The 71,213-nt window shown below is 46.4% G+C and overlaps 3 protein-coding genes across 14 annotated transcripts; 2 read left to right on the forward strand and 1 right to left on the reverse strand.

Annotated features, from left to right (window-relative positions):
• The first annotated feature begins 20,413 nt into the window (after positions 1-20,413).
• Positions 20,414-29,898, forward strand: LOC123164249 (serine/threonine-protein kinase BLUS1). 2 transcript variants are annotated; one of them, XM_044581661.1, is made up of 21 exons: positions 20,415-20,735; positions 21,386-21,818; positions 22,712-22,966; positions 24,092-24,216; positions 24,324-24,368; positions 24,464-24,545; positions 24,640-24,708; positions 24,788-24,958; positions 25,031-25,096; positions 25,599-25,667; positions 25,807-25,944; positions 26,027-26,103; positions 26,586-26,855; positions 27,572-27,663; positions 27,899-27,981; positions 28,740-28,865; positions 28,939-28,981; positions 29,082-29,116; positions 29,245-29,306; positions 29,374-29,425; positions 29,573-29,898. In XM_044581661.1, exons 2-21 carry the CDS (start codon positions 21,648-21,650, stop codon positions 29,642-29,644), a joined length of 2,103 nt encoding a protein of 700 aa, XP_044437596.1. In that variant the 5' UTR covers positions 20,415-20,735; positions 21,386-21,647; the 3' UTR covers positions 29,645-29,898. The 2 variants fall into 2 exon arrangements, with proteins under 2 accessions (XP_044437595.1, XP_044437596.1); XM_044581660.1 differs by having other exon boundaries at positions 20,414-20,735; positions 29,082-29,306.
• A 4,271-nt stretch (positions 29,899-34,169) lies between these two features.
• LOC123164389 (L-gulonolactone oxidase 2) lies at positions 34,170-36,181 on the forward strand. Its single transcript, XM_044581832.1, has one exon. It carries the CDS (start codon positions 34,236-34,238, stop codon positions 35,997-35,999), a length of 1,764 nt encoding a protein of 587 aa, XP_044437767.1. The 5' UTR covers positions 34,170-34,235; the 3' UTR covers positions 36,000-36,181.
• Positions 36,182-36,269: 88 nt separating this feature from the next.
• On the reverse strand, positions 36,270-42,032 carry LOC123164390 (protein enabled). Of its 11 annotated transcripts, none has more exons than XR_006482381.1 (6): positions 40,811-42,032; positions 38,336-40,517; positions 38,132-38,246; positions 37,445-37,532; positions 37,298-37,343; positions 36,270-36,775 (listed from the first exon to the last, which is right to left on the reverse strand). XR_006482381.1 is itself a non-coding variant. In XM_044581834.1 (3 exons), the coding sequence occupies exons 1-3, from the start codon at positions 38,638-38,640 to the stop codon at positions 36,760-36,762; spliced, it is 462 nt and encodes a 153-aa protein (XP_044437769.1). In that variant the 5' UTR covers positions 38,641-38,961; the 3' UTR covers positions 36,270-36,759. The 11 variants fall into 11 exon arrangements, 4 of the variants coding, with proteins under 4 accessions (XP_044437769.1, XP_044437771.1, XP_044437768.1 ...); XR_006482380.1 differs by lacking the exon at positions 37,298-37,343 and having other exon boundaries at positions 40,811-40,902; positions 41,208-42,031; XR_006482379.1 differs by lacking the exon at positions 37,298-37,343 and having other exon boundaries at positions 38,336-40,150; positions 40,296-40,517; positions 40,811-42,028.
• Positions 42,033-71,213: the final 29,181 nt, after the last annotated feature.

The raw sequence follows: 71,213 nt of genomic DNA on the forward strand, positions 1-71,213 counted from the left end.
CTGCAGTTATCTTATTTAGATGGCCTTCAGCCATATTATTGTAATAGTTCTCTTTTGAGACTTTCGATGTAATAAGTGTGTGATTGAAACTCTGTTATAAATCCTTCAAGTACTGTGTGTGTCAGCATTACCGATCCAGGGATGACACTTATGCACAGAGATTTGACCGTCTGAGGTCGGATCGCTACAAGATGGTATCAGAGCACACGCTAACTGTAGGATGCAACCACTAAGATAAGCCATAGGTCACTCTTCTCTACTCATTTCTGACCCCTCTCCATTTTCTAGTCTATAGATGGCGGACCCAAGGAACAAGTTTGCTCAACCGGATGAAGACACACCTTTTGGACGACACTTGAAGGAGCCACTAGGTACCTGAACATCGGAATACCAAGCTTCACCAGGACCTACACTGCCACTTTACCAGAAGAGGAGCGTTGGACGATTCGAGTTCATGTTCCGGGAAGGACATTCGAGCCAGTTACTGAGCACATAGAGTTTTCCTTTGATGCACCAACCTGGAGTCTTGGAAAGAGCATGGCCGCTCACATCGCCATGGGACGCATTGGCCAAGTTTACAACAAGGATCTTAAGGACACCATCTACCAGATATGTGGGCGCCGAGATGAGCAATGGGAGATGATCAGCACCAGGAGGGACAAGTCCATTGCAGCCTACATCCAGGAGTTAAACCAGCACATTCGCCATCAGGAGAACCAAATGTGTGCCAGCATGCTAGATCTGAAGAAGGTGATGACCAGGAACATGGAGCTTGAAGAGGAACTCAAGTCTACACGCAACGGATATGAAGAGGAAATTGTCGTACTACTAGAGAAGAATGAAGACCTAAAGAAGAAGCTAGGAATATTCATGGGAGATCCCGCACCTGAGGAGGACATCCGTTCTGAAGATTACATCATCATCGACGACACCGACTCCGACAGTAGTGATGATGATTACGAAGACGAAGCTGGAGCAGATATCATGGAGTCTTCCACCGATCAAAATTTCTAGTCGACCACCATATTATCAGTAGTATTCCCCCATGTATATAGTAATAGTCCGAGTATTTTTGTAACGGTAGATTAGATCAATTGTATGCCCTTGTTTGAATTGAGTGGTGTGAAATGAATGTGTTTGTCTCATGTGCATATGGGTAGTGATTTCTCTCTAGACCTCACTCTATTCTAATCTCTTCCCTCTAAACCCATCAGATGCCTCCGAGACGTGACCCAGGATTTGTCTTCCCACCGGAGCTCACTCATTTGATCCAACAGCAGAATACCTTGATGCAGTTGCTAGTCCAGAACCAAGGCAACAACAACAACAACAACAACAACAACAACAACAACAACAACAACCCACCACCACCACCTCCAGTTGACAACTTAGCCCGTTTCCTGAGGTTGAATCTGCCGGTGTCTTCCAATAGCACCGAGCCGATTGTTGCTGATGACTGGCTCCGCAGGATTGGAAGGGAGCTGACCACCGCAGGTTGCACAAATGCTGAGAAGGTGCGCTTTGCCACATACCAACTGAATGGACCTGCAGCCTCATGGTGGGAGAATTACACAGCCACTTTCCCTATAGCCAATGTCACTTGGGATCAGTTTCAACAAGCTTTCCGTACTGCACATGTCTCAACTGGAGCTATGAGAATGAAGAAGCGTGACTTTCGCAACTTACGCCAGGGAAATCGTACTGTGGGGCAGTACGTGGATGAGTTCAGTAAGTTAGCTCGCTATGCCCCGGATGACGTGGCCACAGATGCCGCGAAGCAGGAGAAGTTTATGGAAGGGCTGAATGATGAGTTGAGTATGCAGTTGATGGTGGCAACATTTGCTAACTACCAGGAGTTGGTAGATAGGGCTCTTATGATTGAAGGCAAGCAGCAGCAGATAGAGAGCCGCAAAAGGAAGTATGGACAGGGGAAGTATAATTCTGGAGCTCAGCAGAAGCCTCGTTTTACCCCGAACTCGGGAGGATATACCCATAACCATGGAGGACATACTCATAATGGAGGAAGTTCCCATAACCACAGTGGCCCTAAGAATGGGAATGGGAATGGAGGAAGCAGCAGCCAGAACCGTTTCAATCCCGCAACACCCGCCAAGAAGGATCTAAGTCACATTACTTGTTTCAAGTGCAGGAAGACTGGACACTACGCCGCCGAGTGTCCCGAAGCAAAGAATGGAAACGGCAATGGAAGTTCTGGGAAGAAGCCCAACCCTTTCAACAGGGGATAGGTGAACCACGTTAACGTGGAGGAGGTTGAAGAGCAGCCAGATGCAGTTATCGGTAAGTTTTTTATTAAGTCATTTACCGCAATCGTTCTTTTTGATACTGGTGCATCGCATTCATACATTTTGAGGGGGTTTGTGGATAAGTATAAGCTGCCCACCAAAGTTCTTAAGACACCTATGTTAGTAAGCTCGCCAGGAGCGGAGTATATGGCAAGCAGAGGATGTTTTCAGATGCCATTGACCATAGGTAGGCATGTTTTCCCCTCAGACCTAATAATTTTGGAGTCACAAGGATTGGATGTGATCCTAGGCATGGATTGGCTATCGATGTATGGAGGAAACATCGACTCCGCCAGTAAGTCAATTCTACTCACCACTCCGGAGGGAAAAAGGATCAAGTATGTGTCTCAACATGCGCCGAAGAGGACTCAAGTAACTCGCTCTCAGGAGTTGTTCAGGAGGAAGTGCCTGTTGTGAAGGATTACCGGGATGTATTTCCAGAGGAATTACCAGGCATGTCGCCGGATCGAGACATAGAGTTTTTGATAGAGTTGTTGCCAGGCACCGGACCAATATCAAAGAGACCATACCGGATCCTCGCAAATGATCTAGAGGAAATTAAGAAGCAGATTAAGGAGTTATTGGAGAAAGGTTACATTCGACCAAGTTCGTCACCTTGGGGAGCCCCAATGCTCTTGGTTGAGAAGAAGGATGGATCTTTGAGAATGGTTGTTGATTATCATGCATTGAATGAAGTGACGATTAAGAACAAGTACCCATTACCGATGATCAACGATTTGTTTGACCGGCTGCAAGGAGCTAAAGTATTTTCCAAGATCAATCTGCGATCAAGATACCACCAGCTGAAGATCAGAGAACAGGATATACCTAAGACAACTTTTACCACAAGGTACAGGCTATATGAGTACACAGTTATGTCATTTGGATTGGCAAATGCCCCTGCCTATTTCATGAGTATGATGAATAAGGTGTTCATGGAGTTCTTGGATAAGTTTTTTGTGGTGTTCATTGACGACATATTTGTATACTCGAAGAATGAAGAGGAACACAAGGAGCATTTGTGTTTAGTTCTCGAGAAGCTCAGGGAACATCAGATATATGCCAAGTTCAGCAAATGTGAGTTTTGGTTGAAAGAAGTTGGATTTCTTGGACATGTTATATCAGGAGAAGGTATAGCAGTAGACCCTACCAAGATTCAGTCTGTCACAGAGTGGTTGGCACCCACCTCAGTAGGAGAGATCCGCAGTTTGCTTGGACTCGCGGGATATTACCGGAGATTCATTGAGAACCTTTCCAAAATTGTGAAGCCCATGACGGAATTATTGAAGAAGTACACCAAGTTTAAGTGGACTGAAGAATGTGAGGCCAGTTTTCAGGAGTTGAAGAAGCGGTTAGTTACAGCCCCAGTGCTAATTTTTCCGGACATACGCAAGGATTTCCAAGTGTATTGCGATGCTTCTCGCCAAGGACTTGGAGGTGTACTTATGCAAGACGGAAGAGTGGTTTCATATGCCTCACGACAGCTTCGACCTCATGAGTTTAATTATGCCACGCATGATTTGGAGTTAGCAGCCATAGTGCATGCGCTCAAGACCTGGAGACATTTTCTTATTGGAAACCATTGTGATGTGTACACGGACCATAAGAGTTTGAAGTACATTTTCACTCAGAAGGAGCTGAATCTCAGGCAAAGGAGATGGTTGGAGCTTATAAAGGATTATGATATGAAGTTGCATTATCATCCAGGAAAGGCCAATGTCGTAGCAGACGATTTGAGCCGGAAGAGTTATGTCAATACCCTCGTAAGCGGAGGATTACCATAGGAGTTAGTCGACGATCTCAATGAACTTCGTTTGGAGATAGTTCCAAGATGATTTGTGGCAGCAATGGAGGTTCAGTCAACATTACTGGGAAGGATCCGAGAAGCTCAAAAGGATGACAAGGAAATTGCTGAGATAAAGGAGAAGATGAGCAAAGGAAAAGCCAAGGGATTTCGTGAGGATGAGCACGAAACTTTATGGTTTGAGGATCGTGTATATGTACCCAATAACACAGAGATCAAGAAGTTAATACTTCAGGAGGCCCATGACTCGCCATACTCAATACACCCCGGAAACACCAAGATTGTAACGCCCGGATAATCATGCTACAGTAATCTCACGTTAATGGTGGCACGTCACCTCTGTCACTGTAATTAGTCTCGGGTTAAATCAAAACCGTTTCAAATTTAAACCCTAGATAAGTCAAACGACAAAAGTTTTCAAATATTAAAATAAAAGTGTTCGGGCTATGTCAATTATTGCATCGGTAATTATGGTGAAGTAAACACATTTTTATAAAATGCCTAAATACGTTTAAATGAATTAAAACAGAAAAGAAAATAAATAAAAGAAAGAAAAAAACAAAAACAAAAGGAGGAGAAGCCCCCCCTGCTGGACCGCGGCCCAGCTGGCCATTGGGCCAACCAGGCCGGCCCAGGTCGGCCCCACTCCTCTCCCTTATCCACTCCTCCCCCCACTCCCCACCGACAGCCCCCCACTCCCCCCGAAATATCCCCCCTCTCCCCCGATCTGGATCGGGAGGAGGCCCTCGCCGTTCCGCTCGCCCCGCCGCCCCTGGACCTCTCCGCCGCCGCCCGGATCGTCGTCGCCCGGAGTCGCCTCGCCTCCTCCCCTGCGTCGCGTCGTCCCCGACCCCCTCCACGAGCCCCGCTGCCCCGTCCCTACACCCCCGGTGAGGCCACGGCCTCCACGCCCCTCCTCTCCTTCCCTCGCCCCGCCGCGCGGCCCGCGCCGTTGCCTCGCGCCCGTGGCTGCGCGCGAGCTCGCGCTCCCGCAGCCCCACCCCCCCAGTCGTGCACCGCCCGCGCCCGCCCTGTGCTCGCATCGTCCGTGCGCCGACCCCGTCGTCGGGCCCCTGCCCGTCACCGCCTCCCATCGCCACTGCCCCACCGCGGCTCTGCTTCGCCCGCGCCACCACCGCTCGTGCAGACGGGCGGCTACCGCCGGCGCCCTCCCACTCGCCGACCGCGCCAGCGTCCGCCTCTGCCTGCCGCACTCGGCCGCCGTCGCCCAGCCGCCTCGTTGGTCACGCCCACGACCGCGCTCACCGCGCCGTGCCTCCGCCCGCACACTGCACCGTCGCGCCACGGCCGTGCTCATCGCCGTCGTTTGCCTCACCTCCGCAGATCTCCGCCCCGTCGCCACGGTGGCCTCGCCCCTCTGCGCCACATCCGGCGGCTGGCCCCGCACCATCGCGGCCTCGCCCCGCTCCGGCCATGGCCACGCCGTGCCGCCCCGCGTGCGGGTCGCCGCTCGGCCGCTCCGCCCGTAACCTACGCCCGCGCCCGGCTGTGCCCCCTGGGCCACTGCCAGGTGGGCCTCGCCCCCCCTGAGCCACTGCCCCCTGGGCCCGAACCCCCTAGCCTATGACAAACGGGGCCCAGTCCACAGAACAAAAAAAATAAAAATAAAAATAATAATAAAACGAATAATAAAAATAAATTTAATTAATTAATTAACTAAATTAATTAAGTTAATTAATCCTGTTTAAATTAATCTAATTAGATAATTAATTTAACTAAACAATAGTTAATTAGGTAACAGCCCCTGACAGGTGGGACCCACCTGTCAGGTTGACCAGGTCAACGGTCAACGTTGACTGCTGACGTCAGCATGACATCATGCTGACGTCATAAATCCATTTTCGAATTAAATTAAATAATTAATTAAATTTCAGAAGTTAATAAAATCTTTAGAAAATCATATCTTTTAATCCGTAACACGGATTAAAATATTTTCAACATGAAAGTTGCTCAGAACGACGAGACGAATCCGGATACGCAGTCCGTTCGTCCACCACACCTCCCTAACCTATCAAACTCGCAACTTTCCCCCTCCGGTCCATTTGTCCGAAAACTCAAAACATCGGGAATACTTTCCCGGATGTTCCCCCCCTTCGCCGGTACCACCTACTATCGCGTTAGGACACACCTCGCACTGCTCATTGTCATGTCACGCATCGTCATGTTTATGTTTGCATTGTATTTACTGTTTCTTCCCCCGCTTCTCTCCGGTAGACTACGAGACCGACACTGCTGCTGCCCAGTTCGACTACGGAGTTGACGACCCCTCCTACTTGCCAGAGCAACCAGGCAAGCCCCCCCCTTGATCACCAGATATCGCCTATTCTTCTCTATACTGCTTGCATTAGAGTAGTGTAGCATGTTACTGCTTTCCGATATCCTATCCTGATGCATAGCCTATCCTTACTACTACTGTTGTTACCTTTACCTGCAATCCTACATGCTTAGTATAGGATGCTAGTTTTCCATCAGTGGCCCTACATTCTTGTCCGTCTGCTGTGCTATACTATCGGGCCGTGATCACCTGGGCGGTGATCACGGGTATATACTTATATACTATATACATGACACATGTGGTGACTAAAGTCGGGTCGGCTCGTAGGAGTACCCGCAAGTGGATCTTTGTGGCGGAGCGACAGGGCAGGTTGAGACCGCCTAGGTGAGAGGTGGGCCTGGCCCTGGTCGGCGTCCGCGGTTACTTCGACATAACACGCTTAAGGAGATCTTGGTATTTGATCTGAGTCTGGCCATTTGGTCTATACGCACTAACCATCTACGCGGGAGTAGTTATGGGTATCCCGGCGTCGTGGTATCAGCCGAAGCCTTCGTGACGTCAGCGACTGAGTGGCGCGCGCCGGATTGGACTGGAACGCCACTAGGCTAGGTCTGCTTCCGGCCGCGTACGCAACGTGCAGGTGTGCATAGGGCGATGGGCCCAGACCCCTGCGCGCATAGGGTTAGACCGGCGTGCTGACCTCTCGGTTGAGCCTAGGTGGGGCTGCGACGTGTTGATCTTCCGAGGCCGGGCATGACCCAGAAAAGTGTGTCCGGCCAAATGAGATCGAGCGTGTTGGGTTATGTGGTGCACCCCTGCAGGGAAGTTAATCTATTCGAATAGCCGTGTCCCTCGGTAACAGGACGACCCGGAGTTGTACCTTGACCTTATGACAACTAGAACCGGATACTGAATAAAATACACCCTTCCAAGTGCCAGATACAACCCGGTGATCGCTCTCTAACAGGGCGACGAGGAGGGGATCGCCGGGTAGGATTTATGCTATGCGATGCTACTTGGAGGACTTCAATCTACTCTCTTCTACATGCTGCAAGATGGAGATGACCAGAAGCGTAGTCTTCGACAGGACTAGCTATCCCCCTTTTATTCTGGCATTCTGCAGTTCAGTCCACTGATATGCCCCTTTACACCTATACCCATGCATATGTAGTGTAGCTCCTTGCTTGCGAGTACTTTGGATGAGTACTCACGGTTGCTTCTCTCCCTCTTTTCCCCTTTCCTTTCTATCTGGTTGTCGCAACCAGATGTTGGAGTCCAGGAGCCAGACGCCACCGTCGACGACGACACCTACGACACTGGAGGTGCCTACTACTACGTGCAGCCCGCTGATGACGATCAGGAGTAGTTAGGAGGATCCCAGGCAGGAGGCCTGCGCCTCGTTCGATCTGTATCCCAGTTTGTGCTAGCCTTCTTAAGGCAAACTTGTTTAACTTATGTCTGTACTCAGATATTGTTGCTTCCGCTGACTCGTCTGTGATCGAGCACTTGTATTCGAGCCCTCGAGGCCCCTGGCTTGTATTATGATGCTTGTATGACTTATTTATGTTTTAGGGTTGTGTTGTGATATCTTCCCGTGAGTCCTTGATCTTGATCGTACACATTTGCGTGCATGATTAGTGTACGGTCAAATCGGGGGCGTCACAAAGATGTATTTGGATTTGAAGGAGCGTTTCTGGTGGACAGGTATGAAGAAGGATATTGCCGAGTATGTAGCCATATGTGATGTATGTCAGAGAGTGAAGGCAGAACATCAGAAGCCTGCAGGATTATTACAGCCTATGCCCATACCCGAATGGAAGTGGGATAAACTTGGCATGGATTTCATTACCGGATTACCCAGGACCTGATTGGGATATGATTCTATCTGGGTAGTAGTTGATCCCTTGACCAAGGTGGCTCACTTTATCCCCGTGAAAACCACTTATACGAGTGCGAAGTTGGCCAAGATATATATGACCAGGATCGTATGTCTGCACGGAGTTCCGAGGACCATCGTATCAGATAGAGGAACATGGTTTACTTCGAAGTTTTGGAATCAGTTGCACCAGACTTTGGGTACCAGGCTAGAGTTTAGTACAGCCTTTCATCCACAGACAGATGGACAGACCGAGAGAGTCAATTAGATTCTGGAGGACATGTTGAGAGCTTGTGCACTAGATTATGGATCCAGTTGGGATGATAATTTGCCTTACGTAGAGTTCTCATACAACAACAGTTACCAGACTAGTTTGAAGATGGCACCTTTCGAAGCTTTGTATGGAAGAAGGTGCAGGACACCGTTAATGTGGGATGAAGTTGGAGACCGCCAGTTTTTTGGACCGGCTTTAATCAAGGAATCTAAAGAGAAGGTTAAGTTGATTCGAGATAGACTTAAGGTAGCTCAGTCCAGGTAGAAGAGTTATGCGGATACTAAACGCAAGGAGGTAGTCTACGAAATCAGAGACAGAGCATATCTTCGTGTGTCACCACTCCGAGGAGTTAAACGATTTGGAGTTAAGGGAAAGTTAGCCCCGAGATTTGTAGGACCATACCGAGTTTTGGAGCGTATGGGAGAAGTGGCCTACAAGTTGGAGTTACCAGAAGGATTGTCAGGAGTTCATGATGTGTTTCATGTTTCAGTTGAAGAAGTGCCATGCTGAGATGGCCGATATTCCTCTAAGAGATACAGTGCCCCTGGAAGCAATTCAGTTGGATAGTGACCTAACCTACGAGGAGAAACCCGTTAAGATTCTTGAGTTTGCCAGTCGAGTTACACGCAGCAAAGTTATCAAGTTTTGCAAAGTTCAGTGGAGCAACCATACCGAGGATGAAGCCACCTGGGAACGAGAAGAAGACCTACGGAAAGACCACCCACACCTATTTTCTAGCCAACCCGAATCTCGAGGGTGAGATTCATCTTAAGGGGGGTAGGTTTGTAACATCCCAATTTTCAATTTGGATGTTATACATAGGTCATCATATGCATATCATATTTTACTTGCATTTTGGTTGTGATCCTAGAAATCTTAAGCAACTCAAGGACCCAAAGAGAGAGTTGGGGATTTCATTTATTTTCGTATTTGATTTTTTCTCAAATTGAAAAAGAGGATCAATTTGGTTTTAATATTTTTCTCTCCAATTAGTACCAATATTAAAAATAAAAGAGAGAAGATAATATGACTTCTTCAAAAGAGAGGAATATTGGAGGAGAATTTTTAAATCAAATTTAAATTTTATTTGAATTAGAAAAATATGCATTTTCAAAAATTGCATTTTTAGGCCAAAAAATGTTCACTTTGTTCTAAATATTAGGTTTAGACGGTGAAAATTGTTTTCGGCATTTTTAGAATTTTATTTTAGATTTTAATAGGATTTTTCTTCGGGCAGAATTTTATTAATAAAAAACTTTTTCCCGCCCGACTGGGCCGAAGCCCAGTCGAATAGGCCGGCCCACCAGCCACCGCCGCCTCCTCCTCCGACTCGGGACAGAGTCCCGAGCCTCGCCGCCGCCGCCATGTCCCGGTCGGACACGCGCCGCTGTGCCCCCTCCCGCAAGCCTCGCCCCCTGGCCCCTTTAAAAGTCACCCACCCCGACGCCACCTCGCCCCACCGCAGCCTCGCCCCACCGCAGCCCCGCTGCCCGCGTGCGCCGCCATCGCCGCACGCCGCCTCGCCGGACTTGCCGGATCCCGCCGCCGCCGACCTGCCGGTTTTTTAAGAACCGGTAAAAAAACTGCCAAACCGTAGCCTGATTTTTTTTGGTTTTTTGGTTAGATTGGTTTTTTTTCGAGTTCGCTAATTAGCGAGCGTTCGTTCGAACGTCTCTGTTAGCGAACATGTTCATTCGTTTGTCCGTGATAGCGAACGTTCGTTCGTTAGGGTTTTTCTTTTATTTTATTTTCGGCCAGGGACCTATCCACGATTATTTTTATCGCAGATTAGCCCCTGATTTTCAAACCCTCGCAACTTTTTGCTCGTTTATCCAAATCCAGTGAAACCAACGCCAAAATCTTCGTCTCGGACCCCTATTTTCAGATAATCAACTTGAACATGATTTTGACAATTTAAAATTTTGGTTGCAAGCATATTTGAATTTGAACTTCTTTTGACTGCAGTTTGAGTTTCGTCGCTCCGATTCGATTGATTCTTTTTGCATATCGAAGCTCTTCTGTTGAATTCTCAATTTAGATCTTTTCTCTTGAGTTTTACCATTGCATATTATGCTTGAGTGCTTATGTATGCTATTGTTTGTTTGCGATAGAGTTTCCGGAGTGCGAAGCGTGCTACTACGAGTCACTAGGGTTTTCAGATCGTCAGCAAGGCAAGTAACACTTTGATCATACCCCTTTATTACCCAGTTTTTATGCATTAGTTTCAATCCTCAAACATTGCATGGTTAGGTTTTGTTAACATGTGGGTATTGGGAAGTAGATGATGAGGTAGAACCTATCGTCCTTTATTTCAAACCTTGGGAGTTACTTCTACATTATGCTTATACTGCTATGCTATGCTCGTAGACGTGGTTTGGTTTGTGTGATCCATGACAGATGTGAGAGTTATCATTAATGGTTAACTTAAGGTGGCTACTTTAATACACATCTGGGTGGATTGGTTGAGGCACCCTGGAGCACCCAGTGGCTGTCTGGGCACCTGGAGCAATCCAGCGATGTCCTAGGATATACCGGAGTACCCGAGTAATCATCCTATGGTTCGCCACCCAGGCTCAAAGGGATCATAAGACTGTTCAAGCTAGAAACTTCCGTGTGCAACCATAGGCCATTATGGGCTCTGGCACAGTTGGGTAAGTTGTGGGAATCCTTTCCATGATGGGCTAGCAGATGTAGGGGATTGTAGGTGTACCGGCCTATCTATTGGTTAAGGGGACCTCTTCGGAAAGACTGTGTCTTGGTCAGCCGTTTCTCAAACATCATGCAGTGCGAGAAATACAACGGAGGAGATCGAGTCTTGTGGGGAAAAGTGCGCAAACCTCTGCAGAGTGTACAAACTAATCATGGTTAGCCGTGTCCCCGGTTATGGACATTTTGAGTATCTAGTACTTGAATTATTGATTTGATCTCATCACTCTTTAATTAAATTTGTTGGGTTGTTAATATTATTAATTGGGATTGAGTTGGAGGAACCTTCTCAATGTTTATCAACCAACTTGGTAGTTAAATAAAATATATTCCTTTGTTGTAGGGAAAAATCAGCTTTAGGCAAATGATAACCATAGAGCCTCCACCGGCCATATATGCATGTAGTGATAGCTGTTATCTTGTTCATTGCTCTATAGTATTATTTTGCTAGCATATTCCATGTGCTGACCCGTTTCGGGCTGCAACGTATTATGTTGCAGACTTTTCAGACAAAGAGTAAGGTGCGCTAGGTCGTTGCCGTGCAATCAGCTATGCCGTTGGAGTTGATGGACTTATTTACCTTCGATGCTTCCGCAGTTATCTTATTTAGATGGCCTTCAGCCATATTATTGTAGTAGTTCTCTTTTGAGACTTTCAATGTAATAAGTGTGTGATTGAAACTCTGTTATAAATCCTTCAAGTACTGTGTGTGTGTCAGCATTACCGATCCAGGGATGACACTTATGCACAGAGATTTGACCGTCTGAGGTCGGATTGCTACAACACATTTACTGGACGATGACTGGGAACGCCTTGTTCTTTACTGGTCCCGAACAAGAATGTGGTAAGGTCTATGAGCTCATTTTATTTTAAGTACTATATGCTTGCGTCTTACTATACTCCGTTCATGTAGAACAAGTGCTTAAAACTAAAGAACAACTATTCTCATTTAAGATTCCATTGCTATCGTGCATACTGCTTTGCTCTTGTATCAATGTATTTACTCATACAAACTTATTTTTAAATTGAACGATCCAATGGCACAACAGAAATGTTTACGCATGTTTCTTTAACAGGTTTGCTCTTATAAATAGCTCTATTGATTTCAATTTCAATTGTGTATATAGTTGACTTCTCATATCATGCACATTACTAGCATCATAACAGGGCCAATAGTGTTGTTGTACATGTAGACCTGCGGTACCCATCTGAAATCTTGTTGTGCCATTTAGTTTTCCACGCTTTGTATTCTTTCAGTGCTGCTTTCTCTTGAACTGATATGATTTGAACCGTGTCTCTATTTTGATTTGGCAAGACAATGCAGTGACCATAGGACATGGATATATGTTTGTTTGATGCTTTTATAATGTACTACTTGGCAATAGAAGACTTGGTAGTTTAATCTTGTCCACCTTACTCATGAACTGGTTCACCGAAATGAGTTTCATATACTAGTACATGCTAAACCTGTTATGTGTCTGCTTGTTTCTTATTTTAGAATGCTGACAGAATATTGGGGAAGAGTGCCTTATTAAGCAATGGTAAAGGAAGTAATGCTGATAAGGTTCAGGATCGTGAGACATCCTTGTTGGTCTCCAACAAAGCTGATAAAACAGCTAAGGACAACTATGTTGAAGACAGTGAGGCAACCCCAAAGTCCTGTCTTGGTTTACTGTTCGAGTTACTGGCCACTACCGCTTGCACAAGCTATTCAAACTCACTGTCTGAATCAGTTTGGTTTCTTGAGTCTCAACTACAAGCTGAAAGACATCGATCAGCTGTGGTGCGAGCGAAAGGACTGCGGAAGTCCCTGGAGCATTCAGATGCATACTTTCTGGTGCAACAGGAAGCGTTGGAGGATTTTAGCGCCAAACAGGACAAAGCTAATAAGCTTGCTAAGCTTATTGCCAACATGGTGGATACCCGGGATAATGTTTCTTGAGCTCTTCTGAAGTTGTTTCAGTTATGGACTTGTTTTGCTGCCGCGTTTATTTGCACTGATGGTCAATTTTGACAGCCAGTGTATGTAATATGCTGCTTTGTTCCCTATATTTGCATTGGTGGCGAACTTTGATGCCCAGTGGATGTAATATGTGTAATAGGCTAGCGTTAGTTGCTTGCTTATTTATTTCCTTATTGTCTTGTTTAGTTGTTTTCTTGTAGTCACTGCAGTTCTTTTTCCGCGTTTTTCTAGTGGCCACAATAACCTATTTTTGGTAACTAGGCCACAATAATCAGGGCAACACACGGACTGTTGTAACCATGGGCCTCCTGCGGGCCGTAGGATCCGTGGGCCTTCTACGGGCCGTAGGATCCATGGGCCTTCTACGGGCCATAGGATCCATGGACTTTTCTACGGGCCGTATGATCCATGGCCTTCTACGGGCCGTATGATCCATTGGTCTTCTACGGGCCGTAGGATCCATGGGCCTTCTACGGGGCGTATAATCATTTCGCCAAACATGGGTCGTACTATTTGTGGACCATAACGAGTCGTTAATAAGCCATATTTGATAACGCTATGAAAACAGCCCAACGGGTTAACGGGCCAAAACGGGTCGAATGTAACCACGGGGTGTATTTGGCCCACAAACGGAACAGGCCAGTAACGGACCGTATCTAACCGAATTCTAGAAATGAGCCCTAGAATAAATGGGCCCTTAGAAGGCCGAAAGTTAACACGGCCTGGAAACGGCCAACGAAATAATGGGCCGTTAATGGGTATAAAGCGATACACTGTTCATTATGGGCCAGTTTCATCTTGGGCCTTTAATGGGCCGAGAGTTACAAAGGGCCTCATATGGGCCGAAAGACATCATGGGCCATACATGGGCCGGAAGTTACAACGGGCTGGAATCATATTGGACGGCCCAGATGAAGCTACTGGGCTTAATTCCGATAGGCCGTAACAGGCCGGTAGTTAGTGGGCCGTAAATAGGCTATATATGAACAGGCCGTTAACAGGCTTTCCGTGGGCCGGCCTGTTACCTTCTGACCAAGTCAAACGGGCCGGCCTTTTCACCGGAATGGGCCTCTGTTGGGCCATGCCACGTGTCGACGTATCATAGGCGCCTCCTGTCCAATGAGTGGATGACATCTGTCCCATCGGTGAGCCAACACGTGTTTCCTCTAGCCAATGAGAATTTTACACGTGGAAAATACCCATTGGTCCGGGCTGTTAACGGGTTATCGGATCCAAAACCGGACCCGATAGCTTAACGGCGACCTGTTACGGTGGATGCCACGTGTCGGTCACCCTTGATGAAAGCACTTCTATGATGCGCGATTTATCGTCATGGAATGGGACACTTCCGTGATGATAATTCTGGTAATGTCATGGAACACTTCTATGACAGCACATGTATGACTATCTTGATTCTGTCATAAAATCGTCATGGATGTACATGCATGACAGAAAACGTGACCTACTGTGACAAACACGTATCATCACGGAAGTGTATTTTTTTGTAGTGATATGCCAACTCAACAAACACCTTCGGAGCTACCTATATAGCATCTTTATGATCACCCAGTTACGTTGTGACGTTTGATAGCACACAAGGTATTCCTCCGGTATCCGGGAGTTGCATAATCTCATAGTCAAAGGAATATGTATTTGACATTAAGAAAGCAATAGCAATAAACTGAACGATCAATATGCTAAGCTAACGGATGGGTCTTGTCCATCACATTATTCTCCTAATGATGTGATCCCGTTATAAAATGACAACTCATGTCCATGGTTAGGAAACCTTAACCATCTTTGATCAACGAGCTAGTCTAGTAGAGGCTTACTAGGGACACGATATTTGTTTATGTATTCACACATGTATTTAAGTTTCCGATCAATACAATTCCAACATGAATAATAAACCTTTATCATGATTAAGGAAATATAAAATAACAACTTTATTATTGCCTCTAGGGTATATTTCCTTCAAGGATTTGTCTTGAGTGCGGGGTCTTATATCCTTGCATCTTGATGCACTCATTTCTGGTGAAGATTGTTGTCCTCATGCTTGTCTTTACAAGCCTACTATTTCCTATCTTCACCATGGGTTGTCACAAGCTTTGTTTTTAAATTTGCATATTAGTGAGCTTGTGAACCCATTTGCTTGGTGTGTGTGTGACCTTCTCAACTTTGTGTGTGTGGGAAGGGCATCCTTGCACCTTGTATCTCATCTATTCAAGACTATGTTGATGCTTAATGCTCATCCTTATACTAGTCTTCTCAAGTGCTTTGCCATGACTCACACACATCATTTTGGTTGAGCCTTTTCTTAAGTTATGTCTTTTACATGTTTCTCAACCATATGTTTTTTGCAAGTGCTAGGCTTATTTTCGTATCTATGGTTGCTTTCAATTGTTTTGTGTTTCTATTGATTTTGGGTTAGTGATGATCCTATTTTGTGCACTTTGTATCCATATACAGAAATTCTAAATAGTGCACATATCATGGGGAGCTTCTGTAGTTTCCTTATAACACTCCTTTGCCCAAATCATAATTTCTTTTATCCATTTGGCTCGTCGGATCTTTTGATTGCCTGCTTCACTTTTTTATATGCCTTGCCATATCATTCTTTTGCAATCTTTGGATCCTTCTAAGTTTTTCGCCCATTTTGACAATCGATGCTAATGGGGGAGAAGTTTAGAGAGTTTAGAGTTTTGGTTTCATGCTTTGGTTTCGTTCTTAAGCATTTGGATCTCATGTGCATGCTTTATTGGTTGTTGTTATGCATGGTTGTGCTTGTTCCTTATATAAGCTCTCTTGAAAGTGATTGTCATCAATTACCAAAATGGGGGAGATTGAAAGAGCATGGTGCCCCCATGTTTGGTTTTGGTAATTGATGAAAATCCCTATATGGACTAATGGTTGCCTTGAGTTACATTTGAAGGGTTTGTCCACATGCTTTGCTTGAAGATCATTTGTTGGTTTCAAGGCTATAACTAGAAGACTATGTGTTGACCAAGTTGGTATTCAAGGATTTATCCAAAGATTGATCATGTGAGTGTTGAGCTTATTGCAAGCATGTCTTGAAGAAGAAGACTGTGTGAACATCATGTTTACCTTCAAGACATCATCTTTATGAAGAGAGAAGATAACACACAAAGCGTTGAAGATGTACCGAGTGGGATCAAGTGATCCCAAGGTATGATAAACATTGTCTATTACGCTTTGTTTACTAACCAATGATCCATGTGAGTTTTCCTTATGGGGTTAGGTACGTTTCCATGGGTGCGCATCAAAAGGAAGATATCATTAACCCATGGAGGATGGCAGCAAGTGGTGATCGTCATCAAGGTCGTGGTGTGCCAAGTTCAAGTGGAGCATCACAAAGAGATCATGCTTGAAGCTTGTCGTCCATTGTGGTGACAATGGACTTAAGATGTGCTGAGGATTGGCTCACCCATAGTGGAGTATAGGGAGCAATCTACTAGTCTTCATCGAGCTAGCGCAATTAAGAAAGGTGGTCCAACTTGATGAGGTCAAGATCGTCATCATATAGCTCAAGTGAATTATGTGCAAGGCAAAGGTTTGTCCTTGACAGATTTTCTATTTTACCGGTCTCATCGTGTTAGTTGGGAGGCTAGGTTATAGGATCGATAGCCGTGCTATCAAGGGGGGCTCTCGAGTGAGTAGCTTGATTGTATCATTCATAGAGAGATCAAACCATTGCATCCTTGGCATTATCTTTCTTGGTTCTTGTTTGGATTTTCTCTTTGTGAGTTTTTGAGCTTGTGGTCATCTTCATGACAAACTCAAGTTCATCGAAAATGGAGTTCGTATGCATCATCTTTGCGTTTTGGTGTTGGAGATTTTGTCGGTTCATATTTAGGGAAGGTACTCTTCCTCATCCTATTAAAATTTATTCTCCATTGCTATATATTGCCGTCTTCTATCCAACAAGCCTGAGTTTGCTAATTTTGGAGCCCGTTTGCAAAAGTTATGACAGTTTCAACCTTACCTGGTTCTTATGTTTTGCTTGGGCTATTTTGCAGCACCCAAGCGGTAGTACTACTTGGTACCACGGTAGTACCGCTTCATGCGGTACTTCCATTGTGGCCTACCGCAACTACTTCCGCTTGGGAAAATGCTTCTAGAACTCGTCACGAATTTCACGGTAGTAGAGAGCGATAGTACCGCTCTAAGCGGTAGTACAGCTCCCGAGCGGTAGTACCTCATTAAGTGGTAATAGAGCGATAGTACTGCTCTAAGCAGCAGTACTACTCCCGAGCGGTAGTACCTCTTTAAGCGGTAGTACTGCTCCCCAAGCGATAGTGTGAGGAGATCTAAATCTATTCTTCCACCAATTTTTCTCTCACCTAAGTGAGGGTAACCCTTTGGATCTATATCTTGGAGTTCTTCATGTTCTCTTCTTGTGTTATTCCTCGCATACTCCTCCATAGCATTATTCTTCATGTTCTCTTCTTGTGTTATTCCTCTCATATTCCTCCATAGCATTAATTGTTGTGGTGCGACTTGGGAGAGAAGGACTTCGGCACTCCGTGTGCCGTTGCGATTGCATTTGGTGCATCAGTTTTGAGTTCTCCATGGTGATACGTGGAAGTGAAAGTTGAGTAGCTTATTACTCTTGGGTGCTTCGTCCCATAGAGGTTGTTCCTCTTGGGTGCTTGGGCGCCCTAGACGATTGGTGGTGTCACGGAGATCAATCATTGTGGTGGAAAGCTCCAGGACAAGCGCCGGGGTCTCCAATTAAGTTGTGGAGATTGCCTTGAGTAATTTGTACGGGTTCCGGTGACCGCCCCCAAGGGTTGCGAATTGTACATGTTCGGTGACTGCCCCCAAGGGTTGCCATTTGTACGGGTTTGGTGACCGCCTCAAGGGTCCCTTAGTGGAATCACGACATCTCGCATTATGCGATGACGTGAGGAGATTACGGTGGGCCTAGTGGCATTTTAGGAAGCATTATGCCTCCACACCACTCCAAATGGAGATTAGCATCTGCAAGGGTGTGAACTTCGGTGGCTTTTTTGGGGTTTCACAATATTTGAGAAATTATAGAGTTGGAATTAGGTCAGACGGAGCCACGAGGGGCCGACAAGGCATCAGGGCACGCCTACCCCCTAGGGCGCCCCCTATCGCCTTGCCGTCTCCTCGTAGGTCTTCTGGTCCATCACCGAAGCTTCTATGGTCTCTTATGTCCAAAAAGATCATCAAAAAGTTTCATCGTGTCTGGACTCTGTTTGGTACAATTTTGCTGTAAAACCAAAAACAAGCAGAAAACAACTGGCACTAGGTACTGAGTTAATAGGTTAGTCCCCCAAAATGATATAAAATTACATATAAAGTATTTAAGATTGATAATATAATAGCATGAAACAATAAAAAATTATAGATACGTCGGAGATGTATCAACATACAAAAGTTCATCATGAAATAACATTCTTGGAAGACGAGGCAAAAAAAATCGATGCTTTAAAATGTTATTTATGAAAGCAGTTTGGATTCCTGATTTTGTTTTTTCTTGTTATGTCTTCCACGAATGTCATTTCATGATGAGTATTTCTAAGCACTCAAAACATTTGTCAAAGCTTGCACATTTGTTTAGATTTTTTTTCATTTTCTTCGCATTTTACTTTTCACCCCGATCTCAAATGAGCTCGGGGGTAGAAGAGGACCTTCGCTCACATTAAGTTTTGTTTCATGGACATTCACATCATTCTCGTTATCCCTAAAGGTAACACATGGACACCATGCTAGTTGTCCAATGTGAATGCATCGTAGCTTGTCGGTTTAATTTTTAGTACACAATTAATGCAACTCCGCAAAGATTTAAGCATGAGTGGGAGATGAGTAAAGAGTAAAGCAAATGGTTCACATTATAATTGTCATCTCCAATTAGAGCAACTCAATGAACTCATAGCTCGCACTAAATTCAACCCCACATTTGGTTGGAATTTGTGGCTATAACACCACTAAGCTTCAGGGCCAGAGAGTTGCTCACCATTGTGTTTTACCCGACCCTGTGCACCAAGGGGTGTGGCACATTGTGTCCTAGTCAATAATCGTCAAATGATAATGATTTGATGCTACACTTGGTGATCCTAATACAAGAGAGAAGAGCATAAATAAGTAAAAATCCCATTGGACGAGAATGCTGCATACGATGTAGGGAAAACGAAGAAAGGCGTCCCAAAGTAAGTTTTGAATTGATATAAACCAAAGAGCTTTCCACAGATCAGAAATATGTCAGACAAAGTACCTATAATAATCACTCTTACTCTCTTAGCAGTTGTTTGATCGCAAACATTAGTGCTTGATTTATAGACAATGAGGTTTTACTTGATTTTTATTAAAACTAGTTATATTATCTTTTTGTTGTTAATAATCAGTTTATAGAAGATTGCGTTTGGGTTGAAAAGTGTGTTTGTCTAGTTCCTGTGCAGACTTTTTTTATCCTACCATGACATTTTGTCGCGGTATCCAAATACACGAGAGCTGATTCGCCGGCTCTCGAACTCACAAAATGATGGCGGAGTATACACTCATGTAGATAGCCACCGAGGGCAAAAACTTGAACACACCTATAGAAGCCAAGGAGCTGACCTCGGCAGGTGTAACGAACTGGGTGGACGACGCGAAGGCAGCGGCAGTCGTGGCACAACATCTAGAGAAGGGCAACCTCGATGTGTGGCACACCAGTGAGCCCGTCGTGGTTGCCATCACGTCGCGGACGTCTGCAGGTTCTTTTTTTACACCGATAAATATGCCCACAAGGACCAACACAAGAGAGAGGAAGGAGATATAAGAATCACGTTTCTAGAAAAACAACTAATAGTCGTTTTTTTCTACAAACGGATAATTTCAATTTTTTAATAAGAATCTAGTTTTGCGCATTTTACGGATTAGTTAGATTAACCAAAAGATTGTGGGTAGAAAAAGAGATCTTAGTTCGTTTGGAGAAGAACTCTTTGATCCCATGTAAAAAAAAAACTCTTTGATCCTCGAAAAGGGAAGAAAAGAAAGAACCTTTTGGAACCGTATCCCTTTTGCGCCTCCGGCACAGGCACCCGCCGTGCGCCGTCGACCACGAGAAACAGGGAATCAGGATCTTTGGCTACCGACCACATGCCACATGCACATCGAAAACAAACCAAATCCATCTGCCCATTAATCAGTTTTTATTCCACCGGAAACCCCAGCCAAAAATACGCAGCAGCCACAGAAAATCTCCAGCAAGACCACTGCTCCACCTTCTCCTCCTTCCCTTCGTCTTCCCCCGGCCCGTTACGCTCCCTGCCCGCTCCTCCCAGTCGCCGCCGCCCTCCTCCTCCACCGCAGTCGTCTCCTCCTCCGCCGTCCAGATCCGTCCTGCTGCGCGGCCGGCCACTTGCAAGGCTCCTAGATTCGCGAGAGCTCCTCCCCCGCGAGATCCGCCACCGCCGTCTCGGCGCCGCAGCCCCTTCTTCCGGAGGCGATCCGCCCCTCGAACCACCGCCGTCGCGCCGTCCAGGTAACGCTGCTGCCCGGGTTACCCTCTGTTCGGCCTCGTACCGTCGCGGCGAAGCTTCCCGGCAGCTCGATCTTTAGGGTTGGTAGCTACTACTAGCTACTCCAAACCGGTCGATTGGTCATCGTAGCTTATGGCGTGGTGATTCGGTTGCTGCTAGCGGACAAGTGGTTCGCCGGATTGAAGCCTGTTGCCCTTGCGGCCCAGCTAATCAGTGTCGCTACGCTACCATGATGAACTAAGCGCGCGCTAGCGATTTTGGTTCGATTTGAGGGACCTGAGCTTGATAAGCTTCGCTTGAGCTTTGTGCACCTGTCCCGAGTTAGACTCTGGATGCTAGGGTATATTTTTTCATGCTTAGTCCAGGTTGCCAATGCTGGACTGAACGAACTTCCCGTTTCACTAGGGATGACATAACTCATGACTCCTGTGTGTCTACTAGAGCTTACTCTATGGATATGGAGCTGTGGACTTTGCTTTCCAGGTTTCAGTATGCTTTCTCGTGCTGCTTGTTGGTCACATTTGTTGGGTTTGGGCATCTCCTAAAATGGTCATTTTATGTTTGTGCTATGTTGATCTATACTCTGCAGTTAGCCTATATCCTCCATTCGTGTGTTCACAATGTTGAAGACTTCCTATTCTTTGTTTTGCAGCTTATAACGGTGCACTTGGTGTGAGCCAGCTTGGGTGGCGTTGTGGTACCTGCTTCATTATCGTCTTAGCCTATATTTGCCCTTGGACCAAAGGCCGTTTGAGATTGATAATATGAAACAAAGAATCATACAACGTCCATGCATTCATCTGCAGACGTAACCATGCTGATGGTTCTTCTTGGGCACACCTATATGGTGTTCTTGACACTGCCTTCCGTGCTCCAGTTCTATGCAAACTTGTGACGTTCTATAAGTTTGGACCATGGAGCGTGCACCACGTAAGAGGGGATTTCCAACTGATCCCAAGGAATACAAGTTATATGAGGAAGTTGGAGAAGGAGTTAGTGCCACAGTTTACAGGGCTCTTTGTGTCCCGCTCAATACTTTTGTTGCCATCAAAGTTCTTGACCTTGAGAAGTGCAGTAGTGACCTGGTGAGTAGCTTGCAATTTATTGTGGTCCACAAAAAAAAGATCAAATATATTTCATGACATTGCCTTGTCTGCCGATCCTTTTTTTGTGATAAATTGATTATTGTTATGATAACAACTACTTTACGTCGAGCATGTGATACAATCCATACTCCAAAGGCCTAGAAAAATAAATATTGAAGTGTTATAAGGCTCTTGTGTATTGTTGAGCAACGATATGGTTTGGTCATGTGTATAGACCTTATTCTGTTGTGTATTAGGTTTTTGATTGAGATACTGGAATCCAAATGTGAGTGTAGCGTATGTATGTTACAATTTACCAAAAATGCATATCAGCTTACTTCAATGTAGACTATTACGATGCTTCAATATTTTCTTTAGAATGTTTTGAACAAGCTATGAATCCACTTCCGTCTAATCAGTTTGAGCACAGAATAATGCATACATGAGACTATCAATGGGCCATCTGTTACCTTCCTCGTCTGGTTGCCAGCTATGCTATTCTTTCAGCAAATGTTACCTTTCAAACAACAATTCGATTTTTCTTTCATTGAACTGTCTACTGTAGAAATGTGGATTACATTCTTGGCGGTGGAAATTTTCTATGTTTAGTTAAAGAAAAAAAATCCATCATTCCAATTTTTGATGTAAATACAATCCTGTTTGTAGCCTTGTATGGATGTTTCCAGTAATGCTTTGGTTGCACTTTTTTGTTGTGAATTGGTAACTTCTTATGTTTGATAAGTGACATATGCATAAGTTCTCTTCTTTCAGACAGTTATACGGGCTTACTGCTTATCTTCAATATGAACATGCTAATTTCAACCTACTTATATGTATTTCGTTAGTTTTTTGTTTGCGTGTCTTCCTCACCTTTTGGAACTATCATTCTTCAGGATGGAATAAGGCGGGAAGTACAAACCATGAGCTTGATTGACCATCCTAATCTTCTTCGCGCATGTTGTTCATTTGCAAATGACCATCAACTTTGGGTTGTCATGCCTTTCATGGCTGCTGGATCTGCCCTGCACATTATAAAAACTAATTTTCCAGATGGGTTTGAGGAAGCAGTCATTGCCACACTTTTGTGGGAAGTTCTCAAAGCTCTCGTCTACCTACACTCTCAAGGGCATATTCACAGAGATGTAAAGGTATACACTTCAGAGTTCTTTGAATCCATAATTATCTTCTGAAGCATCTAGCATAACAGAAAGTTGATTTGTCTTTATCTGGTTTATTAAGAAACTAATTACAGTCCACATGTTTCTTTAGAGACATACCATTTTAGATATTTCATTCATCATCCAGAACTGTTCCCCTTGCAGACGACCTTATTAGTTGAATTTCTTGTAGCCTTGTATTAAATGTTGAACTTTCAGTTGTTGCCTTAGCCTTGTGCTATGCACCCTGTCTTTGAGGGCTGGGTCAGACCGCATGTCAGCCCCTCAAAGGGTGGTGCGTCGATGGTTACGGCTGCTTCTCTGTGGCTTGCAACATAAGATTTTTGTTCCAAGAGGGAGACAAATGCATCTTTATCATGTATTGCTGGTAGAACAGTATGATGAGAGGAATCAGAAGAATGATTAGGGCACTACAGTTTTAATGCTATTAAGGGCAGAGGAGATTGCTAACTAGTGTCATTAAGATGTTTGTCTAGAGAACGACTAGTCTCTTACCATGTTCTCACCTAACCAAGTGATGATTTGTCACCTGGCTGGGATTCCCAAGCATTGCCCAGGGTGACAAGTGATTGCATGGTTGGATGCGTAAATCCTTGTTGTGCCTAGTCAGTAGTTGGCAAGGTAACATTGGTCAAATAAGGAAAAGCATGCAGATAGCCAATATTTTGTACTGGCATTTATTTGCTTTACCAATTACCAATTATTGGCTGTGCGGAATATGGGCTTGCTATAAATGTTGGGGCTGATCCAAAATAAAGTTTGTTGGTCTGGCACCTATTGGCTAGGCACAAATGTGCATCCAACCGACAACCGTGTTGCCACTTGCCATGGTTAGGGCCCTAACAAGACGGGTTTTTGGCACTGGTTTTGCACACCCCTGTTTTCACGTTATTGGCTGCCATGTGACATTTGTTGATTCTCTTATCCCTTTCTCTCTCCATGTGAGTATATCGTTAGGGCAATCAACGTTGTGCATGTTCTAAATAACAGCTAGCAAATAGGAATGATAACATTGATGTATAGTTACTATATTTACTTAGACCATTCTTTGTTTGCATGTTCTAAATTATGTTCGAAATTACTAATCCATTTCAGGCTGGAAATATCCTAATAGATACAAATGGAGCTGTTAAGCTAGGAGACTTTGGAGTATCTGCCTGCATGTTTGACACTGGGAATAGACAACGAGCTAGAAATACATTTGTTGGGACCCCTTGCTGGTAATGTCTTGCGAACATTTAGGTTTAGTGGCTCATATCCATTGTTCACATTGTTCTCTGCTTATGTTATTTATGTTAAAGCATACATGACCCCATGCATCTTGCAGGATGGCTCCTGAAGTCATGCAACAACTGCATGGCTATGATTACAAGTAAGTCCATGTCTAGTAACTCTAAATCTGACTATTTAAGTATCCTAACTGATTAAGCTGTTTCTCCTTTTTTTCCAATCACAATTTACAAACAGAGCTGACATCTGGTCCTTCGGGATAACAGCATTAGAACTAGCACATGGTCACGCTCCATTTTCGAAGTACCCTCCAATGAAGGTACGTAAGCATATCTGTTTTCCGTTAATTAACCTACTTCAAGTTACTCTGTTACAGAATGATAACATTGCATGCTACACTTATTCCATTGCAGGTGTTGCTTATGACGTTGCAAAATGCACCACCAGGTCTAGACTACGAGAGGGATAAAAGATTTTCGAAGGTTCTTTTTTTCTATTTACAGCGCTCCTTTTGTAGATAATTGATATTTATATTGATTATTATGTGCATGTTATTTGCAGTCTTTTAGGGACTTGGTTGCTGTATGTTTAGTCAAGGATCCACAGAAGCGTCCCTCTTCAGAAAAGCTGTTGAAACATTCGTTTTTTAAGCAAGCGCGATCAGCTGATTTTTTGGCAAAGAGTATTCTTGAGGGACTTACTCCACTGGGCGACCGCTTTAGGGCGTTGAAGGTGCAGAACAGTGTTTAACGGGGTGGCATGACATCGTCGTAACCAGCCTGACTATATTTTACTCTTCTGTAGGCAAAAGAGGCTGACTTACTTCTCAATAACAAGCTTGGTCCAGAGAGCAAGGAGCAGTTATCACAGGTTAGAGCTTGCTCTTTGGTTATGTGTAATCTTGCGCCTTCCGAATACGGAAATCAGTGCTGATCTTTTCCACTGTTTTGTCAGATATGTCTTAGATTTGTGTTTTTACCAGGTTCTCAGATTTGTTAAATGGGTTATGTGAAGTTGACTCTAGGTTTGCCTCCTTCAAATAAAGGAAATTATTTTTGCAGTCGTTGCTGATCTCCTACATTATTTTATTTTTATCTAATTATTCTTGGAATTAAATTACTTGGCTTTTTAAGGAAGCTCTTGTTCTGTTAACTGATAGGCAATCCCCTTCTGTGGGCTTACTATGGAAATATTTTACTACAGTTGTTTAGAACTTGGAACTGTCATAGTAGCAAGTACATGGTTATAGTTCTCATTTATCTATATTAGGCTGCTGGAGTACACAAATTGTTTGTTCTTTCTTTATTTTGATTTGAAGTATCAGTACAGTTTTTTCTATCAGTTCTTACTAACTCAAGTATTTGCCTTTCAGAAAGAATACATAAGGGGCATCAGTGGCTGGAATTTTAATCTGGAGGACTTGAAAACCGCAGCTGCCCTTGTAAGAGCTCATTTTCCCCTTCTACTAGCTGATGCAGATTGAGCAATAATCAGCCTCCTACCGCAAACCGTCACACAGACACAACAAAATGTTTGTGAGAAACCTGTGTTATCTAATCTTTAAATTTATTTATTGGCAGCTAGACAGTTCAAATGGCACATACCATTTTGATGGTGCCAACAACAAAGATAGGAATGGGCTACAAGACGTTTATAATGAATCAGAAAATATTTATCAGGAAAGGGTTAACCATGGTGCTTCTGCAAGGCATGATGAGGTACTATGGTCATAATTATTGCTGTGACTTGGTAAAGTAGCCTAAAACTATTATATCGTTGCCTAATTCTTCCGACTAACAGCATGAGATACAAGAAGTAGAAGATTTGGATGGAGATCTTGCCTCTTCCTTTCCAACCCGTCCCCTTGAGGCACTAAAGTAAGTTCTGGAGTTTGATCAGTCTAGTACATATATCCATCAAATTGAACAATCTTTTGATGTTATGAACAATGCTATAGTTTTATCTGCAATAATCTGTTTGACAAACTGTGATGTTTGTGATCCCAGAGCTCAGAATTTACTTCCTTTTAAACAACAACAACAACAAAGCCTTTAGTCCCAAACAAGTTGGGGTAGGCTAGAGCTGAAACCTCCAACTAAATTATGTTTACCAACAGTATTGTGCAATCAATTTGGCAGTCTCTTATACCGCGTGAAATACATCTGGTAATGATGGACTTCATGGTTCTACAAAAAAATGAATCACTTATAGGGCCTGAAGCTAGTGTACATGGTTAGATGAGTTAATCCTACCGCTCCATCCTTCTGAAGCGTAATTCAGATGATAATGTTTTGCATCTTTTGAGCTGTCACTTAAAAACTAGTCAACTGTGAAGGATTCTCACTGACTAGTGACACAGGTCTTGCTTTGATGTCGGCGGTGATGATGATCCGGACCCTACTGCTACGAATTTGCGGGTACAACCAAGCATGGAGTCTATATCACCTGTGCAGCAGTTCTCAGAAATGGACCATAGTAGAAGTGACAACTGTAATGGTGAAAATCTGGAAAGAAGTGTCTCCGTACCCTCAAATTTGGGAAATAGTGTATATCCCAAGTTCTCAAGTGGTTCTCTTATTCCCGAGCATGTTCTTTCGCCTTACAAGAATGTTGGTAGTGATTCACGAAGGTAAACAATGTTTTTTCCTTTTTTTCTTCTCTTCCTGCATGCTAGCTACACCATTTTCCTTGGACTACAATTTCTTCATCTCAAATACAGAATAATGGGAATAATTTTACCGTGGATTCCTTTAGTAGCCCTTGAAGAATTGCAATTCCGCTGCTGCTACTATTCTAGCATTCCTCACTAGGCTTGGCTCACATCAACATTTCCTTGGTTGTTGGTGAGAGACTTAAGGCCATTTGGTTACTGAAATACTAGAAAAGAAATGTAAGGACATTGTTCTTTTGGGAGAGGCAAACTTTCAAGTCCATGTGGGGCATAGACTTGCAGTCTCCTTTTAAATTTTACTTGAAAATAGGGTCTGCAAAATTTATGTATGTATGTCAACCTAGCTTGAAATATTGTTTGGACCTCCCTTTGATCTTACAAATAAAATATTCTGATATTTGGTTTCGTGGACTCGTTACATAAAACATTCTGACTCATTTGGTAGAACATTCTCCATTTGTTGTTGTAGCCGATCTAGAAAATGGATACGAGCACAAAGAAGTACTGATTTGTTTTCAACTTTTGGCAACAATGTGGTGATATTGACACCTTTTCATTGTATTATAGCTTCCTATTCTGGGCTTCTGGCCCACATTTTTTACTCTTCTCCATGTATTTTGTCTCATGTGGCTATTCTACATTGTGGTAACACTTCAAATTTTGTAAAATGGAAGGAATGACTTTCATCAGAAAAATCCGAGCAGCAGAAACCGAAGTGGCCCTTTGTTTTTCCGTCAAATGAAGGACATACGCCCACATCTGTCTGGTAAGATGATCATGAGCCCTACATCTACCTCTCTCTAGTACTCTAGTAAGATGATCATGAGCTCTACAGCACATCTCTTGTGATTAGATTCATGTAAAATTGGAGTCGGTATGCATGATTTGGCAACCAAATTTTCATGTTATTTTAATAATTTTGAAATTATTTGAGGTCACCATCTAATCATCTCTTCTATTTATTACTTGGGCAATTAATTTCACATGTCATGTTTGAACAGTTGCACCCGATGAGGCGTCGGAAGGAAATGTTGTCCAGCGAAGGGGGCGATTTCAGGTCACATCAGATAATCCTGGTCAAAAGGTACTGGGTTGTTTGGCGTAGAGGTTACTGGGAACTAGGATAGTGAATAGTTAATTGTATTTGATATTTGTCTTAGTTACGAGTCAAAATGAAACCCTGGATTGTCTTGGTAGAATTTACTTGGTAGCATTATTTAAATGCACAAGTCCATTATGTTACTAAGAGCTGAAGTGATTGATTTACAATGTTTATGACTCTACTAGTAGACTGATACTGCCAGCAACCTGGGATGTTCATTGATTGTAACCTTTTTTTCTATGCTCTTGCCTCTTAGGAGGCTGTAACCAAAAAACTCATCTTCTCAATGAAATGAAACTCAAAGTCTCTGCATTTTCTCGAAAAATAAAAAACTCTACTAGTAGACAAGTCTGGAGCCTCAAGTTCTTTTGCATGGAAAACAACTTGTATGGTCAGTTGATTGATACCTCCAGACGACCACAATGCCTTTGTGGATGAAACTTGCTGGCTTCATTTTGCACATAATTAGAATCCTGAAGAATATTAATTCTGAAGCAACCCAGAGCATTCAATGTATATCTCACATGTTATTATCATTGTTCCTTCAAATATAGTTCGACCATGGTCCCACTCTCCCCAATAGGTTTGCTAGGCAGGGGTTGCTGCAAGGGGGATATTATGGTTGACATTTCCAGAAAATACACCCAGTTGTTTGTTCTGTGCAACTGTGCCTATTAATATTGCCTTTTCGGGTTTTGATTTGGACACAAATAATTTTAACTCTACTTACCTACTCTTAGGTAGCTTCATCAGCAAGCAGCAACAGCAGGCCAAATTTACCAAGTGGCGTAACACGGCCAGCTTCCAATTCATCCACAATTCTTCCGACACTACAATTCTTGATGCAGCAAAATTCTATGCAAAAGGTATTTTATTGCATTTATTATTTCAAAACACACAAAAAAATGTTAGCATTTTTACAATTTGTTGAATTTACAGGAAGTGCTAAGTAGATTGATTTCTTCAATTGAGGAAACATCTGGTACGTATCATGAGAATTGTTTATATTAAACTTCAATCTGATAATTTGACTGGCATACTGATATCTCATTTGGTTTCACGCGGGGAATGTTTTCTGGCAGATGTTTCCGATGCAAGTACAGTTGGTTTGTCTCAGGTGTGTCTGATGGAGTGTGTTCCATATGTTATTTCACATTTGACCTCAAGACATGTGAACTTTAAAGGTCAATTACTGTTAAGCATATTTTCTTGTGATTGTTTTAATAAGTGCTTATATATGTTCAGTCATCTGGATCGCTTGCCAGAGAGAAGGGATTGGAGTCGTATGTCGTCCAACTACAGCGAAGGTATACTACCGTTCTCAGAGTGGTCCTCCGTATTCAAGGACACTACTGAATTTGTGAAAATTTGCAGTGTCACAGAACTCGCTGAGGAAGTGCAGAGATTGAAGCTGAGAAATAATCAGGTAAATTGTCAGCAACCATATTTGGAGCTTTGCATTTGTTTTAATGGTTTGCATGATCTGAACAAAGAGAATCTTTACTTCTTGTAAGTTATGTTTTCGATTTTAAATCATGGGTCTGAGACATTGATTATGTTGTCTGCATGACAGCTTGAGCAGCAGATCAACGGGTTGTCGAAGAAAGACGAAAGGTTGCGAAGAGAGGGTAGTACAAAGCAATGACATATTATATTCCCCCCTAGTCCCCGTTGTATAATTCAGCTCCCCAATTTTGGACCTGGTTAGTGAAATTAATTGTATTATGTTTCGAAATCAGGTAGTTGTATCAATTGTAATTGTAAGTATTTTAGCGAGTTCACATTATAGTATAATCTTTGATTTGTACAGCATGCTTTGTGTTATCGGTGAGGATTAGTTTCCGTCAACTACAATGTTTCGATAGCAACCGTTTGTGAACTTGTTTGTCCCCTTTCTCATTCTTTAGCGTGTGCATGGTTGAACGTTTCTTCTCTTTGTGCATTATTCACAAGTCACAGCGTTGTCTTGCAGCATGTAAATAAATGATAATACTGATTGCCCGTGAATGAGCTGGAGCCAACAGTTACCTATTTCCTTGGCGCCTTGGTGTCTTTGGTTTTAGGTACTCGCTACAGCAAGATTGGTAAGTCGGGCATGGATTTCTAGGTCTTCAATTTGACTAACAAAAAATGTGTAGTATGCCAATAAAGTTATGTACTCCAAACAGACGCTTGCTAAAGCACAAAGCGCACGGCCGAATGATACAAGGCAAGGCAGTGAGGAAGTCGTCTTATAAAGCAAATATTGGGATAACCAGAAAAATGACAGTGGCGGAAAGCAAGGCGATTTACGTTTCCGAAGGAGCGGGCAGCATGCGAAGGCCTGGAAGACGTGAAGTTCCGATGACACGCCCATGGCACCTTAAGCTCCGATGATAATGTCCCTCAGGATGAAAGCGGCGCTAAGCGTTTGTCGCTGTCCTATCCGAGACGGACGAGGGAGTTTCACCCGGAACATGGCACATAGAGAAGAACCACAACAACGTCTCTGAAAAGAGAGCGACACTCTTGGGCACAGCCTCGGCACCAACCGCCAAAGTTGTGGGTGCTTTCGATTGGCAGCCGACTAGGGGTGCCGAAGGACATCTTTGATGAGTACCAAACCTTCCAGACCCGAGTTTGGTGTCATGTGGCCACAGGGGAAGAGTGTGCACGAGTCACCCTGCGTTGCTACATTGCACTACACCCGTTGTTCATCCATACGACCAAGGGACATAGGCAACCACCATCGTTCATGATTGTCCGCCGGAAGAGTCAACTGCGGACTTTCACCCATGGTTGCCGTCCCGACATTCATGGCCCCGAATCCACCTCACCCCACCCTGCAACCGTTGCACACCAAAGGAACAAGCGTGAAGGTCACTCCTTGCCCCTGATCAACCCTACGCCCATGCCTAGACCCTAGGCACGGGCAAATCAGGACTCCCCGCCCATCCTGCCCCGGTGGGCAAAGCGAGATCCCCCGAAGGGTGAGGGATGGATTTGTGGCCTGTCGGCGGTAGATCCACACCCATTGGCGGCGGTCCGAACATGGGAGGTGGCCATCCACGTGGCCTCGGCCCGCATAGACCCGATTAGGGTTGGAGGGAAGTCCTCTTTGGCCCGACACCACCATAGACCATCAGGGGAGAGGAGCGCGCCGAAAGCGTGTGCCAACACTGACTAGACCGGCCCAACACCTGCACGTTGTTGGGGCACTGTTCACCACCACCTACAAGGTCCACTATGCCCACTGCACTCCGCACACTGGCGGACCGCACTGCCACCAAGACTGGTAGCATCGCCGCCCAAGAGACCCCGAGTAGCGCCACCAAGCCGGGCCCGTGCCGCATCGCGGGGTCCGCGCTGCATGCAGCAAGAGACCGCCACCCGCCCCATGTCCCATGCAGCAACCACCCCGCGCCGCTCGCCGTGGCCAGGCCGCCAGATCCAGGAGATCTCGACCCGAGCCACCTTCGCCACGCCTGGATCACACCACCGTCCTCGTCGCAACCCTCCACGTCAACGCTACAACCGTCGCACCTCACAAAGCATCGCGTTTGCGCTCGGTGACGCCAGCCCGCGCCGCCCACCAGCGCGTGAAGAGGAAAGGACACCCCCACCACCCCACTGCCAACGCCGACCGGGCTTTGGCGTGTCAAAGAGGTCTGGTAGGCGCGCGCGGGGGGGGGGGGGCTCTTTATTGACGGTTTGGGTGAGTCTCACAGTTATTAACCTCCCATTATTATATATAAAAACGCTTACAACCTCATTTGACGACGAATACAATGATATGTTTTTTCCCTCAACGCGACATCACCGGCGTTGGCATATGTGATTATCCTGTGGGTGGCGTACTGGCAGGATGCATGTATAGCCTGATGGCATATGTGATCAATCCGCTGGGTAGCGTACTGGCAGGGTGCATGTATAGCCGGACGGAAAGGATCAAAGGAGCCTCTCAAGTCCCAACTGGCGTGTGCCCTTCATCCTTCCTGGTTCCTGCATACAACAAACATGGCCGGCCGCCGGCGCGGCGCGTAGGGCGACAGTTCAACCGAAGCTGCGAGCATCTTTTTCAAGATGTGTCGCCTAGTGCCCAAGCCATCGATTGTACTAGGCTAACTCATTATTTTTGCTTGAAACGGTCAACCGCAGACACTTCTTCTTAAAGAAAACATTCACACTAGCGTAAAAAAAACATGCACACTGTCAAGCACTTGAACCCTCGCAGCTTTGGGGCATCTCCAATAACGCGTACTCATTTTGCAGATCAAAATGCCCATGTCACTAACAAACAACTCCATCACACAACCGCAACAATAGTGTATCAAAATTGGTCGGTAGGAGGCGGAGAGGACAAAGAAGATGCTAGCAGTGCAATTTTTAGTTTGGAAGAGGATGGAGTGCGCCTTGGAAGAAGTATGATTGGGTTGAGGTTCGAAGACATTTCTATCATACAACTTATGAATAGACGCAGATTAAAAAGACCGCACAATGACGCTAACACGAAGTTGACTTATCTTTTTTCGCCCGCTTTGACATCGAAGGGGTTGACTTGCAACCACCGAGACAGATGAAGTTGTTGAAGACCCCTTAACGACGGAATGGAATATCCTCGAGACGGAAGTTCAGACTTGAGACAAGTGACATGTACATGCGGTGTTTCCTAACTAATATGCTGTGGTTTAACGGCTCTTCGCTCAGGATTAATGGTGTTACTCAGGCCAAATTGCCTACCATAGTGGCATCATTTCATAATTAGGTGTAAACAATATACTCCAGCTTAAATTTGCTTGAACTGCTCCCATGAGCACGCAACACCGATGGCATTGATGCCTTGCTACCTAAATTATGCATGTCCACATGCTATGATATATTTTCCTTTCGCTCACGCGTATGCGGCTAGGGCAAAGTTTTCTCCCCTCTGAGTTTCACCGGTCAACATGTGGATTCGCCTTCTTTCTGCTTGCCACTCGGTAGTGGGAAGATGAATCCCGACGCCTCAGTTCCGGCTAGTAGTTTGGGTTAAGATTTTATTTTTAGTCCTTACAAAGGTGACACTTCATCTTTGAGCTGGTCATTCAGGCTTTGATTCTCCTCAAATTCACGCGACCTCGAGCGTAGATTTAGGTTATCTCCTCGGGTGGCGAGATTATGGTTTCCCATGGTACATGGGCGATTGCGATATATGGAGTCAATCACTTCAGATCGATTCAAGGGTTGAATGAAAAAAGCTGAGGCTCCAGGGCGCTGGTCCTTAGGGCCACGTGCACATATATATTTCGGCTGTCATTGATAAGGTCAGTCTGGCTTCGGAATGACAGTGGCGATGAGGCGAGTCAACAACTCGTTTTTGGCAACGGTACTGACCGTTCAATGATCCAGGGTGGTGTATTTTTTCTTATTATGTTAGGGTTTCTTTGTACGCCCGCTGAACTTTTATACTCTGTAGTAATAGATCTAGGGTCCTGATAACGCCCACACGTGTGGGCGTTAAGGGGTGTGGGCGTTAAGGGGTCTGGCCACACGTTTCATGTGGTATCAAGAGAACCAGTCCACACGTCTACGTGTGGGCAAAACAAGTAATGCCCACACGCTCGGTCTTTTGCCTCGCGGTCCCTCTCACACGCCTACGTATGGGCAAAATAGATAACGCCCACACGCCCGTACGTCCGGCCTCCTACCTCACGGTCCCGCACGCCCCGCGTGACAGTCACCACACGTCCCCGCAGTTGCCATGGTCCGGACCCTCTTCCATGTTCGTTTAACTGCAGTTGCCATGTTGCTGAACTATAGTTGCCATGTCTGACAACTACAGTTGTCATGGTTGCTCAACTGCAATTGTCATCTCAGGTCAAGTGCCAGATGCCATTTTTGGACAACTGCAGCTGTTGCCATGTATGGTCTGGTCTACTACAGTTGCCATGATTTGAAAACTAACACCAGGTAGTTGCCATGTAGCACTACAAAAAGACACGGCAAAATAACATGTTCGGGTAAAGAGAGAGTTGCCATCTGCTTACAATGGCTACAAGCATGATGAAAATAGCCAACTTTAGGAGTTGCCACCTACTAACACTAGGCAGTTTTTCGCTCACGCATGATGAAAATAGCTAGGACCAATTCATGTTATGCAGGGATTTTTTAACACACAAAATCGCACGGGTGTGTGACAGCATGGTGCTCAACCTATTTAAGGCCCTGCCTTGTCCAATGGCTACAAGCAAAGCAGTAGTAGGTAAGAATCATACACGATGTCGCGAGGACAAAGAAGAGCCATGGGAAGCATGCTCTCGTTTCTCCTTCTAGCCATCCTGCTCCACCTCGCCGGCGGCAGCCCTCCTCCGGAGCCGGTGGTCTGCACGGACGGCACGTCCAACTGCACGGTCACCAACTCGGTCGGTTCCTTCCCGGACCGCATCGTCTGCCGCGCGCGCAGCGTCACCTACCCGCGCACCGAGCAGGAGCTCGTCGGGGCCGTGGCGGCCGCGGCCTCCGCGAAGCGCAAGATGAAGGTGGCCACCAGGTACTCGCACAGTATCCCCAAGCTGATGTGCCCTGGCGGCCTCGACGGCGCCATCATAAGCACGGAGCGGCTCAACCGGACGGTGCGCATCGACGCGAAGAAGGGGCTCATGACGGTGGAGAGTGGCATGGTCCTCCGTGACCTGGTCGAGGCGGCCGGCGCCGCGGGGCTGTCGCTGCCGAACTCGCCGTACTGGTACGGCCTGACCATCGGGGGCCTGCTGTCGACGGGCGCGCACGGGAGCTCGGTGTGGGGCAAGGGCAGCGCCGTGCACGAGTACGTGGTCGGGCTGAGGATCGTGACGCCGGCGCCGGCCAGCAAGGGGTACGCCGTGGTGAGGGAGCTCGGCGCCGACCACCCGGACCTGGACGCGGCGAAGGTCAGCCTCGGGGTTCTCGGCGTCGTCTCGCAGGTCACCCTGGCCCTGCAGCCGCTGTTCAAGCGGTCGGTGACGTTCGTGACGCGCGACGACTCGGACTTCGCGGACCAGGTGGCCGTCTGGGGCCGCCTCCACGAGTTCGGCGACATGGCGTGGCTGCCGCAGCAGCGCAAGGTCCTCTACCGCGAGGACGACCGCGTCGACGTCTCGTCGCCGGGCGACGGCCTCTGGGACTCGCTCCTTGGCCGCTCCATTCCCACGCGGCTGCTCATCAATGGCAGAGCCGCCGAGGAGCGGCTGCAGGAGGGCAGCACCAACGACACCGCCCTGTGCGCGGCGGGGCGGCTGCAGGCGGACTCGCTGGAGCGGCAGGCCTACGGCTTCAAGAACGACGGCCTCAACTTCACCGGGTACCCGGTGGTGGGGTACCAGCACCGCATCCAGGCGTCCGGCACGTGCATCAACAGCCCGGAGGACGGCCTCAACACCAGCTGCCCCTGGGACCCGCGCATCCGGGGCTCCTTCTCCCAGAACACCGACTTCAGCATCGCGCTCTCCAAGGCGCCGGCGTTCGTGGCGGAGATGCAGCGGCTCCGGGACCTCAGCCCGGACACGTTCTGCGCCGGCATCGACACCAGGTTCGGCGTGCTCATCCGCTACGTCAAGGCGTCCTCCGCTTACCTGGGCAAGCCCGAGGACTCCGTCGACTTCGACATCGTCTCCTACCGGAGCCGCACCGACGGCATGCCGCGCGCGCACGCCGACGTGGTGGACGAGATCGAGCAGATCGCGCTGCACAAGTACGGCGGCCTCCCGCACTGGGGGAAGAACCGCAACTTCGCCTTCGACGGCGCCATCGCGAAGTACCCGAAAGCTGATGAATTCCTCAGGGTGAAGGACAGGTACGACCCCGACGGGCTCTTCTCCAGCGAGTGGAGTGACCAGGTGCTCGGCATCAATGGGAGCCCCAACATCGTCAAGGAGGGCTGCGGGGTGGAAGGATTGTGCGTTTGCTCTGACGACTCGCACTGTGCGCCCGAGCAAGGCTACTTCTGCCGTCCAGGAAAGGTGCACGGCGAGGCGAGGGTTTGCTCCACAAGTGCTAACCCGTGACCTCGCTTCTGAAGATTCTGCGCAACCAACCGCGCTAGCGTTTTTCCTGCCTTTTGTTATTTGATTTCGCTTATTATGAGGACTAGTAGAACGCCCGTGCGTTGCCACGGGCTTTTTGAAGAAAAAAAATGCTACTCATGGTGCTAAAATAACCGAGAACAATGCATGTCTCAGCTACCACACATCTCAGATCCTCGGTTCTCAGGTAACACGCTTCTTCAATCAATTACAACTATCTTTTTACAAATTAAGAAAGTTCGACTCAGATACTAAAACTACATAAAAACATATAATCATGTCTTCTTCTGAATAAAAATATTGTAGTACACAACAGATTCAGTTATTGTGACCACTATAAATATCTATCTTCTAGTGCAAATATTTATATCCCCGGTTATTGTGACGGCTATCTATATTTATCTTCTAGAACAGATACTTATATCAAGAAGACATACATTTGCAAGTGTTTCTTGCTGCCAAAACCTACGTTTAGCTAAAATAAGTAGACGTGGCATAAAATTTGAGATGAGCATAGCACAACAAGGCCAACTTGCCTCCATGTCAGAGAAACAACAACTTGATTGCTCCTACTTTCGTACGCAACATCTGTGCTAGTACATAACTAAGAGGACTACGAAAAATGACGGGTGATCACTCGGCGGCCGCCGATGCACATTTTTTACATCGCTTCACTTCTTCGAAGAATGAATTTGCTGCCGTGTTCACCATCTGAAGTTCAGTGCATACAATCAGAGGCATGTTACCTCCAGAAATCCCTATCAAAAGACAGTGGTTTACTTCCCTGCATTACATTTGCCAAAAGATACTAAGCATAACATTAACCCATTTAGTTGTCTAGATAACCAGATTAAATCATAAGCATTACATGGTTCTTATTTCAGTGAAAAGGAATACCGTTGAATAATGATTACCAATGCATGTCAGCATGCATAATTCAGAAACCACACGTTTAATCATTTAGGGGGCAGATACATTTGTTTTCAGAGCCTGCAACTATGAAATGCTAGACAAGTTTATTGTCCTACTAAAAATATGAGGAAATTATCAATGTCAAAGTTGTTGTGTCTAGTGCCAAAATTAACTACTATATCAGGTTAGGTCTGCTAGAAATAATAGTGGTAAGTAAGAAACGTGACAAAAATTAAGCATCGACTCATATGTATACCTACAGATCTAGCCAAAAGCTTTGACACGCAAGAACAACAATAACAATGAACCTGCTCGAGTCTCGGCATATACTTGACTTCCCGTGCAAATCTATTCGCTATATTACTTACCCATAAATCACTCTACATCATCTTCTTATTTCTCTAACAACTATATCTGCATGACCAATCCAAGTTCACCACCTCTGTTAATGACATATCCAACTCACAATCCCCCCTTCCACCTCCACCAACACACTTAGAATTTCAAACACTTACCGGTGCACTTGTCTTCCACAGCTCATTAATATTTACACGGTGTAATGCAACTTCTCGAACTTCATCCCGGCTCATTAACTCCACCACTCTAGCGCACACACAAAATATTGATTATGCTCTATAGAACAAAGAACAAAAATGACTTCACATGCTAAATATTGATTCTGACAATGATATACTGTTTCGAAAAGCTGATCAATACTCGTAAGATCTGTAGTAGGTACAGATGTTGCATAAGTTGATGTACTTTCTGAAGCCGGGATGACCATGCTAGAAAAGCAAGTTGTTTGCAAATCTAATTGGATGAATAAACTGGAAGTACAAATGTACTTAAAATAAAGAAGTTTTGATCAAGTTCATTAATAAATAACATGCACCAAACCACTTGTTAGAATAAGGATGCTAGAGAGATTACTTGAAATCCATACAAGCAAGCAATTAGAATTTTGTGGTGCAGAAGAATGACTTTGGGCTGTTAAAAATAAAGAACAATGATTGTGTCTATCTATATACGATTTTCCTCTGCTCAAGCAAGCAAGCAAGAATCAAACAACACAATATACAACAATTTGATTGCACACACGTTCAAACTGGATGGATACGTGCACATTAGCAAACACCACCAAGTTGTGTCCAGACCATTTGCAATCAAAAGATGAGATGTGCAAGGAAGGGGGTGGAGCTCACCACACCAGGCCAGGGGGTAGGAGGAGGGAGTAGGCAGCCGCAGCAGCAATGAGGGAGGGCTCGTCCTCGTCCACCTGAAGCAGTAGGAGCAGCAGCTGGTCCAGATCCGAGCAACCTGCACAGAAAACAAAGGAAAGGAAAGGAAAGGAATCACAAGGAGGGGCATGAAGAAACCGACAAGACAAGGGAAGGAGGCGCGCGCACCATGGTCGGAGGTCGCCGGAGATGGCCTGCAGCCGGCGCCGTCCTTTCCTTGGAGGTTGAGGCGTCGGACCTCCACGGGTAGCTAGGGATTCGGGCGTCTCAGTCCATGGCTGTAGCCGGGTCGGACCTCCATGGACGATCTCGAGGGACGGCGGCCCGCCGGTGCGGCTGCGGATCTGGGCGCTGCCTCCCCTTGCCGCCGGAGAGGGAGAGAAGGTGAGGGGGAGGAGGAGGCCGGGCAGGGCTCCTCCCGCCTGCCCGCGACGGGAGGTGGCGGGGGCGGCGCCGACGGGCAGCAGCGACATTTGAGGGAGGGGATCGGCGGCGGCTGCGAGGGCGAAGGAGACGGCGGCGGGGCAGAAGCTGCAGGAGACGGCGACGGGGACCTCGAGGCCGAGCTCAGGCCATGGCTTCCCTGGCTCCAGAGGCCGTGGCGGCGCCGGACGCAGCGGCGGGGCGAGGAGGAGGCCGGCCGTCGGGGAGGCAGGAGCTCCTCGTCCCCTCGATCCAGATCGGGATCGGGGAGGGAGCAACAGGGGCGCGAGGGAGCGGGCGATAGGTTTAGGTTTTTTTGTCGCTGGTTAACCTTGGTAGGTCTTTTTTCGTTGGTTAACCTTCGTAGGTCTATTTTTTGGTACGTGGATGGGTGCGGGTTGGGGCCTCAGGAGGAGGGTTTTTCGGTTTCTGGTGGATAAGTCAGAGGTGGGAGTGAGGACGAAAAAAAACCGGACGAAAACGGAGACTACCAACTGCTCCATTAGGAGTAGAGATTGACCAGATTGTCGATTGGTCCCGACTTGGAAGGCCTCTTGATATCCAAGGCCGCATGCTAACCCTGGTCAGAACGGTCCGGATCAAGTTTGGCTTGGCGTTCCCCATGGTCCTTTTTGTATTCCACAACATGTGGTTTTTGAGTAGTAAAGCTTGGTTTAACCCCTAAAAAAAAAAATCTTGGTTCTCGGTATTTACTGGAGGGTACGGAAGCAAGTGGATAAGATCCTTTGTGGGTTCCTCTCGGCTAGCAGGGCACATGTTCATGGCAACTAGTGTCATGTCAACTAGGTTAACTAGATGAAACCCTGCACGTTGTTGCGGGATGTTTAGTTAATATTTTTTATAGAGTCCATCAAATTTGAATGAGATCATTTTGAAAATGTTGAGTAGTTTGTTATCTTGTGCACTCAAAACTAAAGTATAGCTCCTGAATGATCAACAAATTCAGTTGTTTATGTAGTCTGAATAATATTTGCGTCTATAATGATCAAATAGGAGTTTCTTCCTACCCAATTTTGGCCCTAAATCATGTATTGCCTATCTGGGTTTGGCTCAATGGTACAACATATTAATAGATAACGAACTTGGCAATCAGCTTGTTTCTGTTGGACTCAAATAAGCCGAAAAAATGATAACATGAGTACCAGAAGAGAAAGTACAACTCTTTTGTGGAATTAGCATGGAAACATGACTTGAGACGGACAAACATAATATGCAAGTTGTAAAACAAATACAACATGAAGCGATAAATTATGTGCACTTTCAGGTTACTACATGAAGTAACAATGTAGAAGAACGCAGTGACACTCAACACACAACTACCTAAAATCTTTGCATGTGGTGACTTAGACACCATCGGCGTAAAAGCAATATCATCTTAGTATATCAATGATACCCATTTTCAATCCTACCATCTTCACTGTAGATTGCGAATAATTTGCAAGGATCATTGTCAGAAGACATTGAACTGAGTTACAATACTCTATGGCCGTGCAGGTGCAGCTAACATTCTCAAGACATAAGATCAAAACCTCCCCTCTCCTGAAGGAACATATATATCAAGTCAAATTAAGAAGTATTTTACGAAATGCAAGAGAAAAGGAAACCTGCTTAACAGAAGTGTATAGTTTAATTTCCATAACAGGAATAATCCAGTAATAGGGATTCCAAGTTTAGAATAGCATACCTATCTCGGAGCTAATTAATCAGGCTTAGAATTTCATGGACAGAGAATCCTTTAATTATTATCTCACAATATTAACTTTTCAATGTTTAACCATCTACAGTGGAAAACTGGGAGGGGAATATAGATGCATCTTCAGGATATGCATGATAAGCTGATCTTTGAAGTACATGGATGTTCATATGTGCCATGAATCGCCCATGATGGATTTCTACAAAAAAAAAACTGCAAAAAAGGCTAATTAATTTCGCCTAATGAGAAGAAGAAAAACACAACTAAAAACAAATATGAAATATTCTATTGAAATGTAGAATGCCAACTGTCCTCACTCAATTTATAGACGAATACACTGTGATATGTGAACACTACAGCAATGATCCTTGTTGATCAAAATCTTTGTTAAAATCGTGGTATGCCTTCATGAAAGTAAATAAGTCTATTGACCTGTAAGCGTGCATGATGTGTAGATGAATTAATCAATCCTGGTGGTTTTGCCATAACAGTAAGAAGTATACAACATTACTTGTGTATTGTACTGGATTCTTGGTCCTTCCGCTATGTTATCCTAAACATTATTTTACCATCGTTGTTGTTTTCCTGTCAACATCCTCTAAAACAACAATCAATGGATAAGACATCAAAATCATGCTAATCGAATTACCTGTTGTGTAGGTTATCACCGTGATGAACCAATAATTAAGCAAGCACAGTTAGTTGCTTGTTTCTAATTATACTGCAACAATGGGGACGGTGTCCAAAATCACATGGCATAAATTTTTAACAAAATGTTTTCAGAAAAATAAACTACGGGATCTCTCACCTTCTCAAATTCTAGATGCTCATGATTCTACAACACCCGACAAACTAAGGACCAAATCTTCCAATGACACAGCAGAAAAAAAATCTTTTTTTCACCTTTTCAGCCGAGCTCGGTTGCGGTCAGCGCAGTTCCTCATCGTCGTCGAATCCAACGGTGGCATGGGTGATTCCAGCTCCTTGCCGTCGAATCCAGCGATCGGGGAGGTCACCCAGGTCAGGCGGAGTCATGGCCGTCTAGGTAGCGAAGAGTTGAAGCCATCCGCAGATTCGAGATAGAGAAAGGAGAGAGTTGCGGAGGTGTCGTCGCCGGAGCCGTGAGCCGCCGCTGCCATTGGCAGCCATGCCGCGGGATGTGCCACGTCTGACGCAGTGAAAGGCCGAGGGCAGCCAGGCCATGCGCCGCGCGCCGTGTACGGCCGTGGACGTTTGCCGTCGGAGCCGTGAGCCGCCGCTGCCATTGGCAGCCATGCCGCGGGATGCGCCACGTCTGACGCAGTGAAAGGCCGAGGGCAGCCAGGCCATGCGCCGCGCGCCGTGTACGGCCGTGGACGTTTGCCGTCGGAGCCGCTGACCGGAGGCGCAAGGGGCGATTTGCCGGAGACCCGGTCAACGTCGCCTCCACGTCAAGATCTTGATATTCGCCGCCGCTGCCATGGAAAGATGTTTGGCGGCTGGATATGGCGGAGGGGAGAAATTGGATCTTTTGCCCCACTTTACTTCTCCATTTGATCATTTGTCCCCTGAGACAATCACTGTCATTGGGGCCACTGTCATTGAGACAATCACAGGGCAAATCATCCAACCCCTTGTAAAGTGGGGCAAATTATCCAATCCCCCGGCGGAGGGCGATGCTTCAACGCACGCCTAGGAGCGCAGCGCTATTGCTCTCATGCTGCTCTTGTGGAGATTGACATCGGTGACACTTGGATGGCCAATATGGGAGGGGTGGTGGGGAGTGGAGGATAAGACCATGCCTCTCTCCTCTTAATTCTCTCATCGGTTACAGAATAGGAAGAGGAACAGAAATCGCACTATTAGCTGAAACAAAAGTAAAAGAATCTGGTAAAAAAAATAAAAGAATCGGTAGAGCAGCCCGGGAAAGACGCTGGTCAGGGTAGTTTTGAACTTGTGATTGGTTGATATCTGATGACATGGCATGCTGAGTTGGACTATTTGCATGTTAAGAGAATACCTTATAGTGGGGAGCAACTTCTTAAGAAAGGTAGATGTGTGCCATCCCCTAAGGCTCGACAGTCTAGGCATCATCGACATTGCCAATACCTCAACTAGCCACGGGATTATCTAGCTTTGGAGGATGCAGGCTGAGGGCTCGACATGTGACTCTAGGATGAGTGGAGTGTGTTCAGCGCCTCTGCCAAGATGTTGGTGGGAGATGAAAACACCACACTCTTCTGGGAGGATCATCGACTCAGGGGCAAAGCCATAGCAAATTTGGTGCCATACCTTATCCAGCTCGTCTAGGGTGACGACTTGTAAGAGACGCTTTGTCTGAGATGCTATTGCATCTAAGGACCCGTTGGGTTTTGGTGATTGATGACAAGGTAACTAAGTGGACCAATGATTTGTTACTTAATTTGTTCCAAATTATTCTTTGGACGAATCCAATAGTTCGTAAATTATAGGTTTGTGGTGGAGCCAAGATACATATTGAATTTAAGGACAACTGTACCATCAAGTGGGGCACATACAAAATAGCGATGAACTCTATCTCAAGATCCACAATCAAATCTCCAATTTTTCACTCCCTCCACTCAATTCTTCAAGTTTTCATGCTTCCTGGTACTCTAGAGTATTACCTACCCGGTACTACCGATCCTGTAAAGATTGGGTGTTTCTATTGAGCGGATATTATTCTTTTAGTGTTTTTTTTTGAAACCGCCGAGGCTTTTCCTTCGGTACCACTGAGCTTTTATCTTGCCAAGAGCATCTCCGTTTCCTCTGGTACCTCTGAGTACTTCTGAGATTGATCTCCCCGATACTTTCGAGAAATATACTCCCTTCACATAGAAACGAGCTACTTCGTTGCCAGTACCTCTGAGTATTTTGAATCCGATACCCCGGGTATTTTGATTTCTAAGAAGTTTACTAGACAACTGGGTACATTCGATTGCCAGTCACTATCGGAAAGTTCGTTATCCTATCTAACCGTCCAAATTTTGAATGAGTTTGCACTATTACCCGACTCAACATGCGCATCCCCACTACATCCAACCATTGAACATGTCATCTTTTAGTCGGTCAACACTCAATGCCATACAGCATTGCGGGTCGAATCGCCGTCCTATAGAACCAGCCTTTTAGCTTTTGTGTCACTCTCTTGTCACAAAGAACGCCAAAAGTTTGGCGCCACTTCATCCATCTAGTTGTGATTCGATGACTCACATCTTCATTGATATCACCATCCTTCTACAGCATTGACCCCAAATAAATTAGATGCACCAAAAATAAAAATTGCCTAAAGAACATAATTTGGCCCATAATAGCCCACGACAACCCTTTCAATATTTACCATCATTTACTTCATTTAAACAATGCATAACCCCTTGACCCAAAATCTTAAACCATAGAAAATGCACTATAGATTCGAAGGATTAATTTTGGTCCAAAAGATTTGTGACAACCCTTTAAAGTACCAACCCAGTAGAAAAAGGTTCTTTAAAAGAAAAATTATTATCTGAAGGATGAGACGCTCGTGCGAGGATTTGGTTCATCAATTTGCTTCTTCGATAGAACTGCATGGAATTGAATAGAACCCCTTCTGATGAATCACACGATGCTCTCTCCCTTGAATACATCCTGAAAGATATCTGTGTTAGGTTACCAAGTGTGCGCAGTCTCTGTACCGTGCCCACGGGATCCTCATGCACACATGCCTTGTACCGTGCACATAGTGTCCAAGACCTTGTGCCCACTGGGTATGTACAGAGGGGTTCTGTCCTATGCTTAGCAGACTACTCCAGGCCATGTACTCGAGCACTTGCCCTTTTATTTCTATCTATGTTGTTTCTCTTGCGGACTCCACTGACAAATGTGGGGATGCTCGTCGCAAGAGGTCTAAGGCTGGTGATGATCAATTCAAAGTTGTTCATCATCCGTCGTCAGAGGGTCTTTGCCAGAGTCCTCAGGCAGGTGGTCGTGTTCGTCATGCTGCTACAAATAGGCCTATGATTGAAAATTCTGACATTTTGAGTGAAGAAGGGTACGACTCACAAGAGGATGCCCACTATGAGCAAGATGAAGATCCAGAGGGTGCCTATGAGGATGATGATGTGGACGAGGAGAGTCCTAGTGATGAGACAATTCCAGTTCGTCCTAATGTTATTAGGGAGTTTCCAGTCACCGAGTGGGGCAAGGCTGAGTATTGGACTTTCAGATAGGAGGATCTATATGTTGCTGCCACCGGTCAAGGAGTTGATCCAAGATTCAAGAACAGTCTGCAACACTGAGTTTACTCTAAGTTGTTGCTAGTCGAAAGGAAGAAGTTTGCCCTCGCACAAGCCGGTTTACGTGGAGAGTTTTCGGGATAGTGCACACATCTATCCCAGAGTGTATGATGCTCTTAGCAGGCTGGGTCTTATTCCGTTTGTTTCTTCAACCATACATACAATGTGGATCTTGTGATGCAGTTCCATGCCACTCCATACTTCAGGAGGGACTCTGCCAGGACGTTGGTTTGGATGCCTGAGACAAGTGAGTGCGAGGCACCTATGGCTAAGGTTTCTTAGATCATTCCATATCATTCCTTTGTGGAAGAGAATGAGGAGTTTGATCGTGTTAGAGAGAAAGGGAGGAGCAAGGATGAGATTGCATTTGCCTACAAGTTTGAGAAGTCCTTTGTCACTGGTTCCATCAAGCATGTGTTGCCCCCTTTTGACACTCTTCGTCACATCCTTAGGTACACCCTCAATCATAAGGTGGGTGATTCGTCCCATGCTTGATGTGTTTGTTTTGGGCTTCTGGTTAGACAAGAAAGTTGATGTCCTGGATTTTATGTTTCATGATATGTGTTGGTGCAATGTCTTGCCCTTATGTTTTGGAGATTGTTGTCAGAAATAGTCATGGACTGATTTGTTTGCTAGTGCACATAGAGAGAAATAGTCCATGGAGACCGAGAATAATGCTATGTTCTATCTTGAAGTTCAAAGAACTTCACCAAAGATCATCTGCATTGTAGAGAAGGAAGAGATACATTTCAAGAAGAGATGGTACCGAGACGATTGTGTGAAGGAGTAGACCCCCCAAAATTATTGCTGACGCAAAGCAATTTTCATTCGGTGTGTCCGAAGAAGAATGACTACAGTCGAGAACTTTGAAGGTGAAGCGAAGACGTAGCATTTGTTTCATTGTTCTTCTTTCTCTTATTTGAGTCACAGGACCACCGTACTATAAGAGGGGTATAGGTTCTTGAAGCTTAGGTACGCTGTGATGCTTAGCCGAAACCTATGAAAGACTAGGAGAAATCTCTTTGTGCACCAAATGATTACTTGCCAGCCAGAGACGTTGTTCTTCTGAGCTGCAAGAGATATCCTTCGGACCGAGGAGTTAGCATTACTTTCTCCACAAGGAATGTTACCATTGTGCTCAAATTCCGACCGTTGGAAACGTGTCATTTGGCCATTGGCTGGACCGCGTGTGCTAAATGGTCATTTCCCTTCAGGGAAGTGTTGGTGCAATAATTTATCTTCGTATGTTTTGGAGTTTGTTGTCATAAACAGTGTAGGACTGATGTGTATGCTAGTGCACACAGAGTGACAAGTCCCTGAATTTATGAGGAGTTTGGTACAAACTCCTAAGATAATCTCCTACGTGGCATCGAAGATTATCACCGAAGATTATGCCTGTCGAAAGTGATCCCTCAAAAGTGTTGACGTGAAGCAATTGGTTCGGTGTGGTCCGACGAAATTGACTACAACCGAGAAGATTGAAGATGTAGTATTTGTTTCGTAGTTATTTTTTTCTCTTCCTTAAGTCATAGGACCACCGTACTATTAAGAGGGGTATATTGTTTGAAGCTTACGGTTCTCTGATGCTAAACCCGAATCCTAAGTGAGATGAGAGAAATCTCTTTGTGTTCCGAATAAATACTTGTCAGCAAGAGACGATGTTCTTCTTCGCCGCGAGTGATTTGATTCAGATCGAGGAGTTAGCATTTCTTGCTCCGCAAGCAATGTTGTCATTGTGCTAAAAAATTCGATCGTTAGATATGCGTCGGTTGGACATTGGCTGAGTGGTCATGTCCAAAATGGCATTTTCCCATCGGGAAGACCGCAACTATAAATAGCCCACCCAGTCCAACATGCACCATGGGCTGCTCCATGAGATTTCGAGAAGATTAAGTGAGCACCCTCTCTCCCGAGTGATTTGAGTTTAAAATCCACCAAGAGAAAAACCCAGAGTCAAAAAATTAGATAGTGGTTTAGCATCACTCAAATCTAAGTCCAATATGCTCTGCCTATTACTCTTGAGAGCTACGAACTCTCTAGACGGTTAGGTGTCAAGTTCTTCAGTGACCAAGAGTGATTGTGGTTCATGAAGAAGAAGCTTGTAAAGGCCCAGAGATCACCTCAAGCATCTACCACGAGTGATCAGCACTGATTGACAAATCATTTGTCAAGGAGAATAGGGCAAAGTGAGTTTATCTCGTGTATTCAATCACAACCCCTCCAACCAGATGTAGTCCTTTTGCAGAAGGGCGAACTGGTCTACTGATGTCTGCTTGAACTACGTCGGTATTTCCCCAAAGAGGAAGGGATGATGCAGTATAGCAATGGTAGGTATTTCCCTCAGTGATGAGACCAAGGTTATCGAACCAGTAGGAGAACCATGCAACACTAGGTGAACGACACTTGCTGTCGGTGTACAAAAGTAGGGGCCTTTTTGTACCCCTTTACTTGTGCACGGGTAGTCGTAGCCACACCTGCGGCCATGCTTGGTGGGGCAGAGGAAGGAAAGGTACGAGACTGCTAAAGCAGCACCCAAGCCAGAGGCATCAAGAGCAAAGGGGCAAGATGGACTTCCCCCGGCAACACCCTTGCCGGGGCGGCTTACATAGCCTCGGCAAGAGCCTTGCCAGGGCGACTTGCCCAACACCAGCAAGGCCGCCACCCTTGAGCCTAAGAGTTCTGACACCATCGACAACATCGAAACCAAGACTCAGGGGTGCCTCCGTGGTGGCATGTAGATCTTTGTGAAGACCAAAGGCCTGCGAGTCTACATAAGAACCATAAGACAAAGACCCCCGGCAAGATCCTTGCTGGGACGGCCGTGAGGCCCCGGCAAGACCCTTGCCAGGGGCATCTGCGGGGCTGCGGCCGGGCCCGCACCTACCAAAGTTTCGCTGCCCCGCGGCCGTTCTGACACGGCAACCAGCCCGCCAACTAGGCAAGCGCCTGCGTGGCAGCATGCAGCTTCTAGGCCAACTAGTCAAGCACCTACGTGGTGGCATACAGATCTTCGTGAAGGCCCTGTCACGGCACCAGCACAGCGACCAGCCAGCCAGCATGGCACTGCATGCCTCGTCAGCTTGGACGCGCGTCGAAGCAAGGCGAGGCAGCGACGGACGGGACGAGCTCTGTTGCCGTCCCCGATAAAGCAAGAGGGCATGTAGGAAGCGCATTAAATGCGTTTGTACTACGGTGTTAGGCGATAAACTTGTACACTGTAGATACTTTCCACCTCCTGTGTGCCATTGTGGCGACCCCTTTGACATATAAAAGGAGGCCCGAGGCGTACTGTGGAAGGATTCGGACTTTTTGGACTGGGCATGCATAGTAGCTAGTCCAAGAACTGAAGAACACAAGATAAACACAAACAAGCAGGACTAGGGTTTTACGCATCATTTGCGGCACGAACCTGGGTAAAAATCTCCTCGCGTTGATCGCTAGACCTGCTCTTTGCGCAGCTCTTCGCCCCCACCAACCGTAGTAGGGGTCCTCGGGATCCCATAGGTGTCGTTTTCCCCGACATCTTTGGCGCGCCATGTAGGGGCAGGCTAGGCTGTGAAAATCTGGTCTAGAAGTTAGCGCATCGACTTCTTCATCGCCACGGCTCCCAAGAAGAAGGGGATCCCACCGATCGGTTCGTTTGGAGTCGAACCGCCCGTACCAGCGCGGGCGGGCGATGGGGCGGCCGTGGATGGTGGCGGAGGCGCGGCCCACGAGCCTCCACGACACCCTGGCTATCGGAGCCAGGCGAGCGGCATCGTTCGTGCCCAAGACGACGAGTCGCATGCCGCTGGGTCCAGGGGCGGGGCCGTGCTGCCCACGGGCGGCGCGGCAACCTCCAGGATGCCCCAGTCGGCGCCCGCGCCGCGGTTTTCCCAGGTCGCGCATGACGAGCAACGCCGCGACGTCGGTGCCCCCGGGCGCCGCCGCGGGAAGAGCCCTTTGCGTCACTCTCGAGATGCACCGGGCCAGCATACGCGCCCAGACGCTAGCGGAAACGGCGCGCGACTGCGAGACTGTGATAGAGCTCCTTCTAACGTGGTTAGAAGTCAGAGCGCGTCACGGTCCATGCAGCTTTCGCCGCCACCCATGCCAGCAGAAGCGTTGGCACGCGTGCAACTGCTCCTCGACTTTTCTCCTGCCGCGGAGAAGCTCGACGAGTGGAGAGCCACCATCCGGAGCCTCATCAGCTTCGCCGATAAAGATGAACCGCGACCAGCGGGACCCTCGTGTCGGTGTTCTGTCGAGCCGGCGCACGCATGTGGTGGAAGTACCGGAGCTGCTGCGACCATGGTGCACTCTCCTCCCCCATGCCAGCAACAGTAGCCGCCGGCTCGTCGGGCCGACGCCTGTGACAACGTTTCCACAGCGTCGTCCGATCTGCGAGCCCACTGCGAGCAACGTCAAGTTCATCGGGAGCGAGCCCAGGAAGGCTCGGACCACTATCGAGCGGCGGCGGGAAGCGCGCCATCAGTTAGATAGGCGTGCGGGGCCCACTATGGACTGCCCAGCACCGGGGGGTTCCGGTGACTTACCTTACGAGGTGGGTTGTCCAGCCTTTACCCGTGACCTACGGCAATTCCAGTGGCCCACCCACTGCACATTCAAGCCTGAGGTCGGAGAAAAGTACAACGGCAAGACTCACCCGTCGGAGTTCCTCAGCATCTACACTATCGCGATGCAGGCCGCCGGGGCTCGCGACGACAAGGTGCTTGCCAACTACTTCCCGTTGGCACTTAAGCCCAACGTCATGTCATGGTTGATGCATCTGCCAGTGGATTCCATTTCTTCTTGGTCGGATCCGTGCCACGAGTTTGTTGGCGCCTTTACCGGGGGCCACCAAGCTCCTGGCCAGGCAAGTGATTTGCATGTCATCCCCCAGAAGGACGGCGAAACCCTGGCAAGTACATGCAAAGGTTCATCCGTGTGCAGTACAACATCCCAGATGTTCATCCCGCCGCTGTCATCAGTGCATTCCATCAGAATGTGCCCAACCGCAAGATGCGTGAGGAGCTGGCGATGAACAAGGTTAGGGATGCAGCCGAGCTTTATGTTCTGGCCGATAGATGTGCTCGGGCTGAAGAAGGGAGGAAGTACCCCGGCGAAGATGCCGGCGCGGAAACCGACTCCACAGACGAAGACACCGTCGCCCCAGCAAAGAAGGGCCGACGCTGCAATAGGAAGCGTAAGGGCAAGACCGTGCTTGCCGTCGAGGGATCCGGCGACCCCGACGCCGCCAAGAAGGCCAAGGCTGACGACCCCGGTAAGGAAGTTGCCGGGTGCGCCGCCTGCCGGGCCTTGGCGGCTCCCGACAAGCCAGAAGGCTCCAACAAGCAGTACTGAAAGATCCATCGCACCAAGGGCTATGACGTCAAGAATTGCCGGCAGGTTGAGCTGCTTGCAGAGAAGCAAAAAGCTGAGTATGAGAGGCGCGATAAGGAGAAGGTCCAGGATGGTGCTGAGGTGTCCGGCAAGAAGCGTGGCGGCCGAGGAGGTCGCCGCGGCAAAGATAACGAACCAGAGAGGCCCGCTTGGGGCCGTGACAAGAAAGAGGGAGACGATGATCATGATGAGGACGATGAGCCCAACGAGCACGGTTCCAGAAAGCTACGGAGGCCATGTGCATTGATGGTGGTGCCTTGTTGCATACCTGTCACCGCCAACTAAAACAGTGGGCGCGTGAAGTCACTGCGGCGGAGCCATCGTTCGACGCCCAGAGGCCACTGAAGTGGTCCAGCACGCCTATCATTTTTGACACCGAGGATCACCCTGATCGCACAACGGCGGTCGGGTGTTTCCGTTGTTGGTTTAGCCAACAATACGCAACCTCAACGTGACGAAGGTGCTAGTCAACGGTGGGGCCGGTCTAAACTTGATCTCGCCTGCTGTGATCAAGAGGCTGCAAATCCCCGATGGAGATCTCGAGGAGACGGGCACGTTTCAAGGGATGAACCCGGGGAGGAGTCAGTCGAAGGGTAAGATCACGTTGCCCGTTACATTTGGGGGCGAGCTGAACCATAGGACGGAGAAGATTGTTTTTGATGTTGCCAAGATCCCTTTGCCCTATAATGGGATCCTCGGCTGCCCAGCGCTGGCCAAGTTTATGGCGGCATCACATTACGCCTACAACACGTTGAAGATGCCTGGGCCAATGAGCATCATCACCATCCCCTCTAACAAGAAAGACGCGCTCATCTGCGCCGACCAACTCTACCGGGAGGCAGTTGCAGCAGCTGCCGCCAAGGCACTTGCTCCTACCGCTAAGACCCCGGGAGAGAAGAAAAGTGTCAAGGCCCCTTCCAGAAAGACTTCTGACCCTGGCAAGGACTCATGCACCCCCTCCGGCAAACGCGCCTCTTCGGAGCGCCGCGTTCCTGTTGGGGACGTGCCAGAGAGCTCCACCATCGGGAGCAAGAGGTCCAAGGCGGCCCCACCAGAAACCAAGAAGGTGCCCGTCAGGGAGGATGGCACGGGTGGAGCTTTTACCGTAAGCTCCACCCTTGACAGCAAATAGGAAAGCGCGCTCATCGCCTTCCTGCGGGCGAATGTCGACGTGTTTGCATGGCAAGCATCCGACATCCCCGGCGTTCCCAGGGAGGTGATTGAGCACCACCTTGCTGTCTATCCCCATGCGCGGCCCATCAAGCAAAAGGTCAGGAAGCAAGCTTTGGAGCGACAAGAGTTCATCATCGAGGAGATCAGGAAGTTGGAGGGGGCAGGCTTGGTCAGAGGAGTGCTCCACCCCACGTGGTTGGCCAATCCAGTGGTAGTGCATAAGGCAAATGGGAAATGGAGGCTGTGTATTGACTATACAGATATCAATAAAGCCTGTCCAAAGGATCCTTTCCCTCTGCCACGCATTGACTAGATAGTGGACTCCACTGCCGGGTGTGACCTGCTGTCGTTCCTCGACGCCTACTAAGGATACCACCAGATCTTCATGATGAAGGAAGACGAAGAAAAGACTGCGTTCATCACCCCATGTGGTATGTACAGTTTTGTACGGATGCCTTTCAGGTTGAAAAGCGCTGGTTTGACATTTGCCCGAGCAGTCCAAATTGGTTTTGAGCCCCAGCTGCATAGAAATATGGAAGCTTATATGGATGATATAGTGGTCAAAACCAAGGACAAGGCCACGCTCGTGCAGGATCTGGAGGAAACATCTGCAAACCTCCGCAAGATCAACCTCAAGCTCCACCTAGAGAAGTGCGTGTTCGGCGTCCCATCCGGCAAACTTCTTGGGTTCTTTGTGTCTCAACGTGGGATCAAAGCAAATCCCGACAAGATCAAAGTGATTGAGCAGATTGAGGTGCCAAGACGAGTCAAGGACGTCCGTAGGCTCGCCGGCTGCGTTGCTGCTCTAAGTAGGTTCATCTCCAAATCTGCTGAGCGTGCCCTCCCCTTTTTCAAAGTTTTGAAAAAGGCGAGTCCAATAAAATGGCCTCCGAAGGCAGAGGCAGTGCTGCAAGATTTGAAGAGGTACCTCTTCTCCACGCCAATACTAGTCGCGCCTAAACCGCAAGAGCCGTTGTTGCTATATCTAGCGGCAACGAATCAAGTGGTCAGTGCTGCGCTAGTGGCAAAGAATGAATTTGAGGAAGAAGCAGCAGCAGCGGCGAAGCCGTCGGATGATGGGCCGGAGCTCTCCCCGGCAGGGCCTGATGTCGGCAAGGCGGAACCCCTGACAAAGCCCGGTCCCGGCAAGACAGAGTCTGCACAAGTGGGCGAAAATGAACAGAAGAAGAAGGTGATGCAGCACCCGGTTTATTTTGTCAGTTCCCTCTTGCAGGGAGCTAGATCAAGATATTCTGGCATACAGAAGCTACTTTTCGGCCTCCTTATGGCCTCAAGAAAGCTGCGTCACTATTTCCGAGTGCATGAGATCACCATCGTCACCCGCCTCCCTTTGCAACGAATCTTGCACAACCCGGATGCAACTGGGAGGATTGTGGAGTGGGCGTTGGAACTATCAAGTTTTGGCCTCAAGTTTGAAAGTACTTCAACAATCAAGAGCCGAGCCTTGGCAGAGTTCATAGCAGAATGGAGCTCAACGTCCGACGAAGAGATTCAAGAGACCACCCTTCCCGGCAAGGAGACGAGCCGTGATTGGATTATGTACTTTGATGGAGCTTTCTCACTGCAAGGTGCTGGTGCTGGCGTGCTACTCGTTTCACCCACCGGAGAGCGCCTCAAGTACGTAGTCCAGATGCACTTTCCCCGGGAAAAATCAACGAACAACACTGCAGAGTACGAGGGATTGCTTGCTGGTCTCAGGATCGCGGCAGACCTCGGAATCAGGAAGCTCATCATCAGGGGTGATTCGCAGCTTGTCGTCAAGCAAGTTAAACAAGGATTACCAGAGCCCGTTGATGGAGGCCTATGTGGATGAAGTAAGGAAGTTGGAGGAGCATTTTGACGGTCTACAAGCAGAGCATGTTCCCCGAGCAGAGAACAGCATCGCCGATGACTTGTCGAAATGCCTGCCCTCAAGTTGCCTGTGGAACCAGGTACCTTTGTGCTTCAATTAACCCAGTCATCCATTGAGCCATCAGCGGGACAAAACAAGCGAAGGAAGGCAGGCCCCGACAAGTACTTTCCCGCTGAGCTCCCAGGAGCGGCCAGCGAGGAAGTTGCCGGGTACCCCAAGCTTGCCGGGGAGCAGCAATCTCCGGCAGGGCCCCAAGCCCTGACCGTAGAGGTAGCTGCCCCTACGGCCGAAGATGAGCCTTTAGTCCTTGCCGTCGAGCCCCAGGCTCCAGCATGGGTGCAGCGCACCGTCCGTTTCCTCCAAACAGGGGAACTCCCCGAGGAACAGGAAGAGGCAGAGAAAGTAGCCCGTCGGTCCAGCATGTACCAGTTTGTGGATGATGCCCTATATAGAAGGAGACCGAATGACGTGAAATTGAAGTGCATTCCTCAGGAGGACAGACTGGAGCTGTTGGCAGAGATACATGGAGGCATGTGTGGCTCCCACATAGGGTCAAGAGCCCTTGCCGGCAAAGCGTTCCGGCAAGGTTTCTTCTGGTCCACCGCTCTCCAGGATGCAACTGCACTAGTAACCAAGTGTGAAGCGTGCCAGTTCCATTCAAAGAAGCTTCATCAACCAGCCCAAGCTCTTAAGACAATCCCTCTTTCCTGGCCTTTTTTAGTCTGGGGGCTCGATATACTGGGCCCCTTTTCCCGTGCTGTCGAGGGCTTTGAGTACTTGTACGTCGCGATCGACAAGTTCACAAAGTGGCCGGAAGTGGAACCAGTGAGAAAGGTGACAGCACAATCAGCCGTCAAGTTCTTCAAGGGACTAGTCTACCGTTTTGGTGTACCAAATAGAGTCATCACCGACAACGGCACGCAGTTCACAAGCCGCACCTTCATGCAGTACATCCAAGACCTCGGCGGCAAGGTTTGTTTTGCTTCTGTTGCTCATCCCAGAAGTAACAGCCAGGCTGAGAGGGCGAATGCAGAAGTGTTACGAGGCCCCAAGACCAGAACTTTTGACAGGCTACACAAGTGCGGAAGGCGCTGGATTGATGAGTTGCCAACGGTTCTTTGGTCGATCAGAACGACACCAAATCGAGCCACTGGCCAGACACCCTTTGCCTTGGTATATGGGGCAAAAGTAGTTCTCCCCATGGAACTCATATACGGGTCACCTTGAGTGCTCGCTTATGATGAGCTTGAGCAAGAGCAGTTGCGCCAAGATGACACGACGCTCCTTGAGGAAGATCGTCTTCAGGCTGCTGTGCGAGCCGCTCGCTACCAGCAAGCCTTGCGCTGCTACCATAGCCGCAAGGTTCATGCCCGAAGCCTTGAGGAAGGCAACATTGTTCTTTGGCGAATCCAATCCGCCAAGTGTTCAAACAAGTTGACGCCAAAGTGGGAAGGCCCTTATCGGGTAATACGAGTCACCAGGCCCGGCACAGCCCGCCTGGAGACTGAAGATGGCATTCCGGTGAGCAATGCCTGGAATATCGAACATCTTCGCAAGTTTTACCCCTAAGGCGCGGTTGCCGGGAGCCCCGGCAACCCCCTTTTTGTACTAGCCTTGCCGGCAAGGCATGTAACCCTATGTACAAAGCCAGGTGCAGACCCTATGCGTAGTCAAGAAAAAAACCCTTTAGTATGTACAGTTTCCAGTTGATTTCCATGTTTATGCGCATACGTATATACACGCTTGTCCAGGATATTGTACTGCTTTTTGATTCCAACAAATGTTAGTGGACCGCGAAGGTTCCATGCTCCTGTCCTCTCTTCTTTTCAGCCGTGGCAAGGACGCTCGATTCTGCCAAGGACCCGGCTCCGGCAAGAAGTTGGGAAGACTGCCCGGCACGGCGATCCCCGGCAAACCAAACAGATAAAGTTCACCTCTTGCCCATTCCTGTCCGTAACCTGTGACTTGTGCATTAGAAAACCTCGCCACTCTCTTTTAAACTTAGGTGCTCCCATCCCTGACCTGAACGCTGCTTCGGTCAGAATGGTCGCAGTAGCCTTTACTAAAAGGAGATTGGCGAGGAGCTGGACCCTTTGTCTGTAACCCGGCAGATGTGATTCTCCGGCAGGCACAAAGGGCACCGACAGGATAGCTTGCTGGGAGAACTCGTTTATTTGCATTAAAGAGGCATTTTTCCTCTGCATGGACGTGTACATGCACGGGTTCCCGGCAAGGCTGGTCTTTTTCATTGACATGCTGATACAAATATGAATGTTACAGGACTCAGGCATGGGCTCGAGATTACATTATTTAGAAATTAAGATTTGGCAAGTGCCTACAAGCTAAAAAAAGATAAGTGCCCCGTGATCTCCGTTCTTGCCCCTTTCCTCCCAGGTGCGGCAGGTGAAGGCAAAGAAGAGGCGATGGGGAACGCGCCAATGGAGAGCATGGCGGGGATAGCCCTCGGCAAGGCGCGTGGCCGAGGGAGGAGGGCGATGCAGATGATGGTGCTGCCACCGATGGTCAGCCGGAGTCGTAATCGACGTCCTCCCACCCGCTACCGTCCTCGTCGTTGTTGCTGTCCTCCTCGTCACTGTCGCTCGAGGAGGAAGTTTCGTTCTCGATGGAGCTCTCCGCGCAGCACCCTAAGCGGGTTCCCGAGCGCCCGAAGACCTTGACGGTGAGCAGGCCATTCTCCATTAATTTGAACTGGAGAACGTGCCCCTCCGACAGGCTATGGGCACGGGCAAAGGTCTTCCACCCACGATGGAGGTACATGATGTGAGGGGCGGGGAAGTCGACGTCGACCCGCATGCTGCCGTTCCTGTAGCCCCTCATATGCAGCCTCAAGGCCTGTGGTGGGTCAAGCTCCATTACTCGAGCAAATGGGGTGGGGAGGCGGAGGTGACCGCACACTAGCTTGTACAGCCTGATGAAGAACTCACGGGGTGATACGTCTACAACGTATCTATAATTTTTTATTGTTCCATGCTGTTTTATTATCAATCTTGGATGTTTTATAATCATTTTATATCATTTTTTGGTACTAAACCTATTGACATAGTGCCAACTGCCAGTTGCTGTTTTTTCCATGTTTTTTACATCGCAGGAAATCAATATCAGACGGAGTCCAAATGCAACGAAACTTCACGATTATTTTTTATGGACCAGATGGAAGATGTTGGGCCTTGGTTGCACCTGGGGGGAGTCCCGAGGAGGGGACAACCCACCAGGGCGCGCCAGGAGGCCCAGGCGCGCCCTGGTGGGTTGTGCCCACCTTGGGTGCCCCCGGGACCGCCTCTTTGCTCTATAAATACCCCAAAAATCCCAGAACCCTAGAAGCATCGACGAAATATTCATCCAACCACCGCAGAGTCCAGAACCACCAGATCCAATCTAGCCACCAGCTCGGATGGGGTTCACCACCTCCATTGGTGCCTCTCCGATGATGCATGAGTAGTTCTTTGTAGACCTTCGGGTCTATAGTTAGTAGCTAGATGGCTTTCTCTCTCTCACTGAATTCTCAATACAGTGGTCTCTTGGAGATCCATATATGTAACTCTTTTGCGGTGTGTTTGTTGGGATCTGATGAACTTTGAGTTTATGATCAGTCATATCTTTTTTTATATCCATGAAAGTTATTTGAGTTCCTTTGATCTCTTATATGCATGATCTCTTATAGCCTCGTATTTCTTCTCCGATATTTGGGTTTTGTTTGGACAACTTGATCTATTTATCTTGCAATGGGAAGATGTGCCCGGTAGTGGGTTCGATCTTACGGTGCTTGATCCCAGTGACAGAAAGGGAACCGACACGTATGTATCGTTGCTACTAAGGATAAAAAGATGGGATCTATATCTGCCGCAATAGATAAATGGATCTTGTCTACATCATGTCATCGTTCTTATTGCATTACTCCGTTTTTCCATGAACTTAATACACTAGATGCATGCTGGATAGCGGTCGATGTGTGGAGTAATAGTAGTAGATGCAGGCAGGAGTCGGTCTACTAATCTTGGACGTGATGCCTATGTAATGATCATTTCCTGGATATCGTCATAATTATTTGAGGTTCTATCAATTGCTCAACAGTTATTTGTTTACCCACCGTTTGCTATCTTTCTCGAGAGAAGCCACTAGTGAAACCTACGGCCCTCGGATCTTCTTTCTCATATATTTGCTTGCGATCTACTTTTCCTTTGCATTTTTAGTCAGATCTATTAAACCAAAAATACAAAAATACTTTGCTGCACTTTATTTATTTGTGATTTATTATTTCAATCTACTACCAATTTTCTGGCATTGTTACCCGAAAGGGATTGATAACCCCTTTAACACGTCGGGTTGTGAGGTGTTGTTATTTGTGTGCAGGTGATGTTTACGTTGTGTTGCTTGGTTCTCCTACTGGTTCGATAACCTTGGTTTCTTCAGTGAGGGAAATACCTACCATCGCTGTGCTGCATCATCCCTTCCTCTTTGGGGAAATACCGACGTAGTCCTAACAGACAGGAGCTTTTCTGGCGCTATAGTCAAAGAGCCATCAAAAGGAATTTCTGGCGCTGTTGCCTGGGAGGATCTTCAACATAACCAGGTTCCTAATCACAAATCTCATCTCCTAGCAATTTACATTATTTGCCATTTGCCTCTCATTTTCCTCTCCCCCACTTCACAAAAATTTGCCGTTTTATTCGCCTCTCTTTTTCCGTTCGCCGTTTTCTTGCCGGATCTATTTTTGCGTGCCTTCTTGTTTACAATTATGGATAGTTCTTCTTCTATTGCTTACACTCCTGAGGACGAGGTCCTCAACTTTAAACAAAGGGGAGGAGAAAATTTAAAAGATGCTTGGTATAGAATTTACAATGCTCATAATAGATCTATCCGTAAGCAATCTACCGTTGTGCTTCTGCGTTGTTTTTATGTTGGCATCACCACTTGGTATAGATTCATCCTTGATACGATTACCAGTGGACATTTCTTAATGAGCCCTCCTTAATGCTATGGGAAATTTAGTGGGCTCACCACCTCTTATGGTTAATGAAACAACTTTGACTCTTGAGCATGTTATGGAAAGACTAGATGCTATTGAAAAGAAAATGCTCACCGAAGATCATATGGAAATTATACATAAAAAGATGCATAATTTTGCTACTATTCTTGGGTCAAAAGCAGGCGATATTTTTAAGTTGTTAAAAGAGAAGGGTACCTTAATCCATGAAAGAATAGAAGAAAGTCCGTCTCGGATCGATCAATTGGAAGAAATCTTTAGTAATCTAAGCATGGCTTTTACTACCACTAGAATTATTGAGGAAACTCCCGTAAAGAGTAGGAGATCCAGGAACAAGGGTGCAACTTCTAGTGATAGCAATAAAGGAGATCTTAAGATGATTAGTATCCACCCTGATTTTGTTGAAGTGATAAGAGATCCTTTTTGCAAGAATGAAATCTTTAAATTTACCCCTAGAAGTATTGCTATTGAAAGTCTTTATGCTAAATCTTTGAAGGATTCTAAGTGTTTGATTGAAGAGTTGGACAAAGATGACAAAACTTAGATCCTTGCTTTATGCTTAGCTAAGGGCGTAAAACTATAACGCTTGTTGGGAGGCAACCCAATAAATAAAATTTATTTTTGCTTTTTTCTTTCTGTTCTTGTGTGTTAGCACAATTATGCTACTGGTATGATTGTGTTTTTTGTGTTTTAATTAGTGTTTGTGCCAAGTAAAGCCTTTAGGATCTTCTTGGGTGATAGTTGTTTGATCTTGCTGAAAAAGACAGAAACTTTGCGCTCACGAAAATAATTTTCATAAATCATAGAAAAGAGCTTTTGCTCTGATTCTTTTTGCAGAATATTAATATACAAATTTCCCTGATCTTCCTAATTTGGTAGAAGTTTTGGAGTTCCAGAAGTATTCGCAAAAGTCAGATTGCTACAGACTGTTCTGTCTTGACAGATTCTGTTTTCTTTGTGTTGTGTGCTTATTTTGATGGCTCTATGGTTTTTCTTTGATGAGTTTTTGCCATAGAAAAGTTGTAATACATTAGATATAATACAAAAACAAAATATAAATTGGTTTGATACAACACTTATAGTAGTGATTTATTTTTCTTACACTAACGGATCTCATGAAGGTTTTGTTGAGTTTTGTGTGATTGAAGTTTTCAAGTTTTGGGTTATCTTACGATGGATGAAGGAAGGATGTAAGAGCCTAAGCTTGGGGATGCCCTGGCATCCCAAGCTATTATCCAAAAATGAGCAACCAACTAAGCTTGGGGATGCCCCCGAGTCGCATCCCCGTTTTCTTCCAACAACTATCGGTATGTTACTCGAGACTATATTTTTATTAGTCACATGATATGTGTTTTGCTTGGAGCGTCTTGTATGATATGTGTCTTTGCTTGTTTTATTTTGTATTTTAAGTCATCAATCCTTGCTGGACACACCTATTTGAGAGAGCCAAAATTATATCATGATTCGTTAGAAATGCTCTCTTGCTTCACTTAGATTTATTTGAGAGTTAGTAAAATTTTGAAGAAATTCTCTCTTGCTTCACTTAAATTATTTTGAGATAAAGAAAATTTGTTGTGCTCAAGATCTTCACTTATATTTGTTTGAGCTTATGAAAAGCAACACATGAAAATTAGTCCCAAAGTGATAGATATCCAAGAAGGATAAAGAAAAAAATGTCATGAAGATCATTGGACAAAATAAACTTGATTCTTAGTAATAGTTTTGAGATATGATGATGTGATATGTGAGTTATGTTGATAAGTAATTGTGCTCTAGTAAGAATATTGGTGTTAAGGTTTGTGATTCCCTATGCAAGTACGAAAGTCAATAGTCATGCAATGAAAATTATATCCTACTTGTGGTGCATTATTCGGTGTTAATTATGCTTAATGCTTGCTTATGAGATTATTCGTTTCTTGGTTGGTCGCTTATCAATCTTTTTGCTAGCCTTCACTTTGCACTAAGTATGATCTCTACTTGTGCATCCAAAATCCATTAAACCAGTTTTGCCACATGAGTCCACTATATCTACCTATATGCGGTATTCTTTTGCCGTTCTAAGCAAATTTGCATGTGCCATCTCTAATTTTCAAAATAAACTTCCCTTCTGTGTGTTTGTTTCGCTCGCGGAACAATAACGGGTGGCTAATATTTTCCATGTTGGATGTGTTATTCTCAAGATGAGTGTTTATTGACTTGTCATTGCACGAGAGTAAGGCAAAGGTGTTAGAGATGCCCAGTCCCGAAATGCAAAAATGAATTTACTTTATGTTGTCAAATAATAAATTCCTTGGAAAGTGTTGGTATGGAAGGCACCCGTGGATACGGTTAGCCATGGAAAGTGAAAGAATGGTGGAAAAAGGAATAAACTTTATTTTCTGTTTGGGAACCGCCTATGGCATATCTAGCATGGAAAGTGTTCGGAACTCTGAGTCGTTTTCGTTGGTGGGATGGATACACCTCCTAAAATGTATTTATCTCTAATTTTTTTGCTTGGAGCTCTGGCACCTCTACAAATCCCTACTTCCCTCTGCGAAGGACCTTTCTTTTACTTTATGCAATTTTTATTTTTATTTTGAGTCTCCATCTTCTCTCATATAAAGCACCAACTAGGAGGCAATATGATCATGCTTAAGTATTGGTATAGCTAATATTCGAGTGTGTTTCATGAATGGATCAATGCTTGAGCATGATGGGCTAGGGATAACTTATTTTAGCATTGATATTTTGAAAGACATGGTTGCTTGTTGATATGCTTGAGTATCTAAATTATTATGTCAAAGCTAGACTATTGCTTTGAATCACATAAAAGTCCAAATGTCCATGATATAAAGAAAAGAATATGATATGACATGATGAACATCACTCCACATCAAAAATTCTGTTTTTATCACTTACCTACTCGAGGACGAGTAGGAGTTAAGCTTGGGGATGCTGATACGTCTCCAGTGTATCTATAATTTTTGATTGTTCCATGTTGTTTTATTATCAATCTTGGATGTTTTATAATCATTTTATAGTCATTTTATATCATTTTTTGGTACAAACCTATTGACATAGTGCCAAGTGCCAGCTGCTGTTTTTTCTATGTTTTTTACATCGCAGGAAATCAATATTAGACGGAGTCCAAATGCAACAAAACTTCATGATGATTTTTTATGGGCCAGACTGGGGGGGGGTCCCGAGGAGGGGACAACCCACCAGGGCGCGCCAGAAGGCCCAGGCGCGCCCTGGTGGGTTGTGCCCACCTCGGGTGCCCCCCGGACCGCCTCTTTGCTCTATAAATACCCCAAAAAATCCCAGAACCCTAGAAGCATCGACGAAATATTCATCGAGCCGCCGCAGAGTCCAGAACCACCAGATCCAATCTAGCCACCATCTCGGATGGGGTTCACCACCTCCATTGGTGCCTCTCCGATGATGCGTGAGTAGTTCTTTGTAGACCTTCGGGTCCGTAGTTAGTAGCTAGATGGTTTTTTCTCTCTCGCTGAATTCTCAATACAATGGTCTCTTGGAGATCCATATGATGTAACTCTTTTGCGGTGTGTTTGTTGGGATCTGATGAACTTTGAGTTTATGATGAGTCATATCTTTTTATATCCATGAAAGTTATTTGAGTTTCTTTGATCTCTTATAGCACGTCGGGTTGCGAGGTATTGTCATTTTTGTGTAGGTGTTGTTTACGTTGTGTTGCTTGGTTCTCCTACTAGTTCGATAACCTTGGTTTCTTCACTGAGGGAAATACCTACCGTTGCTATGCTGCATCATCCCTTCCTCTTTGGGGAAATACCGATGTAGTCCGAGCAGACAGGAGCTTTTCTGGCGCTATAGTCAAAGAGCCATCACAGGGCTGGTCTCCGACATGGCCCTCCATTGGGGGGAGAGCCGCTGGCGGAAGCGTGGCCGGTGTGCCGCCCCGTCCTCCTCTCCCCCGAGCGTCATGGCGGCCTCAGCCTCGCTCGCTCCCTCTTCCTCTCATAGCGGGTTCCGCCGCCATGAGCTCCGGAGGAGGGGGACACGCTGTCGAGCAGAAGCCCTCGTGGCTACCGTTGGAGCGCCGGCGCGCCCTCTCACCATGGCGAGTGGAAGAAAGGGGCCAAGTAGGAAGGAGATGAATGCGGAAGGACGTTGTCCCTCTCCCCTTTTTATAGAGGGGCAGGGCCGGGGCTCGCCCCCAACCTAAGGGCGGCCGCCCCACTCGACCAATCCGGCCACCAGAGGCGCAGGGAATCAGGACCGACCCGCTGCTCCAATCAGCAACGCCCGGCTTCCCGCCTCGGCGTTAAGGCCCGTGCCCTCCGTATCCGCCACCTACCCTCCCTGAGGCATGGGGGATACGTGGCGGGCGAGCCAGAATTAAGAAGACAAGTGGGACGACCGTATCCCACTCCATGATCATGGGGCACGGGCGCCATGAAGGCCACGACCCGAGTCCACTTGGTAAATGAGCAGCGCGCCTGCGGCTTCCTCTTTTTATGGGGAAGACGCGGGCCGCCTCTTTTCTTTTCACCGCGAGGTGACGCAAGCGCGCTGCGACCGTTCCACGCACGACTCCCACGTCACGCACTCAATGCGAATCGTGGGGAAGCGCAACTAGCGAAGAAATTACCATTGTTAAAACTCTGCCACGCGTGCCCACGCACCGTTCTGGGCCTGGCCCAACAACGCTTTGCGCTTATGTGTGGCCCAGGCCCGGGGGCTCCTGTCGGTGTACAAAAGTAGGGGCCTTTCTGTACCCGTTTACTTGTGCACGGGCAGTCGTAGCCACACATGCGGCCATGCTTGGTGGGGCAGAGGAAGGAAAGGTATGAGACTGCCAAAGCAGCACCCAAGCCAGAGGTATGAAGAGCAAAGGGGAAAGATGGACTTCCCCCGGCAACACCCTTGCCGGGGCGGCCTACATAGCCCGACAAGAGCCTTGCCAGGGCGACTTGCCCAACACCAGCAAGGCCGCCACCCTTGAGCCTGAGAGTTCTGACACCATCGACAACGTCGAAACCAAGACTCAGGGGCGCCTGCGTGCTGGCACGTAGATCTTTGTGAAGACCAAAGGCCTGCGAGTCTACATAAGAACCAGATGACGAAGACCCAAGATCCTTGCCGGGGACGGCCGCGAGGCTCAAGCAAGACCCTTGCCGGGGGCATCTGCAGCGCCGCGGCTAGGCCCGCACCTACCAAAGTTTTGCTGCCCCGCGGCCGTTCCGATGCGGCAACCAGCTCGCCAACTAGGCAAGCGCATGCGTGCCAGCATGCAGCTTCTAGGCCAACTAGTCAAGCACCTGCATGGTGGCATACAGATCTTCGTGAAGGCCCTGTCACCACACCAGCACAGCGACCAGCCAGCCAGCATGGCGCTGCATGCCTCGTCAGCTTGGACGCATGTCGAAGCAAGGCGAGGCGGCGACGAACAGGACAAGCTCTGTTGCCGTCCCCGATAAAGCAAGAGGGCACGTAGGCAACGCATTAAATGCGTTTGTCCTACGGTGTCAGGCGATAAACTTGTACACTGTAGATACTTTCCACCTCCTGTGTGCCACTGTGGAGACCCCTTCGACATATAAAAGGAGGCCCGAGGCGTACCGTGGAAGGATTCAGACTTTTTGGACTAGGCACGCATAGTAGCTAGTCCAAGAACCGAATAACACAAGATAAACACAAACAAGCAGGACTAGGGTTTTGCGCATCATTTGCGGCCGAACCTGGGTAACAATCCCCTCGCGTTGATCGTTAGACCTGCTCTTTGCGCAGCTCTTCGCCCCCGCCAACCGTAGTAGGGGTCCTCGGGATCCCGTAGGTGTCGTTTTCCCCGACACATGCACACAAATAAAAAATACTCGCAACCCGATGTATTAAAGGGGTTGTCAATCCCTTTCGGGTAACGGCACCGGAAATTGGCAAGTAGACGGGAAAAAATTGTAGTGGATTGGATAATTAGATCTCGCGGGAACGCGAGATAAATAAAAATTGCAGCAAGGTATTTTTGTATTTTTGGTTTAATAGATCTGAAAATAAAAGCAAATAAAAATAGATCGCAAAGGCAAATATAATAAAGAAGAGACCCGGGGGCCGTAGATTTCACTAGTGGCTTCTCTCGAGAAAAATAGCATACGACGGGTAAACAAATTACTGTTGGGCAATTGATAGAACTTCAAATAATCATGACGATATCCAGGCAATGATCATTACATAGGCATCACGTCCAAGATTAGTAGACCGACTCCTGCCTGCATCTACTACTATTACTCCACACATCGACCGCTATCCAGCATGCATCTAGTGTATTAAGGTCATGGAGAAACGGAGTAATGCAATAAGAACGATGACATGATGTAGACAAGATCTATTTATGTAGAAATAGACCCCATCTTGTTATCCTTAATAGCAACGATACATACGTGTCGGTTCCCCTTCTGTCACTGGGATCAAGCACCATAAGATTGAACCTATCACAAAGCACCTCTTCCCATGGCAAGAAAAATCGATCTAGTTGCCTAACTAAACCAAAGATTCGAAGAAGAAATACGAGGCTATAAGTAATCATGCATATAAGAGATCAAAGAAGACTCAAATAACTTTCATGGATAAAAACATAGATCTGATCATAAACTCAAAGTTCATCGGATCCCAACAAACACACCGCAAAAGGAGTTACATCAAATAGATCTCCAAGAGACCATTGTATTGAGAATCAAAAGAGAGAGGGAGAGAGAGAGAGCAAACCATCTGGCTACTAACTATGGACCCATAGGTCTACAATGAACTACCCACGCATCATCAGAGAGGCACCAATGAGGATGATGAACCCCTCCGTGATAGTGTCTAGATTGGATCTGGTGGTTCTGCAACTTGCGGCGGCTGGAATTGATTTTCGTCGACTCCCCTAGGTTTTTGGAATATTGGGGTATTTATAGAGCAAAGAGGCGGTGCGGGAGGCCACCGAGGTGGGCACAACCCACCTGGGCGTGCCTGGGGGCCCAGGCGCACCCTTGTGGGTTGTGCCCCCCTCGGGGCACCCCCAGGTGCTTCTCTGGCCCATTGGGTGTCTTCTGGTCCATAAAAAAATCCAAAAAAAGTTTCGCTGCGTTTGGACTCCATTTGGTATTGATTTCCCATGATGTAAAAAACAAGCAGAAAAAAACAACTGGCACTTGACACTATGTCAATGGGTTAGTACCAAAAGATGATATAAAATGATTGTAAAACATCCAAGAATGATAATATAACAGCATGGAACAATCAAAAATTATAGATACGTTGGAGACATATCATCTACCAAATCCTCTCTCGCCATCGAGCATCACTGGTTACCTCTGTCCTCAGTTTACATTCGGTATATGTTGTATGTTAAGTTTCGACCATGTGATTTCATTTGATGCATACTTTAATTTTCACTCGTTAGTTCTTGGTCGCTCACTATACTACGTTTATCTTCATTCCGCTGCTGGGTTCCGAGAGATTTGAAGTTTCCGAAAGAAATATTAAATCTCCCATTCACCCCCCTCTGATAGACATACTTCGTTCCTACAGGAAGGTTGCGGCTATAAATAGCCACCCCGCTCCAACGTTGATCATTGGCTGCTTGATACGTCTCCAACGTATCTATAAGTTTTGATTGTTCCATGCTATTATATTATCTGTTTTGGATGTTTTATATGCATTATTATGTTATTTTATATTATTTTTGGGACTAACCTATTAACCTAGAGCCTAGTGCCAGTTCCTGTTTTGCCCTTGTTTTGGAGTTTCGCAGAAAGGAATATCAAACGGAGTCCAAACGGAATGAAACTTTCGCGATGATTTTTCTTGGACCAGAAGACATCCAGAGGACTTGGAGTACACGTCAGGGAAGCCACGAGGCGACCACAAGGACGGAGGGCGCGCCCCTACCCTTGTGGGCCCCTCATGACCACCGACCTATTTCTTCCGCCTATATATTCTCAAATATTCAAAAACCAATCAGGAGAGCCACGAAAACACTTTTCCACCGCCGCAACCTTCTGTACATGTGAGATCCCATCTAGGGGCCTTTTCTGGCGTCCTGCCGGAGGGGGATTCGATCACTTGGGGCTTCTACATCAACACCATTGCCTCTCCGATGAAGCGTGAGTAGTTTACCACAGACCTACGGGTCCATAGCTAGTAGCTAGATGGCTTCTTCTCTCTCTTTGATTCTCAATACCATGTTCTCCTCGATGTTCTTGGAGATCTATTCGATGTAATACCTTTTTGCGGTGTGTTTGCCGAGATCCGATGAATTGTGGATTTATGATTAGTTTATCTATGAATATTATTTGAATCTCCTCTGAATTCTTATATGCATGATTTGATATCTTTGCAAGTCTCTTCGAACTATCGGTTTGGTTTGGCCAACTAGATTGTTTTTTCTTGCAATGGGAGAAGTGCTTAGCTTTGGGTTCAATCTTGTGGTGCTTGATCCCAGTGACAGAAGGGGAACCGACACGTATTGCATTGTTGCCATTGAGGATAACAAGATGGGGTTTTCATCATATTGCTTGTGTTTATCCCGCTACATCATGTCATCTTACTTAATGTGTTACTCTGTTCTATGAACTTAATACTCTAGATGCAGGCAGGAGTCAGTCGATGTGTGGAGTAATAGTAGTAGATGCAGGCAGGAGTTGGTCTACTTGACACAAACGTGATGCCTATATTCATGATCATTGCCTTAGATATCATCATAACTTTGCGCTTTTCTATCAATTGCTCGGCAGTAATTTGTTCACCCACCATAATATTTTCTATCTTGAGAGAAGCCTCTAGTGAAACCTATGGCCCCCGGGTCTACTTTCCATCATATAAGTTTCCGATCTACAATTTTAGTGTCCTATTTACTTCCTATGCAATCTTTTACTTTCCGTTCCATAAACCAAAAATACCAAAAATATTACTTTACCGTTTATCCATCTCTATCAGATCTCACTTTGCAAATAACCGTGAAGGGATTGACAACCTATTTATTGCGTTGGGTGCAAGTTGGTGTTTGTTTGTGCAGGTATTCAGTGAATTGTGCATTGTCTCCTACTGGATTGATACCTCGGTTCTCAAAACTGACGGAAATACTTAGTCCACTTTGCTGCTTCACCCTTTCCTCTTCAAGGGAAAAACCAACGCAAGCTCAAGAAGTAGCAAGAAGAATTTCTGGCGCCGTTGCCGGGGAGATCTATGCCAAGTCAAGACATACCAAGTACCCATCATAAACTCTCATCTCTCGCATTACATTATTTTCCATTCGCCTCTCGTTTTCCTCTCCCCCACTTCTAAAATGATTTTGAAAAAGATTCGCCTTTTCTTCGCCCTCTTCCGTTCGCCGTCTTCGCTTGCTTTTTGTGTGCTCGTGTGTTGGATTGCTTGCTTTGTCACGATGACTCAAGATAATACCAAATTGTGTGACTTCTCCAACACCAATAATAATGATTTTATTAGTACTCCGATTGCTCCCGCTACTAATGCAGAATCTTGTGAAATCAACACCGTTTTGCTGAATCTTGTTACGAAAGATCAATTTCCCTTCCCAACGAAGACGCCGCATCCCATCTTAATAATTTCGTTGATTTGTGTGATATGCAAAAGAAAGAAGATGTGGATAATGATATTGTTAAATTGAAGCCATTTTCGTTCTCGCTTCGAGATCGTGCTAAAACTTGGTTTTGATCTTTGCCTAAAAATAGTATTGATTCATGGAATAAGTGTAAAGATGCTTTTATTTCCAAGTATTTTCCTCCCGCTAAGATCATCTCCCTTAGGAACGATATTATGAATTTCAAGCAACTTGATCATGAACATGTTGCACAATCTTGGGAGAGGATGAAATTGATGATACGAAATTGCCCTACTCATGGTTTGAATTTGTGGATGATTATACAAAAAATTTATGCCGGATTGAATTTTGCTTCTAGAAATCTTTTAGATTCAGCCTGAAGGAAATATGCCCTAGAGGCAATAATAAAGTTGTTATTTATATTTCCTTATATCATGATAAATGTTTATTATTCGTGCGAGAATTGTATTAACCAGAAACTTAGCACATGTGTGAATCATAGACAAAATAGAGTGTCCCTAGTATGCCTCTACTTGACTAGCTCGTTGATCAAAGATGGTTATGTTTCCTGACCATAGACATGTGTTGTCATCTGATGAACGGGATCACATCATTAGAGAATGATGTGATGGACAAGACCCATCCGTTAGCTTAGCATAATGATCGTTAAGTTTTATTGCTATTGCTTTCTTCATGACTTATACATATTACTCTGACTATGAGATTATGCAACTCCCGAATACCGGAGGAACACCTTGTGTGCTATCAAACGTCACAACGTAACTGGGTGATTATAAAGATGCTCTATAGGTGTCTCCGAAGGTGTTTGCTGGGTTGGCATAGATCAAGATTAGGATTTGTCACTCCGAGTACAGGAGAGGTATCTCTGGGCCCTCTCGGTAATGCACATCACTATAAGCCTTGCAAGCAATGTGACTAACGAGTTAGTTGCGGGATGATGCATTACGGAATGAGTAAAGAGACTTGCTGGTAACGAGATTGAACTAGGTATGATGATACCGACGATCGAATCTCGGGCAAGTAACATACCGATGACAAAGGGAATAACGTATGTTGTTATTGCGGTTTGACCGATAAAGATCTTCGTAGAATATGTAGGAACCAATACGGGCATCAAGGTTCTACTGTTGGTTATTGACCGGAGATGTGTCTCGGTCATGTCTACATAGTTCTCGAACCCGTAGGGTCCGCACGCTTAACGTTCGATGACGATTTGTATTATGAGTTATGTGTTTTGGGTGACCGAAGTTTGTTCGGAGTCCCGGATGAGATCACGGACATGACGAGGAGCCTCGAAATTGTTGAGAGGTAAAGATTCATATATTGGAAGGTACTATTCGTACATCAGAATGGTTTCGAGTGGTTCGGGTATTCTACCGGAGTACCGAGGGGTTACCCGAACCCCCCGGGGAAGTATTGGGCCTACATGGGCCTTAGTGGAGAGAGAGGAGGGCCGCAAGGGGGTGGCCGCGCCCCCCCATGGCAGTCCGAATTGGACTAGGGGAGGGGGCGGCGCCCCCCTTTCCCTCTCCCTCTCCCTCTCCCTCTCCTTCCTTTTCACCTCCGGTAAGAAAGGAAAAAGGGAGGGGGGCGAATCCTACTAGGAGTGGAGTCCTAGTAGGACTCCCCCCATGGCGCGCCCCTCCTAGCCGGCCGCCTCCTCCTCCCCTCCTTTATATACGGGGCAGGGGGCACCCCATAGCATATCAGTTGTTCTCTTAGCCGTGTGCGGTGCCCCCCTCCACGGTTTACTCCTCCGGTCATAGCGTCGTAGTGCCTATGCGAAGCCCTGCACAGATCACATCACCATCACCGTCACGACGCCGTCGTGCTGTCGGAACTCTTCCTCGACCCTCTGCTGGATCAAGAGTTCGAGGGACGTCATCGAGCTGAACGTGTGCTGAACTCGGAGGTGTCGTACGTTCGGTACTAGATCGGTTGGATCGTGAAGACGTTCGACTACATCAATCGCGTTAACCTAACGCTTCCGCTTTCGGTCTATGAGGGTACGTGGATACACTCTCCCCCTCTCATTGCTATGCATCTCCTAGATAGATCTTGCGTGAGCGTAGGAATTTTTTTGAAATTGCATGCTACGTTCCCCAATAGTGGTATCAGAGCCAGGTCTATGCGTAGATGATATGCACGATTAGAACACAAAGAGTGGTGGGCGATAATAGTCATACTGCTTACCACCAACATGTTATTTTCATTCAGCGGTATTGTTGGATGAAGCGGCCCAGACCAACATTACATGACCACGTTCATGAGACCTTCTACCGACGTGCTTTGCACACAGGTGGCTGGCGGGTGTGTGTTTCTCCAACTTTAGTTGAATCGAATTTGACTACGGCCGGTCCTTTTTGAAGGTTAAAACAACACACTTGATGAAAAATCGTTGTGGTTTTGATGCGTAGGAACGGTTCTTGCTAGAAGCCCGTAGCAGCCACGTAAAACTTGCAATAACAAAGTAGATGACGTCTAACTTGTTTTTGCAGGGCATGTTGTGATGTGATATGGTCAAGACATGATGTGATATAATTTATTGTATGAGATGATCATGTTTTGTAGAAGTTATCGGCAACTGGCAGGAGCCTTATGGTTGTCGCTTTATTGTATGAAATGCAATCGCCATGTAATTGCTTTACTTTATCACTATGCGGTAGCGATAGTCGTAGAAGCAATAGTTGGCGTGACGACAATGATGCTATGATGGAGATAAAGGTGTCAAGCCGGTAACGATGGAGATCATGACGGTGCTTTGGAGATGGAGATCAAAGGCACAAGATGATGATGATGGACATATCATGTCACATATTTTGATTGCATGTGATGTTTATCTTTTATGCATCTTATTTTGCTTAGTATGGCGATAGCATTATAAGATGATCCCTCACTAAATTTCAAGGTATAAGTGCTCTCCCTGAGTATGCACCGTTGCTACAGTTTGTCGTGCCGAGACACCACGTGATGATCGGGTGTGATAAGCTCTACGTTCACATACAACGGGTGCAAGCCAATTTTGCACGTGCCGAATACTCGGGTTAAACTTGACGAGCTTAGCATATGCAGATATGGCCTTGGAACATTGAGATCGAAAGGTTGAACGTGAATCATATAGTAGATATGATCAACATAGAGATATTCACCATTGAAAACTACTCCATCTCACGTGATGATCGGACATGGTTTAGTTGATATGGATCACGTGATCATTTAGATGACTAGAGGGATGTCTATCTAAGTGGGAGTTCTTAAGTAATATGATTAATTGAACTTTAATTTATCATGAACTTAGTCCTGATAGTTTTTGCATATCTATGTTGTTGTAGATCAATGGCCCGTGCTACCATTCCCTTGAATTTTAATGCGTTCCTAGAGAAAGCAAAGTTGAAAGATGATGGTAGAAACTACACGGACTAGGTCCATAACTTGAGGATTATCCTCATTGCTGCACAGAAGAATTACGTCCTGGAAGCACCGCTAGGTGCAAGGCCCGCTGCAGGAGCAACTCCGGACGTTATGAACGTCTGGCAGACTGATACGTCTCCAACGTATCTATAATTTTTGATTGTTCCATGCTATATTATATTCTGTTTTGGATGTTTAATGGGCTTTATTATTC

Source organism: Triticum aestivum, chromosome 7D (genome assembly GCF_018294505.1).
Source record: "Triticum aestivum cultivar Chinese Spring chromosome 7D, IWGSC CS RefSeq v2.1, whole genome shotgun sequence".
NCBI lineage: Eukaryota > Viridiplantae > Streptophyta > Magnoliopsida > Poales > Poaceae > Triticum > Triticum aestivum.

Bases quoted from the DNA above. Each gene is read 5' to 3' on its own strand.
- LOC123164249 (XM_044581660.1), top strand. From the start codon at position 21,648: ATGGAGCGTGCACCACGTAAGAGGGGATTTCCAACTGATCCCAAGGAA. The intron at 21,819-22,711 runs GTGAGTAGCTTG...ATCATTCTTCAG, and splicing joins AGAAGTGCAGTAGTGACCTG to GATGGAATAAGGCGGGAAGT. The intron at 24,217-24,323 runs GTAATGTCTTGC...TGCATCTTGCAG, and splicing joins TTTGTTGGGACCCCTTGCTG to GATGGCTCCTGAAGTCATGC.
- LOC123164389 (XM_044581832.1), top strand. From the start codon at position 34,236: ATGTCGCGAGGACAAAGAAGAGCCATGGGAAGCATGCTCTCGTTTCTC.
- LOC123164390 (XM_044581833.1), bottom strand. From the start codon at position 38,640: ATGTCGCTGCTGCCCGTCGGCGCCGCCCCCGCCACCTCCCGTCGCGGG. The intron at 38,247-38,335 runs GTGCGCGCGCCT...TTTTCTGTGCAG, and splicing joins TCCGGCGACCTCCGACCATG to GTTGCTCGGATCTGGACCAG. The intron at 37,715-38,131 runs GTGAGCTCCACC...TTGCTTTTCTAG, and splicing joins CTACCCCCTGGCCTGGTGTG to CATGGTCATCCCGGCTTCAG.